The 70,820-nt window shown below is 41.5% G+C and overlaps 6 protein-coding genes across 6 annotated transcripts in view; 2 read left to right on the top strand and 4 right to left on the bottom strand.

Annotated features, from left to right (window-relative positions):
- Positions 1-920, bottom strand: part of LOC138197496 (lysophosphatidic acid receptor 6-like) — a 2,026-nt gene extending 1,106 nt beyond the window's left edge. The window contains exon 1 of the mRNA XM_069148372.1: positions 1-920. This exon is cut by the window's left edge and continues 1,106 nt beyond it. Coding sequence (XP_069004473.1) covers positions 60-920 — 861 coding nt within the window. The 3' untranslated portion in view covers positions 1-59.
- A 2,755-nt stretch (positions 921-3,675) lies between these two features.
- Positions 3,676-14,162, top strand: prss16 (serine protease 16). The gene is made up of 13 exons (XM_069147274.1): positions 3,676-3,736; positions 4,583-4,758; positions 6,335-6,434; positions 7,372-7,501; positions 8,214-8,337; positions 9,769-9,846; positions 10,266-10,313; positions 10,408-10,527; positions 12,151-12,315; positions 12,562-12,703; positions 12,807-12,986; positions 13,117-13,271; positions 13,592-14,162. The coding sequence occupies exons 1-13, from the start codon at positions 3,676-3,678 to the stop codon at positions 13,661-13,663; spliced, it is 1,551 nt and encodes a 516-aa protein (XP_069003375.1). The 3' UTR covers positions 13,664-14,162.
- Positions 14,163-20,503: 6,341 nt separating this feature from the next.
- On the top strand, positions 20,504-33,281 carry meis3 (myeloid ecotropic viral integration site 3). The gene is made up of 13 exons (XM_069147498.1): positions 20,504-20,926; positions 21,303-21,404; positions 25,085-25,224; positions 25,539-25,713; positions 25,810-25,860; positions 25,966-26,016; positions 26,803-26,952; positions 27,100-27,208; positions 28,357-28,502; positions 29,226-29,302; positions 30,174-30,232; positions 30,379-30,465; positions 31,912-33,281. Exons 2-13 carry the CDS (start codon positions 21,393-21,395, stop codon positions 32,109-32,111), a joined length of 1,257 nt encoding a protein of 418 aa, XP_069003599.1. The 5' UTR covers positions 20,504-20,926; positions 21,303-21,392; the 3' UTR covers positions 32,112-33,281.
- A 6,519-nt stretch (positions 33,282-39,800) lies between these two features.
- rinl (Ras and Rab interactor-like) lies at positions 39,801-52,217 on the bottom strand. The gene is given in 12 exon segments (XM_069147497.1): positions 39,801-42,638; positions 42,641-42,946; positions 43,817-43,948; positions 44,033-44,350; positions 44,465-45,145; positions 45,615-45,834; positions 46,596-46,678; positions 46,794-46,882; positions 47,318-47,390; positions 47,759-47,870; positions 50,610-50,775; positions 51,043-52,217. Coding segments are annotated over 11 exon segments (2,301 nt in total). The 5' UTR covers positions 50,751-50,775; positions 51,043-52,217; the 3' UTR covers positions 39,801-42,492.
- Positions 52,218-52,322: 105 nt separating this feature from the next.
- On the bottom strand, positions 52,323-59,995 carry sirt2 (sirtuin 2 (silent mating type information regulation 2, homolog) 2 (S. cerevisiae)). The gene is made up of 16 exons (XM_069147499.1): positions 59,853-59,995; positions 59,661-59,707; positions 59,421-59,469; positions 58,338-58,448; positions 58,164-58,205; positions 57,925-58,031; positions 57,053-57,109; positions 56,900-56,968; positions 56,696-56,825; positions 56,548-56,607; positions 56,336-56,391; positions 56,157-56,233; positions 55,890-55,941; positions 55,703-55,770; positions 54,913-54,979; positions 52,323-53,782 (listed from the first exon to the last, which is right to left on the bottom strand). Exons 1-16 carry the CDS (start codon positions 59,866-59,868, stop codon positions 53,642-53,644), a joined length of 1,149 nt encoding a protein of 382 aa, XP_069003600.1. The 5' UTR covers positions 59,869-59,995; the 3' UTR covers positions 52,323-53,641.
- Positions 59,996-60,548: 553 nt separating this feature from the next.
- On the bottom strand, positions 60,549-63,352 carry dmac2 (distal membrane arm assembly component 2). The gene is made up of 6 exons (XM_069147500.1): positions 63,305-63,352; positions 62,748-62,935; positions 62,297-62,377; positions 61,938-62,077; positions 61,655-61,817; positions 60,549-61,561 (listed from the first exon to the last, which is right to left on the bottom strand). Exons 1-6 carry the CDS (start codon positions 63,320-63,322, stop codon positions 61,387-61,389), a joined length of 765 nt encoding a protein of 254 aa, XP_069003601.1. The 5' UTR covers positions 63,323-63,352; the 3' UTR covers positions 60,549-61,386.
- Between the last annotated feature and the right edge of the window lie 7,468 nt (positions 63,353-70,820).

The following is a 70,820-nucleotide window of genomic DNA, read 5'->3' on the forward strand; positions in this document are numbered from 1 at the left end:
ACAAAATCCACAATGTCAAATGGGAAATCTGACACCATCTCATGAAAATAGTCTTTTGTCTACTGTCCTCTTGTCAGATCCAAGTCCTCTTTTTTCTTCCAGAAGGCATCGAAAGAAAAGTAATACAACAGTGGATCCAGACAGCAGTTCAGGGTGGCGAGACATACAAGTGGTTGCATTTTAGAAGTTTTCGTTGTAGGTACACTCACTGACACAGGCAGGAAACAAATAGTGAACATGACCAAATTCATGGCAAAAATCAGCATCACCTTCACCTTGGTGCGGACCCTCACAGAGTCACTGACATGCCTGTACAAAGTCCAAAACACCATAACAGTGCATGCGATGTTGACTGCCAGCATGGTGACCACTAAGGCAAGCTGAAAATAAACTACAGCTGATCTCAACGCTGACTCTAAGTCAGCGGATTTAAAACAGGAAGGTACATTTAGTTTGTTTGATTGTCTTACAAACTCCACACTCTCTGGGATATTCACCATCACCACAGTCAGCCAGACGAGTGCAGCACCTTTCCAGGCGATGGACGAGGTTCGAAGATGGCGCAACCTCAGAGGATAAACCACAGCCAGCAGCCGGTCCACGCTGATGAAGGTGATGAACATGGAGCCGGAGCGGATATTGCTGCGAAAGAGTATGGTGGCCCAGAGGCAGGCCATGTTGCTGAGAGGCCAGGTGCCTGTGGCGTAATAGTAGACCCTCATGGGCAAGGAGATGATGAGCAGCAGGTCTGAGATTGCAAGGTTGACCATGAAGATGGTGTTGGGCGATTTGAGGCTGTGGCGGCGAAGCAGAATCCACAGAGACACTGCATTGAGCGGCAGTCCGAGCACCAAAATGCTGCCGAAGATCAAAGCATAAACCGGCTCCGGCTCGAGTACATCTTCCGTAGAGTTGCTCATGTCGACCTGACGAGGAAAAGCCACGTGTGTGTGTCACTGAACACTGCAGCCGATCACATTGCTCAGTGGTTTCCTTTTCTGCTTCTTTTGAAAGAAAAACTATGCGGGGTGAGATATGAAGGAACACAACAGGAAACCCAAGAGTTGTGGTCGCTGACACGTACATGAGTCAACCAAAGTACATTTTAAAAAAAATGTTTTATGCTATTTCTAAATGTAACATGTAACAACCTAAATAAGCATATATTTTAAGGATGTGTAATGTAGATAGTTTAGAAAGAACTGACACTTGTTTTTTTTTAATAGAGTAATTCCTTCAGCTTTACTGTAATATATGGAGCATTTGTGGAAAGTCTGGTGACACAATGTTTTATAATGCTTTCTGTAAATTTATTGCAACACAGCTGTTCATATGAAAATTTGTTGAGATATTGGCGGAATGTGTGGCTGCAAAAGGGGTTTGGTTGTATGTTTAAAATTTATAAAACTTATTGCCAAAAATGGCTTTTACTTAAAAAGGTATGTCAACCCATGTCGTGGTTTTGAGTAATAGTTTTCCTTAAGTACCAACATCTGATGTTGCATTGCATTTTTAGTTAAGGTAATATCACAATGCCACAGCACTGCACTGTGTGCTTCATCACATTCCCACAATACAAGTTGCCATGATTGGATATATTTGTGTATATTTTTATCTTAACGAGATCAACGGCACATGTCTGCATACTTAAATATCAGTCACTCTAAAAAGAAACCACCACTTCCTGTTTTGTGGGTACCAATGCTGCTCACAGAGGAAACTGCATGAAAACGTTTAATCTAACCCTAAACATAGTTGAGAGTTTGAGAATGTTTTTTCCTGTTGCATGCACTGTTTAACACACTCAATAAACACACTGATTCTTCTGTCCAGCAGCAGTTGTGAAAAATAAACCCTTTTGTGCAGTGGTGTGGAACAGCTGCAGCTTCTTTAGACACCTTAATCTGAAAATTCTTTACGCCAGTAGACCCGCTCCTTCTTCTACGGAGCCAAGATGGTGACTGTTTCGGGTGAAAAGTGTCCAATGTTTCACACTTCTTTTTAGGGGACCTTTTTGACTGCATCATCCCGGTGCATGTTGCTGTACTTCACAGTGTGAACGCACTTATGCCCTCAAAATAGTGAGTGTTAGTAGACAAGTACGACATTTGCAACACAGCAGTTGTGTCAACCCTTGTGCAAGAACATCTGCACTATGAACCAATACCAACACCATTTACATTATGCACAACATGCACAATTGCACTGTTTTTAGCTGTACATATGCCTATTTATCTTTTTCCGTGTTTGTTCATTGAGAGGAAGTTTTAACCGCAGTCAAAATTTCTTGCATGTATAAACCTACACATACCAACAGAGCTGATCTGATTCTGACTCCTCCCACCCCGTTACTGAAGCAGGACCGGATACGATAAGGCACCCGAGGTGGTTAGTTAACATGTATTTTAGTATGCAGCACGGAGAGCCCAGTTAGTTTCTGTTCTCCCTTTGTAAGCTTCCACCCAGTGTGGTCACAGCCCACTCCATGCTGAGTGGAGCTTTATTTCTTTGTGCTCAGCCTCTGACTAAACTCACCTCTGCTTTATAATTTTCCTCCAGTCTCTCTTATTTTTCCTCTCTTTGCTTTTCGTCTATGAAGTCACATTTCATTAAACACCAAGTACATTTTTTTTTAAGGTAAAACATCTGCAACTTCTCCGAACTTTGTGCCACCCTTGGTAAATATGCATCCCCTCGCATTGTTCCAATGATGCTGCATCTGATATTCACCATGTTCTGTTTCAATGCACCTGTAGTTCATCTGAGCTGATTGCTGGCTCTAGTATTACAGTCAGCACACAGGACTCATAGTGGTATCAATGTAATGTGAAGAAGCAAATTTCCCCAAATCTTAAACTTTTCATGACATTACTCAGATATGAGTTATATTTATATAACAGTTTGTCAAACAAAAAGTTAAATCAAATGTAAAATTAGCTTATCCCCATGCTATGACTTACTGTATCCAACAATCTTTTACATTCATTTGTATATTATTAAATAGCTACTAAAAAAAAAAATCACATCTAAGACGTGCCTCTGTGACTGTATGTATGAAATGGGTGGAATCAAATGCATAAAGTGTGTGCGTGCATACGTGCGCGCGCGCGCGCGCGCGTGTGTGTGTGTGTGTGTGTGTGTGTGTGTGTGTGTGTGTGTGTGTGTGTGTGTGTGTGTGTGTGTGGATATGTGTGTGTGTGTGTGTGTGTGTGTGTGTGTGTGTGTGTGTGTGTGTGTGTGTGTGTGTGTGTGTGTGTGTGTGGATATGTGTGCCTCTCACTGCTTGTACTGAGACGAGGAAAAAGACAAAAACTGCTGTTGTAACCGAAGCCCTCAAAAAAAGCCATTACAAAGCAGAGAGATCTAATTACATCACCAAGCTGACGCTTCATTCTGCTGAGCAGTTTATATGTGGCAAATACACACACACTCTCTCATCCTGTTTCACTCTCTTCCACACACACACACACACACACACACACACACACACACACACACACACACACACACACACACACACACACACACGATGTGCAGATGCAGGTCATAACAATGCACAGTTCATACCACAGTTGAGTGCAGCTCCTTCCAGGGACTATAAAGGGAGCTGTAGAATGAGTCCCACAGTGGACGTACATGAAGTTTAGTTTAAGTTTTCCTGATTAAGTGATGAAGATGCTTTTCTCTCTGGCCCGCTGTCTCATCCCTCTGCTTCTCTTGAACTTTGTTGGCTGTGGTGAGTTGATTCCTTTTCCGCAACATGTGATAATTAATTTTATGCTAAGATGTCCTTCTGATTTCATCCACTGTCCTGAAATTCACACACATTTGAGGACTTGTTAAGATTCTGAAGTACAGAAGGACTTAACATTTTTGAGAAGTTTTTTTTTCACTCAAAACTAGCAGACGTTTGCTCGTACTTTGAAGAAGATGTTTTTTTTACTTGTGCATTCATGAACAAGGTGCTCATGGGGAATAGTTTGAAAGTAGAAACAAGCTGAAGTATCCTTGTATTTCCAGCCTGGATAAGCTTGTAGGTGGGTGCACTGTCTGAGGCATTGTTCTGAGCATGTCCCGAGTATATTAAACCCTACTTGATGCTCTTAGCTTCCAGGTTTGGGTTCTTAAGCTCCATTATACTTGTTTGCAAGTCTAGTTTTGTTTTCAGGTGTCAAACTTCAGGTAGAAGGGATTACAAAACAGATGCTGGTGGTGACAGCAAGTCTCTTGGGAGACTACTCTCAGTCTGTAACTCTGTTCCTCAAATAGATTTTGCCGGAAGAGTTTTCAGTATTTTTGTAAGGAATCTCAGTGACATGAATGTTGAAATCCTTGGTAAATTTTTAGCAAGCGTGGTTTTCCTATTTGTATCCCTCATATGGACAATAGATCCACTTAAAACGGTCACATCTGAGGCCCAGCTGAGGCCCCCATCACACAAGCCTGAGGATATGTACTTCAAAAACAACCAGAGCTATTACTTTGCACTAATTATAGGTTGAGCTCATACAAACTATTCCGTTTTTTCAAGCGTCACCGTTGTCATTGTCTCTTTCCCCTGCGTCTTTGTTTTTGCCGACAGGACGGATTCTGAGGACGATCAAGGAGCGCGTGCGCGATCTCCAGCTGCAGAGAAACAAGCAGCTTCTCCTGACGCTCACAGGCGGAGGTCAGCAGCCTCGCCAACATGTAAAGGAGGCCTGGATCCACCAGCCGCTGGACCACTTCAACCGACGAGATGGAAACACCTTCCCTCAGGTAGAGAAAGCTGAAACAGCGCTTTATGTAACAACCAAAAGGAAAGTTAGCTTTTCCAGCCAATTTATTAAACAAAGTTAGAAACCGATTTCATTTTCTTCAGTGGAAAAAGTAACTACACCCCTGGCATCACAGTCGAGAATAGTAGCCTTTATCAGAAATAATGTCTCGTAAGCGTTTTACATAATTGTCAGTCTGTGAGATCTGGTTGCTGAAATTTGTCACCACCCTTCCATGTAAAATGATGTCTGTTACAAGAAATTTGATGGATTTCTTGCAGATACTTCCTGTTGAAAATCCCCCACAGTTTTGTTTACTCACCATGCATGAGCCAACATTTCTTCTGTTTGAGCCATTTCTCAGTATCTTGTTGAAAGGTCTGCTTTCCGTTTAACTTTGACCTTTGGACAGATGCCCTCCACATTATCTTTGAGCACTTTTGATATAATGCAGAATTAATTGTCAATACAATGACTGCAAGATGTCCTGTCCCTGAGGCCTTGAAGCAGCCTCAAACCGCAACACTGCCACCACCATGCTTCACAGTATGTTTGATGTTGTCTTTGATTTGCACCAAACTTGTGTACTGTTACTAAAGACAAACAACTCCATCTGGAATTTGTCTCTACAGAACACATCATGCCAAAAGGCCTCATCTCCTGCCTGTATGTTCATTGGCAAACGGCTGTAATGCTCTTTTGGGACAGCAAAGATCTTTTTCCTGGCGCGTCGCCCATGCAGGTCAAATTTGTGAATGGGAGGATCTTTTTTGTGCAGTGGTTGGAGAGCTCTTTAGATCTTGGCATCATGACACCACACACTTAAATAGCACAGAAAACAGCTCCTTAACAGATACTTAATGTTTGAGGTTTAAAGAAGAGCTGTTCCTGTCACTTCATTGGCAGCTAATCTGAAACCTGATTATAATTTTATGGATCTGAAGGTGTCATAAATGTTGGGGATGTACTTATGTTTTCCATGTGACCCATCTGTACCATTTCCTTACTTTTTCACTTGACTGTACATTTATACTTCAGTTTCAGGCATAGACCTGCCTAGTGTGAGTGCAAGGAGCAGATAATCACATGACACCGGCTTGATGTTTCAGAAATAAAGAAAGCAGTTGTGCACTGGATTTTGAATCTCATCTCTTAGATCTTATAACCTCCAGGGTCATATTTTATTTAAAGCATCAAATAAGATGCCATTCTACCTTATTTATGATGATTGTTTTAACTCCAGTAAAGCTGATAAAAAAAAAAAGCTAGAGCTAGAGAGCTAGAGAGGCTCTTAAACAGCACAGAGACAGCAATCCATCCAGAGAAATGTGGGTTGGACGAAGCTTTTCACTGCACCAAATCCACCAGGTAGAGACAAAATTATATTTTTGTCAAATGAAATGTTCATCTTCATTTTATTCTTGAAGCGATTTAAGGCTGCCAATTAGAAAATGTGTCCATTGCAATATTAAGTAAAGGATTACTCTCACTGCTTCTGGTTTGGGAGAAGCTGACAAAGTGGTTTCTTACTTTTTGTATGTTTTCTTTGTCTAAATCTCTCTGTCTTTGTCCTACAGAGGTTCTTTGTGAACGAGGCGTACTGGCGGTGTCCTGATGGTCCCGTGTTTCTCTTCATTGGTGGAGAAGGGCCCATCTTTGAGTTTGATGTTCTTGCAGGTACTTTAGGATGCAGCTCATATTTTAGTCTCTCTACATCTACACTTCCAAAGATCAGATAAGGAAGATGAAACTCACCAACAAAGTGCCCATCTGATGAGTGAAGCGTCATATTGTGATAGTAAGGTGATACCTGTTTCCAGCTGCACTAAACTGTGCTCAGTCAGGAACCATCATCCCTCACAAATATGTAAGTACAGGAGTAGAAGAGAAGGATGGTGCAGTTCAAGGCTCTACTATGCTGTCAGTTTATCACCATTTAAAAAAATACTGTGGTACATTTTACTATAAAGTTTTTTTTTATGTCTCCATGCTGATGACAGCCATGGTTGGAGACATGATGGCTTCAGCTTGTCTGTCTGTCCCATTATCAGGAGTGCGATATCGCAAGAACCCCTTGTAGGAATTTCTTTAAGTTTGGCACAAATGTTCACTTGTTCACAAGGATGAACTGACTAGAATTTGAGGGTCAAAGGTCAAAGCTAAAGGCCACAGAGATTATGGGAAATTTTGAAGACCAAACACCTAAGTGATCTACACTTTAATCATTTAATATGTGCCAGATGATTAAAAGGTTAATTATGACATGAATACTAACGATGTTAATTGCAGACTCTGAAGCACTACCAAATATAGGCTGACTTCACACATCTTCATTGCATCATCTGCAATATTTTTGAGCAGTAGTCCAACATTTATCAATGAATCAAATGACCACGTGGAATCGTCTGCATTCAGAATAATTTCGTCCCCTTTCTCCCAAGAAAAACGTACTTTACACACTTCTCGGAATTGATAGTGGTAGGTCAACGCCTCTTCACAGAATTTAACTTCTTCAAAAGTGACTTTTAATCCTCCCACATACTGCAGTTGCATTTCCTTAAAAAAAAAATACAAAGCACACAGAATCATATCTGCTTTAAACATATTTTCCCAGGTCACCATGTTGACATGGCTGAAGAGCACGGGGCTCTGCTTCTGGCTCTGGAGCATCGTTTCTATGGAGACAGCATTAACCCTGATGGCCTCAAAACTGAGAACCTGGCAGACCTGAGCAGCCAGCAGGCGTTAGTATTGGCTCTCTACCAATGTGTGTGTGTGTGTGTGTGTGTGTGTGTGTGTGTGTGTGTGTGTGTGTGTGTGTGTGTGTGTGTGTGTGTGTGTGTGTGTGTGTTCATGTATGGCTTTCACTCTTCTTTTTTTCTCACTTCCTCTTTCTCGTTGCATATGTATGTGCATCTGTCTTTTTCTAGTTAATTTATGTTTGCTCCGTTTTCACATTCCTTTTTTTCTATTTATGTGTGTGTATATCTTAATGTTTAAGTGTGTGTCACAATAGGGAGAACAAAGATCGACCATGTGTCTGGCATATTGCACATTATGGACACAACACAGCCAATCCGATTCAAGTCTCAGCACAAATCCTCATAGTAGACAAACGGGCATTTCACGCTATAAAGTGATCAAACAAAAAACCAGAACATGTTCTGTCCCAGAAAACCAAAATACATTTCCAGTACTCTCAATCCAAAATAGGGACTTCCTCCCTCAATCAGGACTGATGTCAGGCTCATTAAACATGTGAATCTGCTTCTGTCCCCGTCTCTTTCTCACCCGCTCTCGTTCATTTTCTTGTGTCAATCGATAAGTGTAAGAGAGGAAGAGTGTTGCATTTCTCCTTTCAAGTCTGAGTCTGTCTCTCCATTTCCATTTGTCTGTATGTTTGCAGGTATCTATAGACAGCGTTTGAACATTTGTGTTTTGTTACCTTCGGTTCAGGCTCGCTGACTTGGCTCTATTCCACCAGCACATCAGCCAAAGCTTCAACCTGAGCCGCAGGAACACCTGGATCAGCTTCGGAGGCTCGTACTCTGGAGCTCTGTCCGCCTGGTTCAGAGGAAAGGTACGAGACAAGGCTCGGAGATGAATCTCTGCAAGCATTCAAAGTCTCATTAGGCTTCAAAACCTCACAAACTTTAATTTTAAATAGCAATTCCCTAAAAGACAGAGATAACATTTCAGGAATTTGTTTACTTTTATCAGAAAACATGACTAATTCATAGGAAACCCTGATATATACACATAGAAAGATATTATTTTTATTGTTATGTACCATTTTTCAAAAACATATCGACGGATAAGAAATACCTGGTGAGGAGCAGAATTATGGAGAGGCAATATTTCATAAAGGTATCTCTTTTATTCCCACCTAAAGGAGATAAGAAAGGGCGTCCTGAACCTCCTCTCGTGTCTGAATTCATCACCTGCTTTCATGACTTTCACTTAGATATTTAGTTGGTATACTAACTGAAAGAAACTATATTAGGTTTATTGTTAACAACATGATATCTGGCTCTGATTTATGGTCACTGACATGCAATGATTTTAAGATTCTCCAACATTTGAGACAAAGTTAATTCAGTGTCTTCTGAGGAGGAATTATATTTTACCCTGTTTTAGCAGATGTAAAATAAGTGGCTGCCTCCAGTCTACAGTTTTTTTCTTCTATCAGTGGTACCTTCTGTGCTCCTTTACCTGTCTGCGGCTGTATACTGTAAATGTGAAAAGTAAGGTGCCTTAGTAACACAACAATGTGATTAAGGTTAGGAAAAGATGACGATTTGGGTTAAAATAACTCATTCTACATAATGTTACATGTCAGGTAAATTTAATACATTTAGTTATGGAAGTAACTTATGTTAGTTGAAGGGAATCACTGACTTCTGCTTTCTCAGACTTAAACACGTCATGATTAAAAGTGCTGTTTATTCCATCCAACCACCTCCAACCTCCTAATTACATGGACTTCATCCCTCTTTATACTTTGTCACATAAACTCCATCACGTGACCTCCTAGCTCGACCCTGGTATTTTTCATACTGAGGCGAAGTAAAACTTGACACTGACGCAGTGTCCTCTAGTGGACTGACGGGTGTATTACAGTCTTTGGCACTGATACCTACATGACACTGAGTTCAGGTGGGTACAGTAGATTTGAGCAAATGTGGCCATTTTCATTGAAAATAATGTGTCAGCTAGTTCAACGCTGAGGCTCGTTGATGTGTAGGATTAATCTTCTCTTGGGACTGACTGACAAAAAGAGATAGACGATCACCTGACTTTAACACTGATCTTATCAGGTGTTACTCTGTGGAAAACTACCTTAAAACCCGATCTCATATTGTTTGAAAAATGCATTTCTTTTTCTGCATATGCCACACAGATTAGAAAATAGAAAACATTTGACATTACGTTATTGCATCTCTACTACTGTACATTAATTAATTATTAGCTCTTGTCATTACTCTGTCTCCATTTTTTCCCTTTTCTACAGTTTCACAGCCTGGTGTATGGAGCTGTGGCCTCCTCTGCTCCGGTCAAGGCGACGCTGGACTTTTCTGCCTACAACAATGTAAAATGTCTCAATCAATAGTCACAATATTAACATCTGACCAGGATTAACATAAAACAAAGAAAGAAAAGGAAGAAAACTAAAACAAAGAATTACAGAAATATAATTGTTTTTAATTTTCATCCTTAATTATGGTCCACATCCTTTTTCAAACCTTTCTTTTTGTAAAAACAAGAAATCTTAAAATGTTTTTTTGTCATTTTGATAAATTATTTTACCTTGAAACCAAAACCAAAAACTAATTCCATGAACCTCCTCTGAGGTCATTAAACCCCACAAACTTTCTAGAAATATTACCCAGGACATCAGTGTCCTCATTTGTTGCTACATCCTGGCATGTAGTACTGTTACTTGATACTAATTGGTCTGTGATTTTAGTTTCCTTCTCACTCACACATCTGCCATTTCCTGTGTTTCAGATTGTTGGCTTGAGTCTGAGGAACGAGGCAGTTGGTGGCTCAGAGAAGGTGCGAAGCTGCCACCTGTCTGTGCGTCATGTGACAGGCATTAAATTCCCGTCTGTCACTTTTTGTTAAATTCAGCCTCATCCTCTTCCTGCAGTGTCTGGCTGCCGTTCAGGAGGCGTTCGCTGCTCTGGAAGCAGCACTGATGGCTGGAAATATCCACCAGTTGGCTGTGGACTTTGGCTGCTGTCAGATCCCCAAAGATCCTGATGATCAGGTGACGACTTTAGTATTTAACTGTTTTGGGGAAAATTAATGTGTGTTATACTTAACAAACGCTATTGTATAGCAGCTGCAGCACTGTGTTTGGGCATTTTTGTTCATTTTCTGTTATTTTTTGTGAGGTTTTTTAACACTTTTTTTTTTTTTTACCGTGTGCATCTCTAGTGATCTCTCCACACTTGATCATTCAACATGTGACTAAACAGGAGTTTGAGTTGCACTATTAGACAGAAGGGGTTCTTGACATGTTGGACGAAGCAAACTTCTATTATCACTGGTTCTTAATCCTTTTTTTAGACACCAAAACGTCAAGTAGCCTACCTCTTCCTCAACCATCGCATTTTAAATGTGTTCATCCTAAGAGATCCTAAAACTAGATATTATGTAACTCTAATACTAATTCAAGTGGATGTTGTTTGTACTAGTAAAATAATTTATACATTTAATCTATTTAGTCTTTTACGCTCAGTGGTGGAAAGTAACTAAGTAAATTAACTCAAGCACTGTACTTACAGTAAGTACAGTTCTGAGGTACTTGTACTTCACTTACATTTTATGCCACTTCATACTCCCACTCCACTACATTTCAAATGGAAATCTTGAATTTACTCCACTACATTTATTTCACAGCTTTAGTTACTTTTCAGATGAAGATTTAATGGATAATATAACAAGCTTTTAAAACCCAACACATTGTTAAAGATTAAGCCCGTAGTTTTAAACTTTTCCAACTTTGTCATCTTACAAACAGTTTAAATGATTCAACATCTCACCAAAAATCAAAGATTAGAAAAAAGTCCAAAAACTGGAAACAGATTTGTGGATCAGAACTTTGTTTGTTGTTCTTTCCTCTCTCAGTAATCACCTGATGACCGCTCAGATTGATCTGCTGTCTCTGGATATAAAATATAAAGTACAAATCTGCTGCAGCTACAACAGTAAATGCTACTTACACAGGGCCAGAGGTCCAAACCAGGAATTTAACTTTAATACTTTAACTACATTTTGCTGCTAATGCTTGAGGAGGATTTTTTACTCAGAACTTTTACTTGAACTTTACTTAAGTAAAGAATCGGAATACTTTTTTTGCCTGTGATTACCCTATACTATTCCAAATATTTACCCTTTATTTAGAGCTACATAACACTTTTTATGTACTTTTTAATTTTTTTTTTTTATCCTTTATCTATTACTTTTTAGTGACTATTTGCTCTTTATCCAACCATCTAATTTAAGGTTATCTACTATAACTATTTACCCATCACCCTACTGTCAGATAAATACTTGAACTGTATGTTCATCACTTTATCTTAACTATTTCAGCCAGTGATCTACTTTTGGATATTACAACCATTTATCTAGCTTACTATTAGCTAAAACTGTTAACTGCAGACTAGATTCATTACCTTTAGCGATCTATTTCAACCATTTATTCATATATTTCCCTCATTTGCATTGTATAAATCTGATGTTACACATAAACTTTTCAATCAAATCATACTTTCTATTCTTGTCATTTAATGCTACTTTATTTTCTCTTTATTCTGACACCAACTTTCCAAAATGTTCCTGTGAGGAATGTTCCTGTAATTCTTTGTTCCGTACTTCCTTACTTTAGATTGAGCTGATGGAAAACGTGGCCGACATTGTCATGGGAACAGTGCAGTACAATGAAGAAGGGGTGCTCATGCCCATCAGCGAGCTCTGTGCTGTGATGATCAATAAGAGTGAGGGACATGTGGAAGAGATGGAAGCTTACAGCCGCCTTGTTAAACTTTCCCAGGTAGGGGAAAAGGTGATGGCCTCCTTTTCTGTGTTGATGCACATATGTTACCACCAGATGTCACTGCTGAGCCATTTTAATGAACTCCTCACAAGGTAAGGGCTTGTAGTCCCTCCTGGAGTTTAAAATGAAACGGCGCCACCATTAGGATTTATTTTACTTACTAGAAATATGCAGCAGGAACAGGATGGGAACAATGTCTTTTATGATTTATGTGTTTTTTTTGTTTGTTTGTGCACTCTGCAGATCTACCGTTCAATCAGTGAGGAGCCGTGTCTGGACATCTCCCATGAAAACACAGTGAAGGATCTGATGGACACGTCTCTCCACTCCAGCAGGAGAGCACAGAGACAGTGGATGTACCAGACCTGCACTGAGTTTGGCTTCTGTACAACACACACACAAACACACACACTGAGCATCTCACATACAGTCAACCATCATTCTGTCTGTGTCCTGAATCTGTTTTTCATGTGCGTATGTGTCTGTAGACCAGACTTGTGAGGACACCACTTGTCCATTCTCTGGGATGTTGACCCTGCGGGATCATACTAAGCTCTGTGCAATGCTGTTTGGTATTTCCCAGCATTCCCTGCCTGCACATATCGCCTTCACGAACACATATTATGGAGGAGACAACCCCCCCACACAAAGGGTCCTTTATGTCAACGGTGAGACTTTATACATACATTTATTCCTTGACAGGCAGAAGAAGACGGCCTCTTGTTTCCTCATTATATAATAAAAGAGCGGTGCAGGACTTTATTGACCATTAAAAAGTCTGTATCATTATTACTGCAGGTGGGATTGACCCATGGAAGGAGCTGTCAGTGGTCCAGAACAGGACTGAGGAGGGGGAGGAGGCTCAGACAGTTTTCATTAAGGACACTGCTCACTGTGCTGATATGTCGAGAAGAAGAACTGCAGACCGCTGCTCACTCAGGAAAGCCAGGCTGGTATGTACGCCTCACTGACGTGTTATTACAGTAATCTCCATAACAAACATGTAGATCAACAAAAATCCTTAGTTCTCGGGCCGTTTACTGAAACTGTTCTGTGGCTTTCAGCCATGAAAACATCTCCTATGTGACAAAACATCTCAAATATTGAACCTTTAATAGAAAATATCAGCAACGATACAAATATATCAACCATATTTTATCAACACATGGTGGGTATTTTTGGTAACATTCTCTTGGTTGTTGAATTATAAAAGTAAAATTAAACTATATATTTATATTTCTAACACATTTCCCCCCGTCTTTTCACCTCTTAGGAGATCGAGGAGTGTGTGTCGAGCTGGCTGAAGGCAGCTGACCAGGAGAAGATGGAGAAAAGAAGGGTGTGATCAGATCACAATAGAACCTGATCAGCTCTTATCACGTCCCCTGAAACTGATAAGGACTAGTCAATAATCAGGCCTGCCTGGCTGCCCGGCTTCATCCTCCTCCTCCTCCTTGTCCTCCATTTCCTCTCCCCTGTTCTCCACCTCCTCGCTCTCCATTTATAAAAGGTTCACAGCACCACGGTTAATCTGTGTGGATTTCGTTTTACAGGTTTTTGTGTGTGCCTTTACAGATGTTCCTTTTATTTCGGACTTTGTAAGGAATTTCATGGTTATTTTATTTGTATTGATTTTTTGAGACTCTGCTTATTCACTCATAAAAACAATGACTTTATGATTGTTTCCCACTTAATAACTTTATCTTGCTGCTGATAAAATACACTGTTATGGTTTGTTTTTACAGTATTCATCAGTTGTCATAACCTTGTGGTGTCACCAGGGTGTGATATTGCTACATATGCGGGAAACCCATTTCTTGAGGCGCTGCATATCAAAGTTCAGAGAGGCGGATGTGTTGCTTTTGAAGAAATACAGTAAACCTGTTAATCTGACGTGTATGTGGATGGGATGCAGTTGTGTTGTTGTATTTGTAGCAGTGAGAGAAATCATGAAGAGATGGAGAGTGTTTGTGAGAGAAAGGTGAGGAAGCACCCAGTTGTCCCAAGCCCATCTGTTTCCGCGTGTGTGCGTGCATGCGTGTGTGTGTGTGTGTGTGTGTGTGTGTGTGTGTGTGTGTGTGTGTGTGTGTGTGTGTGTGTGAGAACGGCTCAGTGGGGGGGTCAAAAGTGGGAGGTCGTGACCCCGCTGACCCTGTGGGAGAGGAGATCATCAATCAACTAGGGGCTGGACAGAACAGCAGGAGGGCACACACACATACACACACACACACACACACACACACACACACACACACACACACACACACACACACACACATATACCTAGATAATGTAACAAACACCCGGTATAAAACACATCACAAGCACATTTGAATCAACTAAACAATCAATTATGAATCAAATAAGTGCATCTTGTAAACATGTATTGTATATTTCATTTCACACACACACACACACACACACACACACACACACACACACACACACACACACACACACACACACACACACACACACACACACACACAAACACACAAAGAATCACCCCCTCAGTTACATACATAAAGGCCTCTCAGACATTTACTGTTTTCCAAATGTGCTGTCTGTGTCTGTGTGTGTGTGTGTGTGTTTTCTCTTTGATAATATACAAGCTTTCTTAATCATGGAGAAAGCCACAGATGCTATCACACACCTGAGCTCATGGAGCAGCAGCCGATGGAAACTGCATTCCCCCCCATTTTGTCCTGTTTCTATCAACCTTCATCTCTTTACTTTAGTAAACAAGCTCACACCCACAAAAAGACACACACACTCCCACAAACTCAGAGAGACGCTATCTGGATTATCAGCCAGCACTTGCAGAGCGACGGGGCATGCTTTTTCTCTCTCCACCATTCCTTCCCCTCCTCCTCCTCCTCCTCCTCCTGCAGCCTGTCCTGTTGATCAATGAGGAAGTTCTTAGGCTCAACTATTAATCAAGGCCTATCGGCTATCTGTCTGCCGAGCCAACCAATCACAGCCCTCTGACAGCTGGGCCATGAAAAATGCGGCCTGGTGGATGTAGGGGAGGTTGGGGGGGTGGAGGGGTTTGCTGAGGTTGTGGAGAAGAGGAGGGAGGTGAAGGAGCACTCTATCTGATCCAAGTCAGGTCACGGCTGCACAACTGCACTTAATGCACTTACAGTTGATTCTTAACATGGTGATGGCCGCCACACACACACACACACACACACACACACACACACACACACACACACACACACACACACACACACACACACACACACACACACACACACACACACACGGGTTGTGTGACTGATACAGAAAAACTCATTTCAATCAACACATTTTGTTCCTGATTTACATTTACATCAATTGGAGGTATTTTGCAGCCATGCAGCAACGACTGTTACCACTGCTTTCATTCGGTGGTGGTTAGAGTGAGAAAATCTGACAAAAAGTATAACGAACAGTGTTTTTATCGAGTCTTTGTAGCAGAAATCTCCTCAGTGAGGAGTACAATCTATTGTCCAATAAGGAGTCCTGTCCTCACACCTCAAAGCTTCATCAACACACTACCATCCCTCTTCTGCATAATCACCATGCTCACACTCATCCATTCACATCTTATTGCCATGATTAGATTACATCTAATGCTATTACACCGCTCCCATCTCTCTCCCTCCTCTTCATGGATTTCTTGCAGATCTTATTAGTGTGTGATGCGGACCAGGTCCCCCCCCCCCCTTTTGGATTTATGAACCCTCAGACTTCTCTCCTTTAATCTCACTCTGCTCTTCCACTCCCGCATGTGTCCATCCATCATTCCCAGGGTTGTCTTGGGCGGAAGAGTATTAATCCCTCCATCCCATCTCTCATTCCTCTGGACAGATGAGGAAGGTGGATGGAGGAAGGTGGAGATGGGAGGAAGGGTAAAGGGAAGGAGGCCTCAGATTAGTTTTCATAACATTTCTGTAGCATTGTTGGTGGGGAGGTGGGGGATGGAGGGTGAGAGGAGGCATTGCAGGTGATATATGCAGATTTACTCAATGATGGGTCACGGCTTTGATGCCTTCAACAGCTATGATGATGATGCTGAAGATGCTGCAGAGGTGAGCGTGTGTGTGGGAGGAGGGCAGAGGCAATAACTGCAGATGGGATGATAAACATCTTAGTGTGGGAGTGTGTATGTGTGCTGGTCACCTTTTTGCATGTTTATTGGGGTGAGTTTTAGCGTGTTTGTGTGTGCATGTGTGTGTAATGGAGTTCAGGCCAAAATCTTTCCCCATGCATTTCTTCAAAAGGGCAACAGGAACTGCATCTTATTACCTGTTGGTGCCTGCCAAACACACACTTCAAATACACACACACACACACACACACACACACACACACACACACACACACACACACACACACACACACACACACACAGTATGTTCAACAGAATCCAATAAGCTCTGGGAAATCAATTGGACAGATCAGGACATTTAATAAGTTTGGTCCTTGCAGGCCTAATTCTGTGAAAAAGCAAACAAACAAATGTTCTATAAAGGAAAAAAAAGAAAGAAAGAAACCTTTGACCAGCGGTCAGCGTAAATCTGACTGTCCTCCTCCCCTCCCAATCCAACCCTGTGCAGTGACAGGTAGATTAAGGGGCGTGATAGATGCCCCTCTCTGTATCTCCCTCTCTCCACCCCCTCCCCCCCGCCCCTCTCACCCACACCCTTCCCTCCCCTCCATCCATCATGGCGGCTGGTGTAATTGCGGCTGCGTGGGGCTGGCAGAGGGAGCCTCCATCCATCTCCTTAACAACAAACAGTCACGAGGACGGATGGCGCTGTGCTCCCCAGTTAATCTCCATCTATAAGGGGTGGTGGTGGTGGGGAGGAGGAGGAGGAAGAGGAGGAGAATGAGGAGGAGGAGGAGGAGGAGGAGGAGGAGGGATGGAGGAGAAGAAAATAAGAAAAATAAGAAGAAAGGTAAAAAAAAAAAAAGAAAAGAAATGGAGAAGGGGAAGGCAGAAGGAAGGAAAGAGGGAGGGAAGAATGGTGTGATGGCTGAACAGGTAGAAGCAGTAAGACGAATGATTCTGGGTTGGGGAGAGCGAGAGAAACTGGAGGGGAAAAAGTTTGCAAACAGACTGCAAGAGCAGGTCGATAAGGGTGGATTTGCTTGGCTAGTGTGCCAGAAGAAAACAGGAGAAATGGAGGGTTGGAGGGAGGGAGGGGGAGGGAGAAAATTTATGTCCACGCTGCCAGACGACCCAGAAACTAGAGAGGCACAGGCTCATAAAAATGCACTCTGCACCCCTGACTGCCCCCCACTTGTACCCCTCTCTGTTTCTTCTCCTCATCCCCTCTTTCTCCATCAACAGGCGGTGCAGGGTCATAGTTGTGTGATGTTTTTCGGGTGGTTGTGTGTCGTTACCAGAGGTCACGGCAGCCGTATTTTCTTAACGCCAGAGTCACCGAAGTCAACAAGGTTGGGTGGCCCTCTGAAGTCAAGTAAAACTAGACTTTTGTGGCAAGATGACCAAACTGGGGGCAGCAGCAGTTTCCAGAGGTGGCTGGTTTTCATGTTGCAGATGATGAATTACAATTTCAGAAGTGTCAACAGCTGGCAGTGTCACGTTTATGTTTGCAGCAACAGGAGCATGCTGGGAAAACCCTACGGGAAAAAAGAGCTGTTTAAAGAAGAGGTAAGTGTGACATCTTCTGTTTCAAGCTTCATGAGACTACAGCTAAATTTCGAGGAAATTCACACATGTACACACTCCCACACACACTCCTCTGCTTGTTGTTTTCCTGTTTTCTAGCCCGGGGCATCGCCTGCAGTGAGGCCAAACTTAGAAGAGGAGCACCTTGACATGGCCCTCCAGCACGCAAGCACACAAATCCACACACACACACTCAACAGGCTTTGGTGAGTGCAGAGGAGCGAGTGCCTGAGCCTCGACAGGGAGTGACAAATAACTGCAGCAGCCCTGACATGCAGAACGGTCCCACAGAGAACCTGCACGACTGATACGCCACTCTGTGGTGCAGAAAACAAGCCGCTTCTTTACAGGCGGTCTCCACAGCAGGAGGCAATCACATAAAACCTGAGTTAACCTGAGAGTCAGCCTTCAGACGGGCTGTCTATGTTTTGTCTATGATTATGTTTTAATCAGTCACCACATGTGCATTTGTCTCAGCAAGACAGAATGTAAATGTTGTAAACAGCCTGAAATCACAGAAATGAGGTGCACGCGGCTTGATGTTCAAACTTATGGATTTTAGATAAATAGGGTAGAAATTTCACCAAGAGAACAAGGAAATCTTCCAAAGGCATCAAAAGGAAATCTATTTTATGTAGAGCAAAGACCTGTGGCTGTGCTTTGTTGCTGCATGCGTATATAATCATGATAATAAAGATTTGGTCTTTATTTCCTTTAATATTAATATCCCTTTCCTTTGACTTGATATGTGACATGATTAAACACAAGTCCAAATAGGCTTGATGTGAACACGTGAGAGAGTTATAAACAGTCCTGTCAACACCAATTACAGGTATTAAGTTGAAAAAAACAAAAGATATCTGGAGACCCCCAAACAGCTTTTTCAATTCAATAATCAGGTAAAAAATAGTTTAGGACATTTTTTATTTTTTATTTTTATTGCTTATTGTATATTATTTTTATAAAACTAGTTCTCATAAAATTATACAAAGTTATAAATTATGAAGCTGGTAAAACAATAATGTGACCCCAAACAGAAGATTGTTTCAAATTAAACAAAACAAAACAGATTTAAAATGATTAGTGTTTTAGGAGGATGTTGCAGTCAATAAGGACAACAGCACATGTTGTGTTAAAGTGTTGTTATTAAAGCAGGTGTATTGCTTTGATAGAAATGACAATCCTTTAAGTGTTTGTAATGTAAATGAGTGTAATCTACATGTGTAGATAATGGCCTGTTACACAGATGTTACAGAGCCTGAAGATTTATGGTCCGATTAAAGTTACAGAATCTGAAGAAAAACACTGAAAGCTGCTCAAAAAGTTATTAACATTTAAGAATAACTTGTAAAATAAAAGCGGAATAAATCCGTGCCAACATGAGGTCTTCACATGTTGCACACTTCTGGGTTAATCCTTTTCATTCAACCTGTTAAAGGCAAAACACGCCTCGGATCGCCTTTTCCAGCCCATTGACGCAGCTTCACGGTTGTATTACCGACTCAGTGTAGGAGGGGGTTGAGCGCTGTGATCACCTCTGCAGGAAACCAGCACCCCGCCGAGTTGAAAGGCCCCTGGCTGCAACGACGGTGCTGGGCCCTCACAGGCGGACCCCACGGCCAAACACCGTGCCGCCCACGGAGACGCCTGTCCGGGCCTGCTGATCCCCGCCAAGCCGCTGCTGATTGAAGTGCGGCCGCCTGTTGGGCCCCTCGCAGCGGGACCGGGGAAAGAGGAGCGTTTTGGATAATTATTATGTTACTTTGGTGTCATTTACAACACAAGACTGGGAGTTTAGCTGCTGCCCCACTAACATGTGAAAGGTTTTTTTTTTAAAGTTAAAATTAAACTTTCTCACTATGATTTTGTTTTCTTACTCTGCTCAATCAACAGAGAAGGAGGGCCAAAGAGAGACATTTGGGCTGCGTCAAAAGGCTGACCTTGAATAGACGTCGGCAAAAACAATAAAACACGTTGAGAGCTGTTATCAGCCAGTAAATTCCATGTCAGCAGCACGCTTCAAACTTATTTATGACCCTGTAAATAAGTTTTAAATAAATACATTTGACTACACTTAGCCTTAAAATGAGCTCTCATGCAGAAAAACAGCATTTAAGCCTATTTATGGATTTGTTTCTTCTAGGTTTAAAAGCGCATCCAAAGTGTTAGATTTGTATTCAAACAACAAAGATTTTGAGTGAGACAAATGTCTTATTTCCACGCTACAGACAGTGTGAGGCGGATTTAAAACACAGTAATTGATTGTCTCTATTTTCATAGATTCTGTTAAACATGCTCCACAGAGTTGCCGCGATTCTTCGCCCGAGTTGTGATGATAACGCAGCCGCAGGGGAGATGAGCGCAAAGGGAGGGAAAGATGGAGGGGTGATGGAGGAGGGAAATCAGCGCGGAGATAGAAACGATCGAGGGAGTCTTCTTCTTCTCCTCCTTCTTCTTCTGTAGCGTTTGATAAGGAGGAGGAGGAGTAAAGGAGGAGGGGGAGGAGGGATGGAGGGAGCAAAGAGGGGGGGCTAAAGAGACCCCGTCGCGTTTTGACCCTCCGAAACCTTCCCGCACACCGCCAACCATCACCACTCCTCCTCCTCCTCTCCTCCTTCTCCTCCTCCTCCTTCTCTTTCTCTCCTCTTGAGGCTGAAAACACCATCGCTCATTCCCAGCCGTGACATTTTCCAGCCTGTCGCCGTACGCTGCGCGGACAGCGAGCGCAAGGAGCCAAAAAGGAGCTGTGTGTGTGGGGGGGGTGCAGGATATACGCTGCTCTTGTCCGTCTTCCACAGTATCCCAGAATCCCGACGCTCTGCGATCCAGAGCGAGAGGCGCACCGGGCGGAGACGAGGCGCTGCAGGAAGCCGCTGCTGGACTGCACCGGACACGGCCCGGGCAGGACTGGATATATACGTCTCGGTGGGACATTTTACACCATTTACTGGAGCCTTGTGTTACTCCCTCCTCATCCACCGATCGCATTTAATAGGCTGCGAGACTTATTAAAGCCTTCATTACCTCTTAGCGTCTTATAAAGCGTTAGGCTTCCCCGCGATGAGCCGTCCATAAAATCTCCAGTCCCATCATCATGTTGTAATTTAAAACGCGATGGACTCTGAGTAAACAAGGAGCAGGTCTTGACCGCTTTCAAATCAGTACATTATTGCTTTTTTAATTTTTTTTTTTATTGCATCCTTACAGGCTTTACTTTTAAAAAAAATTTTTTTTTATATTAAATCTGTTTACAACTTAACTCCTGCTACATTATGAAAAACAAATGCGCTCTAATTTCCAGGACCCCAGAGACAGAGGAAGGGAGCAGAGCTCGCTGGACTAGCCGAGCAGCGCATCATCATCTCCGGTGGAGGTCTGGCTGTCGAGTCGCATGGAGAAGAGGGTAGGTCTGCTTATTATTTTTATGAGAGTGATTTAGACCACAGTCAGCCTGCTTGGGATAGTAGATATATTTATATATCACTATCATAATGGACGCACATGGTTGGGAATCCTCTTCGTAGCGCACAGCCGGGTTTGGCTGCCAAACAACAACACAAGGAAGGCCCATTAGAAACAGACCAGCGGGCTGGTTCTAGGATGGAAGTCATGTCTGGGGAGGGGGGGAAACGGAACAAAAATGTATTTTTATGCAATAAAACTATTTAGAAATCTTTCTTACATACCACCAAATGTTTATTTGCATGCACTTTAATGATGCAAAGACACAAAACTTTTAAATCTGCCACCTTTAACCCGCTCTAATCCCTAATTCACGAGGTGAAATGCAGTTCAGAGGAGGCTATGTATAACTTGAAGTGCTAATTTGGATCTAAGACTTCATCCTCTCCTTAAAATAATATGACTTTATTGTTGTGTAATGTCAGCCAGTGATGTTGGCACATCAGGGTTAGAGAGTAGTGTGGGTCATTAGGAGGCAGAGGAGATGCAGCCCTTCAACTCAGTAAGTAGGTCAGTTTTTTTGCTACAGTGATTCAGAGGCATGGTGGAGGTGGAGGAGGAAGAGACTGACGGGCAGCAGGCGGACTGAGACCTCAGAGTGGAGGAAGGCAGTTTGAGATGTACAGTGTGTAAACAGAAAAATCAGTACTGTATGAGAACAGTGCAGGCAGAGAGGAGGTCAAACATGCACTGAACCACCTGTACACTCTGCAGCTTAAAGTCCGAACATCAATCCAGATAGTCCAAATCCAACAGCAGAAATAGCAACAGACAGTTTGTGGGTGCAGTGAAACATTTGTTCAGTCACAGGTTACATAAGGGGATTACTTGGTGTTAAAAGAAGCAGCAGAGTTACACGTCACTACTCCAGTCAACTCCACGTTGTTATATTTTCTACCGTTGCAATGTAGATTATTAAACAGAAAGCTGCAGTTTTTTTAGGGCAAAAATTCAAGAAAATCAAATGGTGTCTGGTGGTCTAATTTGTCTATGAGGAAAACATAATTTATTACAGTTCCAGTTGTTTTGAGACACTTACATGTTAAATCTGCAACAGGTAATGTGGTCAGTTTTCTCTCCATAAAATGTTAAAGTGATTATTTTGGAAAGGTCGAGTGCAGCCTGACAATTTTTTATACTTTAGGCAACTTAAAAAAATCTGTAATTGCATGTTAAATACTTCACAAAAGAAAACCTTTAATTTGAAGGCTGCCACTCGTTTGATTGGAATTTTTTGCAACAATTAGCTTTTCTTTGTTTTATTAAAGTGGTGAAAAATGATTGGATTTAAAGTAAATCCATCCAGTATTTTGTTGGATATTTAAACAATTTCCTAACGTAGAATAAAGTTCACATTTCTTATTAAATTCATTTACTGAGAAAATGTCAGAGTTTCTTTGCTTGTTTTTTATTTACTGTTTCTAATGTGGAAAAGGGACAAAGTTTTACATAATAAATATTTTTGTTTATTATAATTCAAGATGTTTACAAAGTTAAGTAGCAACATTGATTAATTCATAGAAAAATAAGTTTATTAGTTGAGCCCAACTTTTACAAAATTCCTGACATGAAACAGAGCCGTTGGACCAAGTTATGTCTTTTACTTCTTTTACAAAATGTTGTGTTATTGTTAAACATGAAGTCAGTGCCACAGAGCTGCAAGACTCATGATGTGTCATTCCAGCAGAAGCAGCCTGTAAAGCCTGTAATAACTTTACGCCTACAATAACACAATTCAGGAATCAAAATGTTGTCTTTCCATCTGAATCCTGTTTACCAGCTCCGTGACCTAAAAAAAAGAAAAGAGAAAAGGGAAAATTTGTGGAATTTGTCATCTCAACTCGTGCGCTTTGATCCACAGAAACCCGATAGGGGCCGTGCGTAAAGAGAGACGCGCAATTCGATAGCAGTGATTGTGTTAATAGCCAGCCTCCATAAAAACTAGAAGGTGTCCGGGGACAGGGCCTCAGAGCAGGTGCTTTCTGTGATCCCGGGCGGCCATATGGGACTCTGAAATACAACAATTTGATAAGCTGTTTAGGACAGTGGTTCCCAAAATGGGGTCCGCAGACCTCCAGGGGTCCTGGGGAGGGGTTTCCAGGAGGGCAGTGCATGCACGTGAAGGGGAATAATTAAATTTCTCTTTTATGTCACTCCCAGAACATAGACAGAATGTGCTTTTATGTTGGTTGTCACTGCTGGCTGTCTCACCACTTTACAGTTTACTGATGCACTCAAAAATAACATCAGAAATCCTCTCAGATTGGATACTAATAGACAAACACCTTAATGTCTATAAGATATCTGGATTTAATAGAGCTATATTCTTGTGGTGAAAATGACTGAAAATCTGAGAACAAGTGTAAAAAACCTTCCCTGCTGCTATACATTTCTGTAGTGAATCCTAGTAAACCTCCTGTTGCAGCCGGCCAGGGGAATAGTCTCCACAAAAAAAACAACTATGCTAAGCACATCATAACTTTTACGGCTTGGTTAAAATAACACTGAAGTGAAAGGTGTCGGGGGGCCGTCCCACCTAGCAGGTGCTGTCTGTCTGTGATCCCGGTGGCCGTGCGGGACTGCGACGGGAGTCCCTTTAATCCAGCAGAAACAGAAACAGGAGCAAATCTGCTGACCTGAGCACCGTCGCCTCGGAAACAGAAGCTGCAGTGATGCACAATTTAGCTCCATAACACACACACAGAAAGAGAGAGAGAGGTGGAAACAAGGGAGTCCGACATGTACAATGTATATTCATGACATGTACAATCTGAGTGCTGCTGAGTGTATGTTTGTCTCTGCATGTGTGTCATTGTGTCTGTGAGCGTGCCATATGTGTGTCTGATTCGCAGTGTTGGAGTGTGTGTGTGTGTGTGTGTGTGTGTGTGTGTGTGTGTGTGTGTGTGTGCGTGTGTGTGTGTGTGTGTGTGTGTGTGGGACCCAGCGGGTCGTGAGGGACCTCTCAGCATGGCTCCTGTCTAGTCTGAGTTTAGGAAGGAGGAGATGATATTAGCAGCTACAGGCTCAGTCTTCCTCCGAGGATCTCATCTTCCTCTTTTCTCGTGTTCTCCTCTGCTCTTCTCCAAAGCGCCAAACACTCGACTTTTCAAGAACTAAAAAAAAACAACCTGTTTTTTTTATTTTTGTATTTTATTTTTTTTATCTCTACGCCTTTCTGCTACAGCTGTTGAACGGGGTTTTCTGAAGGTTTCTTAATCCTGAGGGTGGTGGGATTTTCAGCGGTGTGTGAATCCAGCAGGTGAAGCTAAAACAACAAAAAAAAAACATCTAATGAAGAAATGGGGATAAATGCACACATAAAACTGCATTGACATCCATGCACGCACACAAATACACACACACCAAATTAAAAATAATTGTCTAATTAATCAGAAATGATAATAAATAAAACTGCAGCACAAACACACAACAAACAGTAACTTCTTATTCATATTAAAAGGGAGCACAAAATATCTTCAGCAGTTTAGACACACGGCGCTGTCCGACTGTGTTGGTCCTCCCCAACAGCTCGTAATAAAATCACATCAGATTTGATGTCAGACAGCTGCAGATGTCGAACAGCTCTCATGTTTTCTGTCTCTCCATCTAATTGTGTTGCAGTATGAAGAGCTTGTGCACTACTCAGGGTCGGAGGGCATGTCAGTGGGGGGGTACAGGGACGATGTCAGGGCGCTTCCTCCCCCACAGTACGGACCCGCCATCCCTGACTCCCTCAAACACCACAAAGACCTGATCTACGGGTAAGTGTGGGTCTGAAACTGTGGCTGTTAGTGGCTTGAAAAAAACAGTTTGAAGTACATGTGCACTTTTAGTAGATTAACATAGAGCATATGTGTGTGTGTGTGTGTGTGTGTGCTGAATATGAAAATACATGTGATGTGTTTACAGCTGTCTGTGTCATAAATACTGTGGGATAAAGTTTCTTGTAACACATTCTGTAAATGTATCATGTGTACACTATGTCAACTGTTACTGTGTTTATGTGTAGTATGTTAACTGTATATGTGTGTGTGTGTGTGTGTGTGTGTGTGTGTGTGTGTGTGTGTGTGCGCAGTCACCCACTGTTTCCACTGCTGGCCTTAGTGTTTGAGAAGTGTGAGCTGGCCACCTGCTCCCCTCGAGACTCCGCCTCCCTCTCAGCCACCTCCCACCTCTCCGGCATGATGAATCACAGTGACGTGTGCTCCTCCGAATCCTTCAACGACGACATCGCCGTCTTCGCAAAGCAGGTGAGGGACAGTTTTGAGGGCCAATCAGAGCGCAGACGTCGGCTGATGTCGAGTTTGTTGTCAGATTTGTTATAATGATTTGAATTTATGTTGCAGATTCGTTCGGAGAAACCCATATTTTCTTCCAATCCTGAGCTGGACAACTTGGTATGACACGGCCACCAACATCACGCTAAAATATAAAACTCACTTTTTTACACATGGCATGGTGGAATATGTCATTGTGATTCATTTGTAACTTCCCCTCCACAGATGATCCAGGCCATACAGGTTCTTCGCTTCCATTTACTGGAGTTAGAGAAGGTAGATGGGATTGAAACATGTTTTTATCTCAACATTTTTGTTCATTCTTACATTTTCATGGCCTTTATGATAGTGGACATGTGTGGTAATGTGCTCATCTGAAGGCCTGAGATAGAGGATCTACATGTCAGTTGTTAAACAGCCCTATAGCTAAATGCTGTTGAAAACTATTGATATTTTACGATTTATGGGAATCTTTAAAGTTACATTTAGAAAACGGAAAGAAAGTTGATCAGGCTGTGAAAATCTCTTATTTTTATTTTTAGGATTCCCTCAGATGAAAAACAAGTTTCTTAATCTTGCTGCATACTACCAATGAATCTCAACAACACAGATTGAGACAGACAGGGTTTCATACATCACATACCGAAGGAACCAATCCTGTCAGGGCGGGGCTTCCCATTTCATCGAGCTCCAGGGGAGTGGCTGAAGGGTGGGTGGAGATAAAGGCGGGGCTTTTTTGCATCTCCGCAGATCAGCATATCCTGAATGAAGGCGAAGGTGTAGAGTTACATTTTAGTCACTTTAAGGCATTAGAAGATTTATTTTCCTGGATATGGGGACAGAGTCACCATCACCATTGCTAATGATGACTTTAAGCTGAAATGCATTTGTCTCTTGCTTGCAGTAAATTGAAGTTTGTTGATCTGTGATTGTTTCATTGATCACAGTTCAGTTTTTAGGTTAAATTGAACCGAATAGAGGGACTTTAAATGTGAACTTTAGGTACTGGTTCCAAAATGGCATCAACAGTGTGCGATAATGAAAATAAATGTGTTTCCTAAGGTGCACGACCTGTGTGATAACTTCTGCCATCGCTATATCACCTGTCTGAAGGGCAAAATGCCCACAGACCTGGTCCTGGATGATCGGGAGGGGGGCTCCAAGTCTGACATGGAGGACTTCACTGGATCCTGCACCAGTCTGTCAGAGCAGGTGAGAAACCACCTTTCACGTGTTCCTCTGTATCCACTGGATATCTTTACGAGTTACGACATACGTGTTTCATGATTCCTTGTTCTCCCGTCAGCTGGGAATTACCCCGTCTTACCTCCAGCCTCTCTTCTCTCTGTCTCCCTGCAGAATGCATCCTGGTTACGGGAGCCAGATGAATGCGCCACAACTCCTCTGGGAACACCAGGCACCTGTGGCCTGCCGTCACACAGCACCGCAGACAACTGTAGTGACGCAGGTACACACACAAACACACATACTTATACACAGGTTGGAAAACACTGCGTGTGAGAAAACATTACAGGGAAACAATATGCATCAAGATTCATACACAGCCTGTTACACATGTAGAGTGTATTATAATAAAGTAAATAATAGTATGTTCAAAGTGGCTATAATTGTGTGTATTATATATGGATAATTTCATTTTCAAGCAAAAATTACAAAACTCACAGCTTCCAGCTTTTTAAAGTCGGCCACTTTTTCTTCATCACATATGACAGTAGATTGAATATTTCAGGTTTTGATGCATCAGTTGGACAAAATGATTAAATTAAACACATCAACAACCTCTGATAAACTGTGAATGCCATTTTATTCACTTTTTTAAAGCATTTCACAGACTAAACAGTTAAGCCAGTCATCTTTAAAATAACTGTCTGACTATTCGATAATAAAAATAATCAGTAGTTGCAGTCCTACTCTGATATGATGAAAGAGTGGTTTAAAAGAAAGAAAGAAAGATTCATACACAGCATGTTACACATGTAGAGTGCATTATAATAAAGTAAATAATAGTATGTTCTAAGTGGCTATAATTGTGTGTATTATATATGGATAATTTCATTTTCAAGCAAAAAGAAAGAAAGAAAGACTGGTTTAATATTTGTTGCAGAAGAAAATTATTTTAATGCATCAGTCTAATTAGATTCCACATAAGTGCAGTGTGTATGGGTGTTCAATTCAACTTTATTCATACAGCGCCAAATCACAACATAGGTTATTTCATGGCACTTAACACATTAACGTCCTTACAGCAAGACGTTACAATATTATACAATATTGGTGGATCAGGATGAATGTGAGTGCAGATGTGAATCCAGATGGAAGGTCGTCAGTATTCACGCTGGGAGTCCATGCACATTATTTCAGCGTAGATTTAAAAGCTTCAAGTTGCTTCAAGATGATTCTCTTGTTGTTTATGCGAGTTTGGTGATTGTACTTTGGTAAATGCTGACACATTTTGGTTTTACAACGGTCAAATTCAACGAGTAAAATTATGAATATTAAAATAAGATATCAGCACAATGAGCTTTACATTGATTGGACCCTTATAAACAATCATACATACGTAAATATGATGATTTTGAGATCTTTCTCCTGCAGGCGATTGTCTGGACGGAGGAGTGGCCTCTCCCAGCACGGGAGAGGAGGACGAGTGCGACAGAGACCGCAGGAACAACAAGAAGAGAGGGATCTTCCCTAAAGTGGCCACAAACATCATGAGAGCGTGGCTCTTCCAGCACCTGTCGGTCAGTTTCGCCGTTTCATCTCCTCGCTACATCAAAGTTAATTATCGCACTGGAAAACAGTGAATGTGAGCAGTGATTCAAACCATCCTCACAAACAAAGGAAAGCCTGTGTGTAATGTACAGCGATGCATGAGAGAGTAATTACTGAAAGAGAGGATTTAGTGTGGGACAGAACGTCACTGACAAGAATAGACAGAGAGGGGAAGCGAGTGTATAATGGAGGTCAATTAAATTAAATGAAAAATCGGGGGATTAAGTGATTATGTGAATATGCTCGCTATTGAATAATTGTGGAAGTGATAGAAATGGAGTGAGTAATTGTTGGTGAGGTGGTTAGATTAGTAATTAGCTACTAAATGAGGCAGGTCAAATGTTGCTTCACTCCAATTATTACAGTGTGCGTGTGTGTGAGAGAGAGAAGGACGGAGAAGAAGTGGGGGGTTGCTGGGGTTGAAAATGTGAGTGCAGATGTGAATCCAGATGGAAGGTCATCAGTATTCATGCTGGGAGTCCACGCACATTATTTCAGTGTAGATTTAAAAGCTTCAAGTTGCTTCAAGATGATTCTCTTGTTGTTGTTTATGCGAGTTTGGTGATTTATTTAACCCCAGCTGTGTGTGTGTGTGTGTGTGTGTGTGTGTGTGTGTGTGTGTGTGTGTGTGTGTGTGTGTGTGTGTGTGTGTGTGTGTTTGTGTGTGTGTGTGTGTGTGTGTGTTCTTGCAGCATCCGTACCCATCTGAGGAGCAGAAGAAGCAGCTGTCGCTGGACACGGGACTGACCATCTTACAGGTCAACAACTGGTCAGTGCACTCCTAGTCAATACACTAATTCCAGCCCCGCGGCTTCTCAATAATCAGTTAAATGCTTGTGTTTAAATGTAAAGTGTGAACTTTCAAATTAATATGCTGCCGTGTCAATAATGTATCGGTGTGGTAGTGTGCAGCAGAAATATATTGTATTTAACAACTCTTTTTTTTATTCTGTGCATATTCTGATGGATAAATGTTAATTAAATAAAAGGTAGCACTTTTACAAGATGTCACAACACGACTATAATCTGCTTTATTGGAGCGTATCTTCGAACAGAAAAAAGAAATGTCAGACGAAGCAGTTTTTTCTCACAGCTGCAGCACCATAAAATCCACTTTACTCCACGTTCATAAAACCGAATTGCAAATCAATATCCAATAATCAGATAATTTACTGCTCCCAAATTTCTCATTCAGGTACACATGCGTGTAGACAGATTAAACACACACATTTCCATGTTGCAGATCAAACGGTTCCTTTGGAATCGTCCATTTAATGTGCCTACATGGAACAAAAGCCAAAAACAATGAGGTGTCTGGTGCATGTTACGCAATAGATTTTGACATTCGATAGCTTCCATGTTTTCATTTGTACCCCTGCTGCAGCGCACACAGACACAGTTAGAGCAACCCAATCAATGCCGATCAATCAATTATCACAGGGAGGATCGATAGCTGCACTGCCTTAACGTTGATTTACTCTGCCCTCTGAAAGGGTTAAGTGGTTGTAAAAGGGAAAAGGTTAACAGTCTCCCGGTCCGCCTTTTTCTCCATTACCCGGTGGCCTTGTCCATCTCTCTCTCTCTCTCTCTCTCTCTCTCTCTCTCTCTGAAAACACGTTCTTTCTTTATGTCTCGTGCAGGTTCATCAACGCAAGGAGGAGAATCGTCCAGCCGATGATCGACCAGTCAAATCGCTCAGGTGTGTGTGTGTGTGTGTGTGTGTGTGTGTGTGTGTGTGTGTGTGTGTGTGTGTGTGTGTGTGTGTGCAGTCGGTCTACTTGCTCTGTAAACCTCTCCGTGTGTGTATATATATGAGTGTGTGACAAGGCGTGTGTTGTCTCACAGGTCAGGGTGGCCCCTACAGCCCAGAGGGAGCAGCTCTCGGGGGCTACGGGCTCGACGGGCAGGCGCACCTCGGCCTTCGAACAGCAGGTACGGTGGCCTGCAGGGAAACACTGCTCTCAGTGATAAAGAATAACTTCTGTGATTCGATCCTGCTGCTTAAGCCTGATATATGTTATTCATTTAAGCTATTACATTCACAAGATAAGCCTTTGTTGCACTGGGTGACACACTTCTTTATTATAATGTACACAAACACTGCTGTCCTGTCACACTGCTGCAAATATTCACCACCACACGGCTGGATGGATTCATCCGCGTCTGAAAATAGTCCCCGAATAACACCACTTGCTGCTGTTTGGGTAAAATAACTGCAGTGCCCTGCTGTGTCTGGAAATGGTTTAGACTTATTTATTTCAAAGAAAGTATACATTTTTTTTTTATGATTTATGTCTGAGACTGAAAGATGGGCAAGAGAAGTATTAAGAGATGTTAATTTTTGTCTTTTTTTGGTATTTGTTGACAATAAGAAAAGTACAGAATATTACCAGCCGTGTCCTTTAAGTGCACTTGCAGTTAAAGTTAAAAGTAGCCCACAAAAACAAAGTCTCTACTGCGAATGTTTCTCATAAAGAAAAATGATGAGGCCTTGAGGGGACAGGGCTGAACTGAGAAATCTTATAAAAGATGTAAATATTTGTACTTTACATTAAATACTATAAATATTTATGAGGATAAGTAAAGTGTGACTCAGCAACTATTTAACGATAGGTCAACTGTGGTTTCTGTTTAATTTATGAAAGTACAGGCGACTATTTTCATTGGGAAAAGTCTGTGATTTAAATGTAAACAAAAGAGATTGCTCAACAGTTTCAGACTCAAACCTCTCAGACATGTTTTTAAATATGTATCAGAAGACGAAAACGATGTTTTCTCATGTTGTTAAAACCTCTTAAAAAGCAGCAGCCTGCCATTGGATCAATCGATGCAAACTAATGCAGTGCAGCCAGACATCCTTCAAACTCACAACATCCAGATGATGTGGGTATTAAAAGCACATCTTGAATCTTTATTATTTCAAGTGTAAATAAGATGTAGCTTCAATGAAGACCTGAAACAAACTGATACAGAATATAATGTCTCAAATAAGATGACTTTTAACAAAGTTTTTGCTGCTTCAGGGGGAAACAAAGGGTAGAGTCTGTGCCGTATGTTGAGTTTAAGTAAAGTAAACAGCAGAAAAATAGGTCCATACTTGAACAGACCTGTTTGTTTCGAGTGCAAAATGTGTGGAGAACCTGCAAAGTTTGTGCTCTGTAATGCAGGTCCCAACATGATCTAATAAAGTAAAAGTACTGATTTAAGAAAGATAAAATCCTCTTCTCCGCTCTTACTTCCACACTTGTTTAGGATACTGTGGATGAGGACGGTCGGAGGCAGATTATTTAAAATTTCTGCACTATTGCTGCTCTGTAATTCTACATTTAGGTGCAGCCAAACAATTATTCGTTTTACTTGTATTTCTTTTCATTTCAGGTCTCCAGGGAATGTCCTCTCTGCAGGGGGACTACCCCGGCGCTCTGCTGTCCCAGCCAGGCTACCCTCCGCACCCGGGACCGTCCCTCCACTCGTACCCGGCCCCACACCCTCACCCCGCCATGCTGCTTCACCCGCCGCCACACGCACACCCTGCAGAGTCACTCCTTGCCCAAGGACTGGACATACACGCACACTAGCTATGGGGGGAGTAGGTGTGTGTGTCTGTGTCAGTGAGTGAGGGAAAATTCATGTATGAATGTGTGTGTGTGTGTGTGTATGTGTGTGTGTGTGTGTGCGTGGGTACTGGGATATGTGTGTGTAGTTGTGTATGTGGAATGACGCATACAGAACACTATTTAAAGAGAAAAGACACATGACTCCGAAAGTTTACATTCCCAACTGAAAGACACTGACCTCAATGTAGCTCTTCCACTTGTTAACACACACACACACACACACACACACACACACACACACACACACACACACACACACACACACACACACACACACACACACACACACACACACACACGCATGTAGACAGAAACATGACACACACTTCAGTCTGGACCCACAGGTTTAAGCCATACCTCTTTCAGAGAAGAAGTGCTTCCTCCTCTTCGAACGTCTCCACTGTGTGCTGTGGGTGAGACACATGCTTTAAACTACACTTCCCATCATGCCTGCTGAACCACAGGAAGAAGCTCCATCGGATCGGAGACAGATGAATATTTGTCCCTAGACTTTTTGTGGCAGCACATGGACGACACCGGATGGGACTTGGTCCTGTGAACATGCCTTCTTCCCTCCTCCCAGTCTTCCTTCACACGTTGACTGTCAAAGACACACACACACACACACACGCACACACACACACACACACACACACACACACACACACACACACACTTTATTTAAAGCTTTTTTTAGTTTTTTCTTATTCTATTTTTATATTTATGTGTGCCACTCCAGGCGGATGCAGCTTCACGTGAGCTTGTTGAAATGTTAGCGCTCTTCCTCAGCATGAAGCTAAACACTATGAATGACTTCCAGTCTGCCTCGCTCTCGTACCACTGACCTCCTTAAGACGCCAGCCAGCGTCCGTTAGTTTAGGATCTTTCCTATCAACACGCAAAAACACGCAGCAAACACTACACCACACTGAAAGCCATTTCAGCACAGACACACACCACACACACAGACTTCTGTAAGCATTTCTAGTACCTTGTTGTGTGAGGGGAGCTGCAGCCAAAGGACTCTTCAAACATTCGGCTCCCTCTCCGCCCTGCTCGGACTGCTGAAGTATTTCTGATTGATAATGATGATGGGAAATACAGTTAAAATATTAAAATGTTTTTTTGTAAGACTTGTCACTGGTCATCTGTTTGAATGTGTGGTGTGATTCTACCAGCAGCTAGTTCAGTCATAGTGATGCAGTTTACATTCATGAAAGAAGCTGCAATCAGTTTTAGAGTATTTTAATTAATATCATTTATTTATATGATTAATATCATTAAATCAAAACTCTATACTACATAGAATTTCTCCAGGGATTGGTGTGTTCAGTGAAGCAGTGGATAAATTCAGCATCCTCTAAAGAGTCAGTGAGCATAAATGTGCCTGATTTCTGAGTGTGTATGAAGACTGCACGCCACACAAGTAGGAAATGAAAGAGTGCAGAGACATCCCCAAGAAGATATCTGGAGTAATAGTAAATTTTAGGAAAAAAAAGTTGAACTTTTATAATTTGTTTTGCGCCATTACTCGATTAGCAGAAAAGGTAATGATGATTTATACTGCTTAAATTATAAAAACTCTTATTGAGTTATGTCTCATTTACAACAGAGACTTGAGTACAGCAGGGGAAACTAAAGACAACAACATGACCAGCCAAACAAACAGCATTACAAACAATCACACACTTACTGTATCTAAACATGTTCAAATTCAGCCAAATGGGATGAGAGTTCAAAATTGTAACGTTATTTAAAGTATTGAAGGCTATTCCCCTTGTTGATATTCTTCTCCTGGGATCTGAAGTACTGTTCAAGACGACATATGATATATGGAGGCAGTTTTGATAATAGAAAATTATAAACAAAATGTACTGGTAGTTCACTTCTTGTTGCATCAAAGTATTTTAAAGGGAAATGAACAGCATGAGAGTGCAGTCATCACACAGCCATGATGATTGACTGGATGATGTTTTTTTGGTCCTCAAGACCAGAAAATATCATAAACATTTGTTATGATATTTTATATCTTTATCTACATTTTATGGCAGTTTTTAAAGTTAAAAATTAAGACTTTTTTTTGGCATGTAATGTAAGTTTAGGTTCACGCAAAAGAGTCTGATGAACATTATAGACAGACTGCGGTCCTGCCGTAGCTTTTGTAGATGAAGAGCTTTGTATCATCTGCATATAACTTTATATACATGCTGAATTGATGACACTGTTTATGAAGATTGTAAATAATAACGCACCCAACACGTAGTACAGATTGTCGTACTATAATGAACAAAAACATGACAGAGACTTCATCTTCAAGCTTGGGCATTAAACCTGCATGTTTCTACAGCTAATGAGACTGTGTCATGGAAATATTTGACTTTTGGTTACTGAGAAGGTTCCACTTTGTAACTGTTTCTATTAATTATTAAGGTTTGTACCAAATAACACTAGACATGTTTCTATATAAATCTGCACTGTAACCTTTTAGTACAGATTTCTACAGGTATTTTCACAAGTCTGTTAGAAAAATCATCAGGTTCCCATCCCACACCAAACATTATCACGACCAGAGAAAGATTAGGAACTCAAGAAAGCACTGAACTGCTCTGAAATCAGTATGAAAATCAGTGTGTAGTGTTTATTGTATCAGGGTTTTTACTTAAGAGCAGGTATACAATCAAAGTCAATGGATCTTTGTTTGTTTGAAAATATATTACTGAGCTTCAGTGCAGGGCAGACAAAGCTCAGAAACGGCCTTTTATGAGCAAAATGCTGGTTGTTTTTGATTTTACAGAAACAGAAATGTATTTATCTTTAAAAAAAAAAAAAAACTTTAGCACACACACCTTACTTGGAAATATATTTGAGGTGCTCAAATGGTTGATTTTTCTATTACTTTCAGACCTAAAGATTTACCAAATTATGCAGATATATACATACTGTATGCATTCTCTGTATCCGGCTTCCAATCTTTAATGATTCCTTATTAACGACAGACAAACAGTGCTCCAAAAATCTTTTGCAGGTGCTAAAAACCAGACAGCAAAACGAATGAAAAAAGCAGCCTAAGTAAATCAAGTGTGCTCCTGATTTACAACAACCCACTCCATTTAGAAAAAATGTGACTTCTGAGGTATTCAAACTTTCATAACAAACATCCATTCACTTTCAAATGACTTTTTCTTGACAAATAGGTGTAATGTTCCTCCTTTTTTATAATCATAAGTCATGTCACTCCGACGATCTGTTTATCTTTGGCAGGTGCCTCAGGCTGCAGCTGCACAGATCTGTCACACAGGCTGGATTATCACAGGGAGGAAAGAAGTCCGATTTTTAAAAATGCTTTATAGCACAGACCAGAGCACACAGTCTTCTCTACTGCCCGTTTATCACTTCAACTCGGGATGATATCGTGCATTGACAAATACAAACTAGCAAAACCTCTACATGTTCACCCCTAAATTTCCTCTCGCAGTTCGAGATGCACACGTCGTATCAATAACCTTCACCTCTCTTCTGCTCCGCATCTCTTTAGCCATCAAACATCCATACATAATTCCACCTCTTGCCATCCTACATCCTCCCACAGCACCCCCAGCACACAACAAACACTAGATACCCCACCCTTGTCCTGCCCCGAGTTGGCCTGGAGCAGTGGGGGGGTCAGGGGCCAGAGTTCAGACAGAGGTCAACAGGAAATGGCTGTTCTCCCTGGCACCCAGGTCCTGACCTCAGCACCCCTCCACTTTTCTTTTCTCTTTGTCCCTCTATGCACTCACCTCTCGGCCATGTTGGACTCGACCGGCCCCTCACTTTTACTCTTTCACCTCCTTACAGGTTTGTTTGCCTGGTAATCTTTTTCACAACACTGTCATGTAAAGCAGTGCGACCACTTTTGTTTCAGTGTGACCTCCAATGTGACAATTGGGAAATTGAAATCAGTTTTTTCGCAAAGGTTGTTGTGGGAAAGAAAAAAAAAATAATGACATTTTTCATCAGCTTTTAGATTTCTAAATGTCAAAATATCAAATGACTAAATGCTCGGTCCGTAATCAAGAAGTGTACACATGGAAGACTACACACTGCCTATAATTAAAATTATGTTGTTGGTTTAAACCAATATAAAAATGAAAAATGAGTCATTTAAAATCTTTTATCTGTTCAAGAAAAAGGGGGTGAGGGGAAATAAGACAAAAAAAATATAACAGGAAGTGTTTTTTCCATGAAGTGTTGTATATAAAGCAAATCAATTTACAATTTCTTTCTTAGATCAGATATATTGGTGCGGCCCAATATTACGGCAAAGTGTGCAATACACCAATCAGCCCACTAGAGGACACCGTATCAGTGTCACGTTTGGCTTCGCCTATAGCGGGAAAAGTACACGCATGTGTGACCAGCACATTTTCATTCAATGTGGTACTAAGAGTGATATAGACCTCATTGGGAGGAGTAGGGGGGGTGAATAAAACAAACACAGCAGTTTCATCCAGGAGGCTGGCGTTCAAGTCTGTCAGAAAGCAAAGGTCAGCATGGACTTTTTAAAGTAATGTATGTGCGACGTATTTAACATTACACGTAAAATGACTTGTTTTAACCCCAAACCATGATCGTTGTCTAACCCTAACCCTAACCATGTGGTTTTTGATGCCTAAACCAAAGGCAACGCTTTTCATGCTTATTTGGGCCAAAATGTGAGACTGTCGCAGTGTATTACACCCTTCAGTGGGATACTGGGTTGATTGGTGTCCGCTGACAAACAACAAGAAATATCGTTACAAAAATGCCCAGGATGCATTTGCAGTAATTTAGAAACAATGACACTATAGTTTACATTGACTGGGGGAGGAATACCTTGGAGCACTTAAAACGTTTTGAGGGTAACATGTCAAAATGTATGGTTTCTGTATCACAAGTATTTGCTGAAAAAAATTGTTTTAGACTTTTTGGGGAATATGCTCTCATCATGAGATGAGAATATTCCTGCCAGTCTCATGTCTGTGTGATGCATAAAGTCTGGTAACTAAGGGAAACAGCTACTAGTACCTTTAAAGCTTAACATTTGATTCATCCATACAAAACCCAAAGTGTAAAAACATGTCAAACTGTTTAATGGTACATATCTCTGTCACATAGGAAGATTGACCTAAATATGTTTTCTAAATATGAAATATCAAAATGGGTAGTCTTTTTTCCTGCTGAACTAGTTGATCTACTTTAAAATGAAGCACTTTATTCACATTTGTTCAAAAGTAAGCAGAAAAATCAACAGTCTCGCTTTAATCGTACATCAGTGTGCAGGCCTCACATACAATATAATTCAAAATCATATAACCTCAGATTATAATTAGCTTGGACCAATTGCCAGCTTCGTCTCTCACCAACAGACTCCATTGGGTGGAAATGACACTGCATAAAACCTGCCTTCATGTTGACGAACAGAATGAAAAAGGAAGCCAGAACATGCTGGTATGTGTTTACGTGTAAAGTGTGTTTACGAGGTTTAGAAAAGGATTTGTAATGTAGCCTGTGGAGGCGGGTGTGTGGTACACCAGTAGATTATTGAGCCTTACAACTTCACAAATCAGCTACATTTTTAGAAAATGACTAAAGAAAATTTTTTTTTTTAAAATGAAATGTATTTTTATAAAAATCATATATGATGTAATGCTGTATAAAATGACAACAGTGTGATTGGCATGTGGAATGAGCTCCATTGCAGCGCTGTTACATGTTGGCCCCGTGCGGGGCGACTTCACGTATATATTGCACTCGGTGTATTGCTACACTCCTCATAATGTTTCCATCATTTCAACTCCTACTGGTTTGAATTTGACCATTCAGGCTGTAAAAGCAAAATGAACACACATGTGTGTAATGTGAAAATGTGCACACCTGTGTGTGTAGCTGCATGAATATATATGTGTGTGTGTGTGTGTGTGTGTGTGTGTGTGTGTGTGTGTGTGTGTGTGTGTGTGGGAGGAGGGTTTCTCTGGCGGTCATTAATCATTCAATTACACACCTGTCAGAGTTCAGACAAGTGGGAGAGAGCTAGGGGTGGGGGAGGGAGGGAGGGAGTAAAAAGAGAGGGAGGGGTAGAGAAAGAGAAAAGAATGGAGGAATGTGGACGAAGAGCACAGAGGAGCCCCAGGAGGGTCAGAAAGAGGAAGAGAAAGGGAGAAAGTTTTATTGTGGCTGTGTGAACGAGGCGCGACAGAGGCAAGCTGCTGGATGGTGACAGCCTCTGAAAAGGCTGCAGTAAAGACAAAGACACTTACATGTAGTATGGTGGGGACGAGTGACAGATGAAGACGTGGCAGGGCAGGACAGTAAAGATGCCGTCTGACTCGCTGCACTTCATCCAAACTGATTTAAGAGGAGCTTAAAGTGAGGCAGGTTTGGGTCACTGTAAGCTCAGTGTGTGTATGACAATAATCAAAACCAGACAGAGCAACTCAACAGTTTTTATATAATGTAGCATACAAATGCAAATGTATTTTTTTATTGTTTTATTGCCAATAAAGTGTTTGAATGGTAGATTTCTTTAAAAAAAAAAAAAAAAGGTCATCCCAAACAAAATAGTATTTTATTTTTCTTTGTTGAATATAAATGTAACATGTTTATTTTATTTTTTTTCTCAAATCCTTATTACTAATGCTAATGGAAACTTGAGCAGTGTTTTTGCAAATATGTGGCCCTTTTTAAACATTTTTATTTTAGTTTTTTGTGGTGTCTGCAAGAAATTACCGTACCACCCCTTGTACCACTGTCAAATTTTAATCTGTAAAGCAACTCACTATCATTTTAACATAGTGGAGAAAATTAATTTAACTTTGTAATCATATTACTATATAGATGTGTTAAATAACATTAAATCTAAATTTTCAAGCAAGCAAACTGTCGTTAATCATCTTTAAAAAAAAAAAAAAAAAAAATCAGTTTTTTTCCTCAGTAATAGTTGTGGACACTGAGGAAGTAGTGCCACCGTATGTCTGTACTGTATGTAACTCGTATCTCCCCTTCTGCACACTGTATGTTTATGTGTATATCAAAGCAGCATTTAATAGTCTGTATTTGTGTGCGTGTTCGTGTGTGTTGCAGTCCCCATGTTTAGCTGCAGTACCTCAAATGCCTCAGGCCACAGCCATCTGTGCCCCCCTCCTCCTCCTCCTCCTCCTCCTCCTCCTCATTCTCACTCTCTCACACACACACACGCACACACACACACACACACACACACACACACACGCACAAACTCCTCCTCGTCTCTGCACACCCCCTCCTCCACTGCCACAGCCATATATCTAATTTATGGCAGTGGTGAGTGTGTTACACACTCATGTATGCATAATATATCACGTGTGAAAGAAATGCGTGTGGGAGAGTCAGTGTCTGACATTATGCACTGGCCAGTGTGGTCCAGACCGTAACTCTCCTCAATGCTTCTCCAAATTTTACCCAGTGTGTGTGTGTGTGTGTGTGTGTGTGTGTGTGTGTGTGTGTGTGTGTGTGTGTGTGTTTGCATGCTCACGAAATTATTCAGCGTGTTTAACTCGGTGTCTTTCACCAGATCTAAAAGCACTGATAAAGTGTATGAAGAGAAAATGGGAGCGTGTGTATATATATGTACGTGTGTGTGTGTGTGTGTGTGTGTGTGCGTGTGTGTGTGTGTGTGTGTGTGTGTGTGTTAAGGCCCAGCTGTTTCTGGGGTTGACATCCACATGCAGGCAGAAAGCCAGATGTCTCATTAGGCAAATTTGATTGGCCCAGTCATTTCAAATGCAGCAATGAGACGGTTCCATATGTGTGTGTACATGAAGCTGTGTGCTCACATTTACATAAGAGGCCCCCCGTAACTATTTACATGTGTGCATGCTCGATGTATGTGCATTCATTAACTATTGTGGTACCATTTGAATGTACAGCGTGTTAATTACAGCGTAATTGAGAAAAATAATTGCTTTACAATAACGATTTAAAACTGACCTTGTTTTAATTTGTTATGGAAATTACAAGAAAAAAATGACTAATCACGATTAAAATAGATAAAATGTTATCTTATTGCCTCGTCACTTCCTCCAAACATTTCAACTGCCTTTTAAAATCTCACTTGTGCTCCTTTAACTAACTGTGTGCTCTATTTTCCACTACACCTGCTTTAAAGTGCCATAACCTTAACTGTCCCCATACCAGTTTACTTTCAGGTGTTCTGATTCTCACTTATTTACATTTACATATTTCATTGCTTTAATATCAATGGCTACTTTCAAGTACTTTAACTTCTACTGTCGCTTCAATTGCTAGATGTGCTTCCACTTCAACTGCAGCTTCAAATCGTTAACCTTTAATTTCCACTACCACTTCAACTCCTTAAAAAGCTCATTAGTGGGGTGTTAATTTAATTTATTTAAGTGTTCCATCTTCATCTTTACTTATGTTTGATGCCTCATTTTTATTTACCCTCCCTCACAAGTTCCACTGCTTGTTTCACTCCTTCAATTGATTTCACTGCTTCTTCAATGTATTTTAGGTTTAGTTTATCTCCCCTCAGTGCTTTAACCGTCGGCCTTTGTGATCCAACTTTATCAGGTATATCTTCTTAATTGCTTTGACTTCAACTATCATTGCAACATATTTAAAGAGCTTCACTTCTGGTCACTTCACATCCTTTAATTCCTGATGTTTATAGCTGTCACTTTAGATTGTGTCAGCACTCAAACGCAACCCTTCATTCAACTACTTTTAATGTTCTGCTGCTGATCAGCTCTTTTAAGTCCTTTAATTTTAGCTGACATTTACAATTTTTCCAGCGCTTCATCTGCACCTTCTGCTGTAGCCACTTCAACTCCTTTTAGTCCAGTGACTGTAACTTCTATAACCTGCTTCAGTTTCAGCTGCCACTTCAAGGAAGCTTAAACCCACAACATGTACAGAATTTTAAGTATTGTATGTTAAGTTGTTTGGTGTGTAAGAAAAATATCCAAGAGCAAACCTGCTTCTGAAAACTGCAACCAAGAGGATAAAAGCTGTTCATCTCAGAGGTGTAATGCTGCCCTCTAGTGGTCCAAAGGAAAAACATATATTTCTGTTGTGTGGGCATCACTTGAGAGGCCAAAACGATGATATAATGTCTGTTATAATAAAATGTGTTTCAGCAACAGTGCATGTAATTTACTTACTTCCTGCCTGAAGAGCAGAACCAACAAAACGTGCATGACTTCATTAATTTCATTTCATTTTTGGGGTTTGTTTTGTAATTTTGTTGTTGTTTTTTGGACTGTCTGTTCAAGGAGCAAATTGGCATTGTGCTCTGATAAATACAAGTCTGCTGTTTGGGTACTTGTATTATTTTAGTCCTCAGCAACTTGAGAAAGACGTCTTACTTTTCTGCTACGAGCTCAATGACCTGCAATTAGAATATTCTGAAAAGACAAACAGGGTCTGCATCGTTCAGAGCTTTTTGCTTTTCTGAAAACAGCCACAAGTAGTGAAAAGAGCAGCTACAAACTACACAACACACTTTTTTATTTCATTACTTTACTCTCTTTTCAAATTTATTGTCTATTATCATAGTAATGTATTTTGAAATTTAAACCTGTATAAATTGAAATATAAAACAATTCCAACTCAGGTGGTACCTTACAAAATGTCAGGAGAATCAATTTAAGAAAACAATGAGGTGTGACAAAGCTCCTGTATAAGATATAACAGAAATTTGCTTATGTTTACTGAAAAAAAGGTGGACTGATTGCTGACGACTAGCCACGTTATTAATCGATCAATGTGATCAATTGTTAGACGTAAAGTATCCGCTGAGAGGAAACACTGTTCCTGTGATATATTTACAGTATTAAATTACTTGGATTTATTTAGGTGCCTAAATAAGCATGAATTCAATCACTTTTTCTATAAACACTTCTGTTCTTTTATGACAGTAAATTCAAGGTAATTTATTCCAGTGTGTTAACAACCTCTTTGACACACGACCTCAGAGCAGCATCCACTTGTAACTCTTTGGCTTCAGCATGGACTTTGTAATCAGTTTAACTACAGTGATATTTAAGTCCTGCCGATAAAAGGTGTTCAGTAACTTGCAAGAAAAAAGCTAACATTTTTGAAAAGTCCTAAAAAAAAATATATTTCCCCGTCTCTCCTAATCATCCCTTTAGGTTTATCAAAGTATTCCTAACAATCAGGTTGGCAAACATCCCATTAGACATATATATTACTCAAATATAAAGCTTTCTGTGCCTTTTTTAAGGAAGAATTTACCTGTGTTTAGTAGAATTTTGACCCAGTGAGAACATTTTAAGCAGCTTTGACCTCCTGGTTGTTTTGGTTTTCATCTCGGCTCCTCTCTTTCCTCTCCGTTACAGTCCTCTTCTCCTGCTTTACAAACAGTCTGTCTATCCTCCTGTTTGGTCATTACTCCCTCTTCCTGTGTCACAGGTTGACAGTCTGATGTTAGAGACATGTCTCCTCCCTCAGTGTCTCCAGCGGCTCCGTGATGCTTTCTGTCTGCTTCTGTGACTCATCAACACCAGCACCTTCCTGTTCTCTCCCACCTTCCTCGTTACCCCCAGTTTCTGTGTCATCTCCCCTGTCCCGACACACCTGCCTGCGGATGGTCCGTCGGTGCTGACTGCGACGCGATTGGTCGCAGTGCAGAGTGCGCCGCCGATGCCATTGGTTAAGAGAATGCTGGGCTTCCACGCTGAGCTGACGGGCGGGCAATCGTGGCTGGAAGCTGCTGATGTAGTAGAGAGAGGCGTACAGAGTCGTAAGGTAGTAGCCGCCTGTTGATACGAGAGAGAGAGAGACTGTGAAATCCTAAACCTCCATTTAGAGACCCAGACTGGGTCTACCAGTCAACCCAGTTATTCTTAAGTCAATTTACTAAGTTTGGAAAATCCTACAAAATTTATTAGACACCTCTAGGTAGTTTCAGACTAGATTTAGAAACTTTGAACACGAGGGTGTGTTTGAGTAACGAAATACATTAATGGCACCAACCACATTTCTTCGATACTATCTAGTTTCAAAGAGGATTTATTTTTGGTAATACATTTTGATACAGAGTCTGCATTTACATATTTTTATTCTAAAACCCACGAGTGTCTCTTTACGTGGGACTAAATCTCAGCAGTGTCAGTAAGCCAGCACATCATTTCCCCTACGGAAGCTCTGCTTGAGCAGCCCACCAGTGTAGATAAAATCTCTCAGGTTTAACTTTAGTAAATGTCACATTAGAACGCCTTTTCACATCATGTTTGGTCCAACACCAGCCTGCGCTGCATGCACTTCAGCAACTTAGGACTGCAGACCTCTCTGTACACAGCAAGCTAGCTTGCCTGTACTGATGGCACATCGGTAAACTGCAGCATCTAGCAATACTATGCATGTGAGGTGTTTGGGGAACGTGTGTATATTGTAGCCACAACCTGGGTTACACTCTCCCGCTCAAAACTACAATAAAAACAAAAGACTTTTACTGTAATTTGTAATCACATTCTCTTTTTGTTAAAATGGATTTAATAAAATTTGTATAAAAAAAAAAAAAAAAAGTAGAATTCAGGAATTGGTATCAAAGTCAAGGTATCTGTAGTGTACAGCTGCCACATTCAGACATTTCTTTAAAGGATACCCTGACCTAGTTTGAGTCTTACCCTCTCCCTGCAGCTGTGTGGGGTCCAGCAGCTCCATCATGTAGTCTGTGTCCAGCTGTAAGGTGACCAGGTCACTACGGAGCAGCACCCACGTCAAGCAGGGCAGGAAATCATCTGCTCCAAACGCTGTACCTGCACCAGAGTTGAGTTTGACTTTAATGGGATACAAACAACTAGAACCACAATAGTAACTATAAGAAAACACCGGCGGGCTACCTGAGCTAGCATTGGCACTCATGCTGTGATAGATGCTCTTGCAGACTTTGAGCAGGATCTGGACCTTCTTGTTCGGGGAGTAAGCCTCGTGCATACTACTCCACCTCTGTTGGATCCTCTCCAGGGTGACGGAGTCTGGAACTCCAACTCCCTCCGATCCTCCGAGCTCCTCCACCTGGTTCCTCTCCAGCACACGCAGGTTGCTCTGGAGACGCTCGAAGCTACCGTCACTGGTGTGGGAGGTGTGAATGCAGGTGTAGAGGTGGATGGCGACGGGCTTCAGTGCCACTTTGTGGAGGGAAAGCTCCACCAGGCAGTCTACAGCAGAGTCAACAGATAAGTCAGGAGCAATGAACTAAACAATGATGCACTGAGTTACAACATGTTCTGTCAATGTTGTGTATCGTCAGTATTCACCATAAACTCACTCACCAATCTCTGAGTCATTTAAGTCGGTGATGCTGTCCAATAATGCCTGGATTTCTGGATAGTCCAGCAGTGTCTCCCTGATTGACATGAGTGATGACCTCGCTTCCTGTAAGAACTCTGACCCCGTGACCTCGCTGCCTTGAGTCCCTCTCTTCAGCATTGTCTCCACAAATCCTCTCACAGCCTCTGCGAACGCGCCGCCTTTCCGCTCGCTCAGCTCCTGCACACGATTGATTAGTCTTTTCTTCGGGCACACCAGCCCTCCTAGTACCTGGCCCACCGCCGAGAGCCGGTGGATCACCTTATCGGCCAATCGGTGCGCTGAGGGGTGGTGGTGCACCGGGTTTGGCATCTGAAACTCCTGCTCTTCCTCGATGCTGCTGATCGACAGCGAGTCCAGCTCCAGCGACGGGGGCTGGAGTAAGGAGGAGGGCCTGGGTGGAGGCAGCCAGACTCCATCCTCGATCCAGGAGACCCTGTGGGGGGACTGAGGCAGGGGGCTGTTGTGGAGCTGCAGCTCGGGCGTCACGCTTCCAGGGGTGGAGGGGGTGGATAGAGGCAGGCTGTCTGTGCTCGTTCTGTGTGGTAAGGTGGTGTCAGAATCTCGGCTGGGCCTCCGGAGGACCACCCCGGCTGGAGTGTTAGGGGTTGGTGGTGAATCAGCTGACCTTGCTCTGATTAGACCTGGACAAGGAAACATGAAGTACAAACACCACATTGGCAGTGAAATCAAATCGGCCCACTTTAAAAAATACATTAAGGAGCACAGAGACCGCATTTTTACTCCAATCACAAATAAAAAAGAGAGAGATTTTCCTACTTCCCACTAAGATTTAGCAATGCAGACAGTTTTAGCCTGATAAGGTTTGATGATATCTGTTTCGATTAAAAAAATGAAAATTTCGACTGAATAAATATTCCCTATTAAAAAGCTATTGACAAACACGTCACTTTTCCTTTAAACTTTTCAAAATAAAAGTTTTTCCAATTCGTTTTCAAGTGCAGTGAATCTCAAAACCTGTGAGAGTGAAATTAAAATGCACGGACAAACATTACTACATGTAACAGAGGAAATATGTTTTCTTAATTTGGGTCATCTCAATATTAGTGCAAACTTCTAAAATGATCTATTCATGTGTAAAACTTAGCTGACCTGAGCCCTCTGTACAGGCAGCGGAGGATTCCTGCTCCAACGAGATGGCTCGTTTGCTCTGTAACCCCGCCCCCGCCCATTTTCGGGTGGTGCTGAGGCGTCGCTCTCGTCTGTTATTTGAAGGCTGTGCGGCGGTCGCCCTGTGGGTCAGCCAGTCATCTCCATGCTCATGGAGGTAGAGGGGATTGATGATACACAGGGCGCCGTTGGTGGAAGTCAGCTTTGGAAAACATAAAAAAATTAAGAATTAGGAGGGCGGGACTCACTCAATACCACGATGAATGTGAAAAATAAGCTCTTTTCAATGCAAGTTGTGGAAGCATCAATTAAGCTGACGGTCACTTGGGAAGTAGACCACACTGTAAACACAATGCTGACACATAATCATCTCAAAGTTGATATGACAAACACATTAGTCCACTGTTTGGCATGCCAGGAGACACAGAGCAACCTTACCTCATCTGGAAAAATCACAGCCTTGAAGTCAGAATTATAACGTAAATATTGACACGAACTCTATTTTAAGATGGAAACTCACCGCTTTCATAGAAGCTGAAAGCATTAAGAGTTAAGAGGAACCTCGAATATACTGGATCCTTCACAGAATATTTAGAAGATGTTTTGAGCTCAACATTTATAAATGAGCAAGTTCTGCCTTTTAAATTATAATTGAAATTTGAAGCATCTGTTTTCGAATCCGTTGACGAGAAGCGAATTTCAGAATAAACTCGGTTGAAAGAAAAATAAGATTTTAGAAACTGACATGAAATGGAAAGTTAAACTAAATGCATTTCAGTATTAAGTTCATTATGTAAAATGTGAGCTTCCTTCTCTGTGTGGTGTTTGATATTTCGATGCTTCGCCACCATCAGACGTTCTGGTCAGCTATCTGGCTTTTAACTTCCTCAATGGTGCAAAAAAGGAAGTTGTTTTCCCCTTTGAGCACGGCCACTCCTCCCTCTTTCTCACGATGCCACATACCTGTATGGAGCACATCATGCTGCTTGGCTCCCTGTGTGTCATTTCATCTGTCTGGTCCTCCGGCGGTGTGGAAAGCCACGTTTCTTCAGAAGAGAAACACATGAAATGAGACAGTTTCCTGTAAGTGCCTCTCTGGTTTTGTATTTTTCTTAAAAAATAGATTCTGGAAGAGGGAGGCTCAGAGAGGCAAAGACTCACTGGGTTCAAGCTGAGAGAGACGATCTGTTTTTGTCTCATTTACACTGTAGATCCAGCGAGGAATTGACAGACAAACAGCCAACACATCCCTGATCACAGAGACAGAGATCAAAGAGATGAATGATAAAAAACTGATTAAACATTTGGATTTAAGAGGTTTGCACAGACCTTAAAATGGCCAAAGTTCTTTCAGTGTCCAAAGATTTACTGATTGGGCTTTTAACTAAAGTTAGGATGTAGTAAAGATGTGATTCACTTCAATTCAGTTTGATTTTAAAAGTGTAAAATCAGCAACATTGTCCCAAAACATTTTACAATCAGAAAAGAACATATAGGAAGCAAACACAATGACAAACAACCTTATTATTAACAAAAACGTTAAAGAAATGCAGCTACTGAGCCCTATAAGAGGCTACATATACATATGAGGTCAAAACCACCATGCAACATGGTCCCGCAAAGAGACCCACGTTTAAATGGAAGTTCAAACACACACAGACATCAGTGATATGTCAGTTTCTTACCTGGTCAGAGAGTAGAAGAGAACCAGCTGAGCCAAGTCAGAGAAAGACAGACAAGACTCCGACAGCTGGAGGACTGTCACAGAGAAACAGAGAAAGAGTGGGCAGGCAGAGGGAAGTATTAGTCTAAAATGTTCTGAAGGAGAAGAAGAAAAAAAAAAAATACATTCCTGGAAACCTGAACCATGAAGACCGAAAGGGGAATTCTGAAGATAAACATATCTTCATTAGCTATATTTCCACACTAGATTTTCAAGACATTCAAGGTTTTGTTTTTTTCAAACACTGTGAGGTTCATAACGCTGAGCAGGTTGCTGCAGGTCAGGAGGGTCAAATGACTCTTTAACATGATCCTATTAGATATAAACATGACAGATGGGAAACTGGATTACGCACACAGAAGAAATACTAGTAGATCCAGGTTTGCCTGCAGATAGTCTGTACCTGTGCCGCTGCTTTTGATATTAAAATCAAGGACGTCTTCATCCGGTGCTCCAGCAGACACACACAGGAGGCTGGGCTGAGATGTTGCAGAGTCCCGCACAACCAGGAAACTCTGCAGGGAAACACACACACACACACACACACACACACACACACACACACACACACACACACACACACACACACACACACACACACACACACACACTGAGTCATTCAGATTTTCTGAAGTGTTTCCGAAGCCTGTTGAACAGGTTTTCTCTTAATGTTCACACTAGCAGGTGACATGACGTGAATCCATGGCAACCAGGCGGCGTGAAGAGAAACAAACAGCTGGATGGACCAAGACAAAAAACAAAAAACTGCTAGTTTCAAAGTGCACTTTAAATAAAGGGCATCAGGCCTTCTGTGACAACACTGGGCTGATTTGATCTCGATGACAGAGCGTCATGCACACAGCAAATTTCCGAGGGTTCATGAATGCTGACTAGAGCTGCGGCGTTTGTTTGCCAACTCATACAGCTCTATGAACACTGGTTTAATCCTAAAGTGGCACAGGACCTCTCACCTTTTCCATTTTCCGTTGTGTTATATTAGTGCTTCTGCACATGTATTAAAAGTAAAACCAGAAACTGAGCCCCACGAGCAGAACTGATCCTTCAATCGGATCAGAACAAGCTGCATCCGCTGAAAAAAATACAACTGAAAAACGATGTTAAAAAAGACAGTAAATGGGCATTGACCTTGAGACTGTTTAGTCCAAATATTTTCAAGGTCAAGAGTGAATTTTCATGTTTATGATTTGATCAGTTTCTTCTATAGAGATGCTCTTAAATGTCTGATTGTACTGAGAGCAGCTGTGAAATGTGTTCTTCACCTCTCTTTTGAAGACAAAGTGCCATCACTGCAGAATAACACCTCAGGGGTCGACTGACTCAATGTTACTACCCAGCCTCACCTACCAAACACCTCACTAACACACAGGATGCAATGCTAACACTAACACTATTAAACACATTGCTCTACACAGGAGAGATACTAGTGTGCAGTATGTCACTGGGTTTATCAAGTGGACACCACTCACACTCACCACCTCTGCTCTGTCCATTTAGACTGTCCATCCAGTCTAGTATGACTTGTGCCTACAATGGCAACGTTATCTTTTCTCAATCAATGGTTTGTTTGTTAATCTCTTCATGAATTATAACTAAATTGGTTTTCTAAAACTAAAATGTACAGTAAAGTTTTGGTTATTTTTATAACTTGATGTGAATGTGAACTCAAGTACGCTTCTTTGACTGCATAAATGTTCTCTTTGTAGGTGTGATCACATTATTCTGTTAGAAACAGAGACTAAAAGAAAATAATGCAGCTGGTTGAGACATAACTTGGGTAAAACAAAGTGCATGTAATTCAATCGTATAATAAGATCACCACAACTGAATTTCAGAATTGCTTTCACACACCAGCAAACATTTATAAACACACACACACACACACACACACACACACACACACACACACACACACACACACACACACACACACACACACACACACACACACACAGGAAGTGGCTTTTGGGCTTTTGGTGTACACAGAAATAAAAACTAAAGAGTTCACTTCAAGGTACCAAGTTTTGTGAGACACGCAGCGAGGCAGTGGAGATTATGAACAATAATTTCTCCAGTGATTCATAACAGCCACCAAACTGTCACTCATTCACTGTTACCAGTGGAACAGAAATGAGCCAATTCCCTTTTTTGTTCAACATTTAAATCAGAAATACCAGTAAAACTACAACCTCCACAACACATCCTCCTCCCACATCAACAGTAACAGTAAAGTCAATGACTTGCTGCCAGTCAGAGTTTTGCATTTCTGGGTAATAATCTGAACGTCACGCTTTAAAATTAAATCATATTTATATATATAATAAATAAATGTTCCTCTTCTACTCACATTCCCTCTGTGCAGCAGACATATCCACTGTGTCATGTCATTTCCCTGTCACACACACGCTTTTATTCAACACTGCTTCTGCATTTAGCCAAAAAGCAGTTTGTTGTGTTATCGGATGTCAAACAGAAAAAGGAACTACTTTCAATGTCGTATGTGAGCGTTCAGTCTGGCTGAGAACAGACGTGTGTAGTTTGACAAAATTTCCGTGTGGCACACAAACATTCATGCAGCGTTTTCTTTTTTTCATATCACACTTGGATTGGATTAATTGACGAGGAGCAAACTAACCAAGAGCTGACAGGATGATATGCTGCAAGCTGGGTTACATGAGTGGAGCAGGGAGAGGAAGAAATAGAGAGGATCAGAGAGAGGACACATGGAGAGATGGGGAATACTGATGGAAAAAAAAAGGAGCAAGTCAGAAATCTCTGTGTAAATACCCAAATCTGTAAGTCAGCAAAGTTAAAAAGAAATACATGCTTTCATGAGTTATATGTAGTGAGATTTCTTTAATGCAACAAAAGGAGTAGTGGGCCGGGATCGAGACCCTCTGCTCTTCAAGGAGGAGCTGGTATTATTTTAATGATGATCTAAATTTGGGATTTTTGCCAGAATAAAAGTACATGCTTCAGACTAAGTGCAATGTCGTCTCCAGTATGGAGGCTGTAACTTTTTCTTAAAGCTTTGCACTTTGCTAAATGAATTATATGTAAAAGACTCATATTACACTTATTAGTAAATTAATAATAATTTTCAATATTAAAAACAAATTAACATGAATTTCCTTGGATGAGTGGATCAATGGTCCGACTCAGTCCAAGGAACCACACTAAAGACCAGATGCCACGTAATAAAGGTGTAAGGCTTGAACTAGGTGATTTGTTCTCACCCCAGCAGGTGTCCCACAGAGAGCAGCGTGGGCCCCCTCTCTACCCCAGGGTGCCGCGGGGCACCATGCCTCCTGGCAGCACCTCAGCTTCTCCAGGAGCGACAGCTTCCTCCTGCTGCTCCTCCACGGGATGGCTGTCATCCCATTAACTGAAGTGTGGACTGCCCTGGACACAAACATATGAATATAAAGAACAGTGTACACAGACAGCAGATAATGTAAAACTGCTGATGCCTCCGGGTCAAAGATTGAGAAATAATTCAGGTTAAAGTTACATTATTATTATTTTTTTTAATTGGAAGTTTTGAGTTTCCTTTAGGGCTTCTGACTTTTTGGACATTCATTTTCAGTAATAAATCATCAAAATCAATAGAAGACTTAGAGAGACTTAAAACAAAAACGTATGTGTGGAGTAAAAATAGTCGATACTCACGTGTTGGGCTGCCTCACTTAGTTCATGTGTCCGCCCTCTTCTACGAACAGTTTCTGCTCATATTGCAATATTCTCTTTGTTGAATTCTTCCTCTGTGAAGCCACTTTGTTGCTCAAGAGCTCAAAATACCATCAGAGTTTAAAAAGGAAGCTCACAGACACATCCTCAAGACATTTCCTGGTGTAATGTGCTGAATTTTCTGCGTCTCAAAACGGAGGTTATTTGTCATAGGGCTGCCATGTTTGCCTCTTCTGCGTCTTTCTCACATTTAATGCAGTTTAAATTTTCATGTGAAAATCTTCAGCAACTTCCTCGCCCTCCCCTAAAGCCTGCCTGTGGTTAACCCAGCTCTGTGAACAGTAACAAGTCACTGCATCTTCTATAAAGAGCTACAGGGGCCTATTTCTTAACTTGCTGCAACACCCTTTCTGCTCAGAAGTGATGAATTTGAATATCCTGAAAATTGAGAACAGACACTGGTTTTAAAAACGCTTTACCACAACTCTGAGATCATGTCTATGTTACAGATTTAATCTTGCACCTGCACTAAAATGCATTAGTTGGAGATGTTAACATACAAAATAAGAATAGTAAAAGAATAAGTAAAGAGACACAGGAGCTCGACTTCTTGGCTGCACAGAGGGAAGGATCTGTTGCAATTTTCTGTCAAGTACATGCAGGTTGGTTTTCTCAGTGTTCATCCGTTCTGCCTTTCACAGAAACCAGTTTGAGGTCTTGTTGATTGGTCAACATTTCTGTGGCAACAAGACTCATGGTTTTTCTTTTTTTGAAGCAGCACTCTCACACTTTCTGCTTATGGTTTCCTGCTAGTGCCATGATCTATAAAGTGATGATGAGCAACAGTCAGCTGCTGCTACCAATGAAACCGAAATAGAACCCAAAGTAATTCAGCAAGCTCAGCAGTGTCCTGTCAAAACAGATTAAAAAAAGCCAGGAGCAAAAGGCATTGAACTCGGCTTTTTTTTAAGTTTCTTTTTTTTTTTTAAATTTACCCCAGTTTTGCTTATTTTGCAAAGATAGTTCTTAAAATTTGTACTGTTTAAGATGAAGACAAACAATATTTGTCTTTCAGCCATACTTGGCCATGCTGTGGACACCAATAGTCTGAAAAATCAGGGTTCTTTACGCAAATCTTCAGAGAAGTGCTCCAAAGTGAAATCCTGTCATCTACCTCATTCCCACAGTGTCAGGTTTCTACCACGTTTTCGTTTCGTAGAGCTGAATCACCTTCTCTCTCACAGTGTCAACAAAAGTGGATATTATCAGCTTTACAAAGGTAAAATTTATTGCAGTATTTTGTATTGGTTTCTATAATATTACACAGATGTTAATTTTTTTGTGTCCACCCCAGTATTAGTATTTATTTTATTCATAGCGCAACAATTCATGCTCTTACAGCTGTCACAGATATTTTACCATGAAACTGAGTCATATTATATCATATTACAAGTAATTTTAGCGACCCATGTGTTTATTCTTCTTGCGTCTCTGCAGGACTTTTTCAATCCCCACAGAATTATAAGGAAAAATCAAATAAGGCGCTACACTAAGGTCTTGACTGAAGGAAGAGCAAAGTTACTGTTATTTTTTGAGTATTAGTTATGAGTTAGTTGGAACATAACTTGTGAGACAATTGTGTTAAAATAAATTACAGAAAACCAAATGGGAGAAAAACATGAAAAAACAGTTATTTAAAAATAAAGACATTTTCGATGTTCCACCATAACGGAGTCATTGCCATGTTCCCAGGATCTCCCAGTCTACATACGTGATTTCCGAAGGTCGCTCTACAGAATATAGCACATAAAAAGATGAGAGATGTTCCCCAGCTCTGTATACTTTCTATAACACGGGCTATTGTGGCTAGGGTTAAAGATAACCTGTGGCGCATGGACACCACATTATCAGCCTGTTGTTATATCTACATCACCATCAGTTCACCTCTCAGGAAGTTTACTTTTATCAGGCTAATCAGGTTTTAGCTAAGGGAAAAAAGATGACAAATAAAAAAAGCCTTGGTCATCTTTTGAGGAAATTAAAATCACATAATCATCAAATAAACAGAACTGTAACAGCTCAGCCCGCACCACTTCATCAGAACAGTTCATTAATTAATTTGGAGATGTCACTTCAGGTTTCGTTCAGTGTAGCAAAGTCACGACCAAACAGCGTCTGTTTCAGACAGAAGGGTCGTAACCTGACCTTCATGACCTTCAACTCGTAGAAACATGCGTTTCTGATACATGACCAGTTCTCGGTACTGTGGAGAAACCTGCCTATGCAAAGAGAAAGAGAAAGAGAAAGAGAAAGACAGCTGGTGTGAACTAATGCCAAAAGAAAGGAGGGTACAGTAGTGTCAGTAAAGTGCAAATGACTGATATAAACAGTGTAAAGCACAGAGACATCAAATGTCCTGTGAGTTTTTAAATGTTTGCAGATGAAGTATTAGAGCGACAGACACCCATCAAAGCTTTCCTTTCAAACACCAACACTACTGTCATGACCTCCGGTGAAGGGCCAACATCAAAGTGTGACATCACTAGAGTAGCTTCAATTAAAAAGGAGGCTTTTCATCTAGTTACTCCTCCGCTTGGGGCTCCGGTGCCACCGAGGCGGAGCTCGTCTTGGCTGCAGCTCCTTTGCTTTCACCGGCCTTCTCTTTCTTATCCTGACTGTCGATCCTGGCATGCTCCTGCTTCACCAACTCCTCCAGCTCCACCTGGAGAGGAGTGAAGGCAAGACAACATGACTAAAGCACAGAGAGACGGAGGACACGCTGGTGACAGAGACGTGATGGCAAGAAAAAGATGAGATAAACAGCCCGAGCTTCGTGTTTGTCGACACGTCCTTCCACACTGGTGACCTGCGACAACATGTCAACACAGGAAAAGTTTCAGAAGTTCTCACCTTAAGACTGAATGCGCTTTGTACTAAACTGTTTACTTTGTATTTATTAGTCCCGACCCATGCAGAGGTTTAATTATATGGACAATAAACTGACATTTAAACTCCAAATTTAATCACATTTAGTCATAAATTTTTGCAGTCTGAAACTATGTTAAGATGTTGTTTAATTTTTAATTAACATTATTTCAAACATATTTAGAGCACCTATGTTTACAGTGGATGGAGCCTCTAGATAGATAGATAGATAGATAGACAGATAGATAGATAGATAGATAGATAGATAGATAGATAGATAGATAGATAGATAGATAGATAGTTACTTTATTAATCCCACAAGGGGAATTTTTTAAAAAAAATGATTTAGATAACCTATGACTCATGAGGGATGAGTTAAAAAAATAAAAAATTCCCTAACTTGCAATTTTTTATAATCATCGCAATTTTAAGGCCCAAAAACAAAAAAAGTACTAAAAATTTCAGAAATTATATCACAAAATCAAGCATTTGTTATTGCAACAATCACAAAAAAACAGCCAAATCCCAGAGGGGCTGGTTGAATCAGCCACCAGAATTTTTCTAATCGTGAATACTGATGACAAAACCTTCTTTTCTTCAGTTTATAGCCATTCAAATAATAGGACGTCACTCATCAGACAGATTATACTTTTTACTTTTTTTTGTCACAATTTGAATGACCCTTTGAGAAACAGAGTTTTATTCAGTTATTAAACTGAATCATTACTTCTCCACTTTTGTGTGATTCTCTTTTTTAAATATCTCTTCAAAAATCTTGTTAAAAGGATTTCTTTAAGAGTCGTCCATGAGAACATCTACACCACTCTCATGTCTGTGTGCTAAACAACAAAGGGAATCAGCTAACCTGGTTCACTCTAAAGGTCAGAAAAAGAGCAAAGTATCTCTGAGAGATGATCGTGTACCAACCTTCCATCCCAACAGGTCAGCGAGAGCCAAACAGCCATCGTCACAGGTACTGATGTGAGCTACATCTCTGCAGAGAGGAAAACGATCACAGGTTACAATCTGTAGGTGACTTCTTTTATTTTGTTTATGACATTAGACACCCATCTGTAAAACTCACTTCTACTCGTAGTGCGTTTTTAGTGGCATGCATTGGCTGAGAACACTGGACATTTTACATTTTAATAGACAATTAATTGACATAAAAAATTAGCAATTTATTGACATTGAACATTGGAACATACAGTATATATAGCCACCTTTTTGGTGCAAATCCAAGAAAATTTGGTGCAAGAAATCACCTCCTTCAAGATGCCAGGCTCTCACTCATTTGGCTTAAAACCAAAATGACAGTGACAGACCTCAAGCAGCTACAATGAATGATTTATGACAATCAAAACCCTTGAGTAGCTGGGAAATTACTGTGTGAGATACTGAGCCACTACATTAAGAGTAAATTTGTTCCACTATCCTTAGTTTTGTAGATAGTACAAAGGATCTATCTACAAAGTATCTGTTCACTTTTGGATTTTCTAAGTTCTTCATTTAACTCATTATGGTGGGTAAGTCTTTGGCACCCTCAGGTGGTGTTGTAGTAAACAGCATGATGTCAAACTAATATACTGGTCCATCTCTATTCCACTCATTATGATCTAATCTGAAATCAGATCTGTTTACATCTCTGATATAAACTGCAAAGGGGGGTGGGGGGGATCGAGCTGATATAGTAAAACAGTAATAATCTCCATATCACCTGTATGCCTTGTCAGAGTCAAAATCCATCCCTCCTCCAAAACCGAGCAACCCGAACATCGGATCAGCCTGCACAGAGAAACACACAAACACATCATGCTGCAGAGAGAATTCAAGAAATAAATATATGACAGAAAAGGCAATTAGGTTAAATGAAGCTCAGGGTTGATAAAGTGGTGATGGCTCACCTGCCCTGCTCTCTCCATGTTGATGAGGAGTCTGGGGCAACTTTTTGAAACCCTACGTGACAGAGAAACACAGGACAGAACAACCTCTTCACCACAGTGATCTATAAGAGCTTCTAAAAGGTGGCTGAAGCAGCGTCTTCCTCAGAGACTTTTCAACAAAGCCTGAATCTTTCATAATGCAGGACGGTCTCACGGGCTGCTGCACTACAGTATACACCCAGATTATTTCTGCTTTCAGACAGGAATGTGAAACTTGATTTGCAGTACCTGCCGACGAGGCCTGCAAAGGGTTGGACCTGCAGAGATGTTCCCATGACGATGAGAAGATCGCAACGAGGAAAATCCTAAAAGGCAAATAAAGACGTGATATGTATTTCTGTAAAGTGATGACATCACATCCCCTCAAATTATGCCGGCATGCTCACAAACCACCACCACGTGCTCACCATCTTCATTGAGGTGAAGAATCTGACCGGCAGATTCTCTCCAAAGAACACGATATCTGGGTGAAGAGAGGCAAACGACACAGAGAAACAAAGACATTATCTAGCAGTCATGTTTCAGTGAGATTTAGTTATGTGCAGAGAGGTCAGAAGGTCTTGTAAAACTAAAATGATCGATACAAAATGACACAGACAGAGACAAGCATTCGACTGACCTGGTTTGACCAAACTGCTGCACTTGTCACATCTGGGAATGTCATCGGAAAATATCTTTTCTACAAGGCAGAGAGAGATGGTTAAAATCCCAAACGGCTGGAACCACAACAGCAATATATATATCAATAATCCCGAACAAAACCACACCTTTCATCCAGTCCAGGTTGTACTCCTTGCGGCAGCAGAAGCTGACACAGTGAGACGTGTAGAACGTTCCGTGGGCTTCAATCAGATCGTTTCCTTCGAGCCCGACCACTCGCTCCAGGGTGTCGATATTCTGAAGGAGCATGCGCGGTCATGTCAGTACAGAAATAGTGACTTCATTGATGTGAAGCTGAGTGTTTTGCCAACCTGTGTGTAGCAACGACTCAGCATCCCCTTGTCCTTCAACATCTTAATGAAATAGTGACAGATTGTTGGCTAAACACGGGAAGAGGAAACACCTGTGAGTTTTCTATGACAAGATAAATAATCAGCAATGATCAGGTCGCTCGTGTGTTGTACCTTAAACTGTCCGGGGTAAAGCTCCTTCGCCAGGGCAAAGAACGGCTCCGGATGTTTCTGGGATACAAGAGGGAGAAAAGGATTACATTTTTTTGTAGAGGCAGTGGTCTGGACTATCCCATCTTGTGGTACAAAGTTGAATTACGAGATGGGATGGGCCGGTGCTATATGGTTAACTTCTGTAGACTTCTGTGCAACACAAAACATAGAAATCTTTGACATAATGTCAACGCTGCTATTTTTTCACATCCTGTGGACAATTCTAGTTAGTCTTGAATGTTTTAAACTAAAAATCGTACATATTGCACCTTTAACACCACCTGCAGATGACAATACTGGAGTAGCCAATCACAGATCAGCATTTGTGTTTGTGTTGCCCAATATGAATATGAAAACCATTTTTGGAGAACATAATGCATAAAAAGATAATTGGGGTGAATTAGAAATCTTCTTTTTTACAATTATTAAATTCCTTGAGAGGTTTACTGTTTTATTGCACTGATGTCAGTGTGGATAATTAACTGTTAAGTATCCAGTCTCCATTACACATCATCACAAGTGTTAAAAGTGTTTGTGTTTTCTAACCACATCTGAGGGCTCACTGCAAAGAAAGTTTGTTTACATATACTGTATACACAGTATATAAATATGTAAAATGTAGGTCTATATACTGGATTTTTCACCTCCTAAATGCCGGTATCGCCATCTGACTCAAAAGTCCAGTAACAGTTGGGCTGAACTTTACAGTACTATGGAAAAAAAGGGAACTCAAACTCAAACATTCAAAAACTGCCCAGGATGTTAATGACCCTGAGAAAAGTCTCATAGACGGCTTCATCCTTCAAGCAAATCCAACACAATGTTTCACACACCTTGAAGTAATCTATCTGGAAGATGGCCTCCGGGTAAGGCAGGTTATATTTTTGCAGGTTTGCATAAAGGCCAGTTCCTGGCGAGCGGAAATCCGGGATCCCAGCAGCTGTGGAGAAAGATGATGTTAAAAATATTGATTAAGAACTTAATCAGATAAACATGTAAAAATAATGATCATTAAACAGTTTATTATACCTTGAAAATGTTCATTCTGTGATATTAAAGCGGAGTTACTCACATGTGGATATTCCTGCTCCGACCATGCAGATGATGTTTTTACCTGAGTGGACGCAGAGAAACCCGTCAATCAGTCGGTCATAACTGCTTTATGGTAACATGTTTGTATGCAGTAAGTCGATCCACTATGGTCAGATGTAACGTTTGGGCTCAGTGGAGGAAGGCGAACACTCACATTTTTCGCTGTTTATGTATCGCGCCACTCCGTCCAGAGTCAGCTCATCCAGAACTTTGTCTGCTGAGCCGAGGCCCAGAGTGCTGGAGAAGATGTTGCGTAGGAAGTCCACTGAAAGGAACACATGAGAATCAGGGAGCAAGATCAACATATTAACACGTGTGTGGTCAGAAAATCAAGTCAGAGTCATCAGGAAGTAGAAATTCAGCTTCAACATGACACAGCAGACAGCACTTATTTCAACACAGTGAGACATTTTGCATCACATGGGTCAACACAGGCCCTACATTTGTAGAAAATGTCGGTCCTGGCGGGTATATTACATACATGTCAAAATGTAATGTGTCTTCTCACAGGTAGGTACTCGCCGAAGTCGTGTGTTGAAGTTTTGCTGACGAGAAATCCGAACAATACACTGCAGGACATCAGATCAGCTCTCAGCACGTTAAAGAAAACAAAGACGCACTTTTAACTAAAAGCACCCGTTGGGTTTCTGCTGTCTGATCGCTGACTGAGAGGAGAACAAGTTGATAAAGAGAGCTGGTTGTGTGAGATGGTGCCAGTTCTTCTCTGCGGGAACCCGGAGAAAATGCAGACGTCACTCTGGGCCGAGTGAGTTTGATTTGTGTGCAGCAGTGTTGAGACCCAACTTGTTTGTCGGTTGCAGCCACGTGTGAATTTATTGCAGTGTCCTTGAAGACTGGTTGAGGTGAATTGAAGTGCAGTGACCCGTCATTTATCCCTCGTGGACCTTTTGGGTTCTTAGTAACGGTCGGGGTGGCGGTGGACTACGTGATTAGCCCCTTTTGGATAAAAATGACTTTTATTCTGTCTGTAATGTGTATTGTTCTGGTTAAAAAAATAATACTATCAGTTGCCACAAAAACCAAATGAACCAACAACAGGAATCAAATAATCAAATCAAATAATGATCCAATAAAATCACTGAATGTTACTCAACAGTGAAAATGTAAAAGTGATCTGCCAGATGTGGAGTTCACAACCCGACAGGTGTCAATCATATTTCTACACCAGACAGCACCACCTGTTATATGTGCCATGTCCATGTCCATGTCCACCTACTCTGTGTCGGTGTCTCGGCCTCCTCTTCACTGCTGTCGTCCGACTGCTCCTACAGAGGAAACAGATCATCTGTTTAAATACAATTGAATCTTCTCTGCCGGGGTCAATGATGATATTAAAAGATCTGAAGTCTAGTTTTTGATCATTTGGAGTCATCAGTGTTTTATTACATGAAGCGGATTCAATTGGTCTGAAGTTGACATGGTTTCTACACTAATAGTCATGAACGGTTTGTCTTACCTCTGGCTCCGGCGTGACCTCCTCCTCTTCTTCTCTTTTAGGAAGTTCTACAAATGCAAAAATTAAAACACGTCAAACTCAACACACACTTCTTGTAAAAGATGTCGGTAGCTGCAGAGCTAACAGAGCTAGCGGAGCACCGGTCCGTCGTCAAAATTGTAACTCAATTTACGGATCCGACAGCCGTCCTACCTGATGCATCAGACATTTATCCGTCTACTGAGACCCTGAAACCACAAGGGTTCGGATGACAATGAATTAAAACCCCAAATTTTAACAAGTTGTGGCAGATACACAGCTCAGCCGTCTCGTCTTGTTGTTGTCCGTCAAAAACACGGTCCGTGTTCATTATGACCCAACTCACCGCTCATGATTAGTTCCTACCACAGATCAGGTTATTTAACAGTCTGGTAAATACATTCGAAAACGGAATAAAATCATCAATATAATCATCAAATCACTTTTAATGAACAGGCCACACGTGAAAGGTTTATAAGAAATTGTTCCCATTATTACTTAAAGTACTTGGCAATACTACCCAACATGAAGTGAAACGTGCGACCAGATTACACCACATGATCTTTTCACACCAAACCCAGCTACCAAATCACTGCAGATAGTTTCTTTACATACAAATGTAGAAGCAGTGTCTTCAGCCCGCTTCACTTTTGTCTTCCAGTCTGACTGGTGTCTTCATCCGTCCACTCTGGGGTGTGACACTGCTGCAGAACAAGGCTCACGCTGGATTATGGGCTTTAGTTTCCTAACATGAATTTCCACAGTGAAGATTAGAAATACATACGGCCACTCTGTGATGTGTGACCACATGGTTTGCATTGTCTGTTCAACATGTAAAAGTAAGTAAAAAAAGTAATTCACAAACAAGCATGAAATTAAACAATTAATTGTTTATTAAGTACATTCATATTTACATTCAGCAACAACTGTTTGAGAGAGAAATCATGTCGCACACATTTAGATTTACATCATAAAAGTGTACACTTATCTGGGGTGAAGCAACAAACTTGAGTAACCAAAGTGTGACAACATAAACCTCGGATGAAAATGTTCAAGAAACCCGAGGTAGTAAATGTTTGTTGCAAACGTGCAGGTATTTTTCTTCTTCACATTGTTTTATTTGACTGTATGTGGACGGCGTTCGATCAGATCTGAGTCCATAGCTGGTTTATACTGATGAACACGAGGTGTGATCGCCTGTCGGTCTCAGATCGGCACCATGACGTGCACGGAGCAGGGGAAGGTTATAACCTCCTATCTTGATCGAAAAAACAGCACTTGAGTCACACATGTTTTTGGGAACAGTGATACGTCTGCATTTACAATCTCACCATGAATCTGAGACTTGAGCCGAGAGCGCAGCTCAAATTTTTGTCAAATATTTGGGGAACAGAAGGAATTAGAAGAGAGCAAAACCCAGTGAGTTCGGGTTGTGGGGAGTGTTATATTGTGTTGTTACGGGCGAGAGACTCGTGTGTTTTCAACTCACAACTGTGATTGAGCGTGTTGTCTTGTTGGAGAACCAAACTACCATTCCACTACCGTTGTTCGGACTGAATGTTTTACCTCAGACGCCTCGGTGTAAACATGTGTAACTCAAAAGTTGATCAAGTGACGTAACTCCTCTCTCACATACTGCAGTTGTTGACACATGATCTCAGAGCAGAGTCCTCGCTGTTGTCTCTTGATTCCTGTCCTGATCCGAGCGCTACCTCTGTCTTTGTACGAGCTCCTCTTCCCCGTCTCCTCCCACCTGCCTCAGGTTGTGGTCGTAGCCAGTAGCTGTGATCTGGCACTGTGGCAACATCTCCTCCAGCAGGATGACGACCAACCCGGGACTCGAAATCCCAGGGAGGGAAGACACGTCCAGACGCTTCAGTCCCCTTCAGCACACACAGTAAAAACAAATGGAGGAAGTTATTATAGCAGTGACTGGTGATACTAACTCGGCTATGTTATACATTTTGGTTGATTACTTGAGATTCCTGAGCGCAGCTAGGCCGCCTGTAGTGATGTGTGGACAGTGAGAGATGTCCAGTTCCTCCAGAGAGTCCTGGAACACATGAAGCCTGGCCAGGAACCAGTCGTTCACCTCAGGACAACCTTGTAACTTCAGAGTCCGCAGAGATCGTTGCTGCTCTGAGGGGAGACGAATCAGATCAAAAACTAAACTTGCATGCTGAATATCACTGAAATAAATTAACAGCAGATGTGCATGGAAAAGTGATCCTGAGAGAGGGCACAGTTGGAGCTCAGTACCGAGGTTCCCCAGTCCTGTATAGTTGATGACAGTGTGGCTCATGTCTACTTCCTCTAGAGGTGTGTCTTTGTGATCCAGGAAGTCCCAGTTGAACTTTCCCTTCCAGTCGGCACGGAACCACTCAGACTGACCGACGTACCTGAGGACGCAACACAGATCATACAACAGCTGGATCACGGCAGCACAGAAAGTGCAACACCAACACTGACATAAAATAAACTGGTCAAAAGAAAGTTTCTGAAAGTTTTCAGTGCATTGGACTTATTTGAAGACATCAGATACAAATGTGTAAAGAGTTTGTAAATTATTGGCTTGAATACTGATCAGTGTGTCCAGAAACAAGGACAGAGGCACTTACCTAAATCCTCCCCTCAGACTCAAGATGTAATACGCTGATGCAATGTCTCGCCCATACAAGTTCTCGGTGTAGCCATAGTAACTGTGAGGGACAGCAGGGAAAAGTCAGTAATGTCCAAATGTCTGCAGTAACTTGACAACTGCAAACTGCATCTTAAATGAACTCAAAGCATCCAGTAATGACCATTATTTCAGAGTTCTTGAAGAACTGTATGATCATGACCATAACAGGCGCCGTCAGCTGTTCAGATAAACATAGAGTCATAGATTTTTGTGGTGAGCTGAGTGACAGTTTTGTTTTAGCAGCACTGGTCCGTTTAACGGTGTCCAACAAACGGCTTCAATCGCACCTTGAGAGCTGCAGCTGTACATTTCATACCTGCTGAAATCTACCCAGCAGCAGCGGTAAGGATGGATCTCTTAAGGTCCAACACGGACAAAATGTGTCTTACAAGTTCTTCTTCTGAAGCTGGCTCCTCATCAGCCGGGACCTCCAGCTCAGGAGCATCTCCACGTCATAGAACCGCTGGGTGAGGTAGAGGAGGAGCCTCGTGTGCAGAGGAGGAGATGCTGAGCTGGAACTCCATCGTCGCCTGGCAACAAGGAGGAGAGCTGACCGCTGGCAACATCTGTGTAGAGACTGAGGATGCAGACAGAGAGGATGAAAAGGGAGGAGGTGGACATGACAGCGCTTTTTTTTTTTTCCGGTCACTGACTTGTATACAGTCAGGAGACTAAAGACACGCAAAGCTACAGACCCGACACGCTTCCCTTTAACGTGCATATGTGCTGTATGTAAAACGTACATCAGCTGCACACACAAACACAGTAAATAGCTTTTAGCTCACGTTACATGCAACGTGTCAAGCAAAATCCCAACAACAGCGCACGGCTGTCCACGGAGTGTAAACACGGTCTTATAACAGGCTACACGGACACGTGTGAAGACGGAGTAACGTGTTTTCGTTCGTCTACCTAGTTAGTGTGTGAAATTTGAAGGGCAACTCACCATGAAGCCAGCCGACATGACCACGCTGGTCGACGGAACGTTGTTTGGGACAAACCTCGCGCTTCCGCATTTGGCAGCTAGTTGGAATTCTTCATTTTCACCACAAGGTGTCGCTCAAATACACGTTTCTGAGCCTGAGCTGACCTGAGACACAATGTTTAAATTTATAACCGTCTGGAGACAAACCAGTCACAAACATGGAGACATGAAGACATGAAGACAAAGTGTTTTCCACAACCAGTGGTGGAAAATGTATTCAGATCATTTAGATAAATAAAAATAATGATACGATGAATGACACTGTTACTAATAAGTGTTGATCAACTAATAGATTGTATCACCTGTACTAATATATTTTATCAATAGTTTAATTCACAACACAGCATTTTTATTTTATAAGCTATTCATTTGTTTGTGTGCTTAATACGTAAAGTAACTTGCAATGAAAGCTGTCAAGTGGAGTGAAAAGTAAAATTTTTCCTTCCAAATTTAAGCGGCGTTGAACTTAAAGTAGGATGAAAAGAAACGCTCAGCTACCTCAAATTTGTACTCAAGTAAAAACACTCCACTCAGAGATCCATACAAGCAACTTCAAATGGCTCCATTCTCCATCACAAACTGTTGACTTTATATTTTCACCAACTATTTTAAAATGTCTGCTGCAGTCTGAGACTCTCGTGTTTTCTTTCTTTCTTTCTTAGACGCTCGATCCAAGCAGAGAGTGTCTTTCAAATCATCTGCAATATGCCGTCCATCAAGTGTGCATTAATGTCTTTCGCTGGTGTTTTCTTTCCTGTCTACAGATGCCTGATGGGCCTCCTGAAGAGGCTCAGGTTCACTCAGTAGCTGCAGATGATGAAGCTACACCACAACGTCCACCTCCTCAGGGAGCTGATGTTGACCATCACTCGGGGAAAACAATCACACACCTGAGCACAAACAGAGTATGCAGACTATATGTGTTTGTGTTAGCAGTGTGTGTGTGGGGATGCTTGTTTTTATATCCCAGTGGGGACTCTAACCTAAATGCACACTGACCAAAATTTAGGTCACCACTGGTAGAGTCTACTTTGTGAGGGTTAAGACCTGGTTTCAGGATTATAGTTAGAGTTAGTCTTTGGTTAAGGACATTTGGTTTTGAGTTTGGCATTTAGTTGTGATGGTTGAAGTCAGGGTAAGGGGTTTGGGAATGCTTTAAGTCAATGAGTGTCCCCACAGAGAAAGTAAAACAAGAAACATCCATTGACTATATGTATATGTGTGTGTGTGTGTGTGTCTTTCTATCTTTGTGAGGAGTTTTGGTTATGAACCATATTTATAGGGAAAAACACACGGAAGGACATTTAGCCTGTTTTTCAACCACTTTAATGGGCTATTAGAGTCAGGACTTAGTTTTAGGGTTAAGGTTAGAATAAGGTTTCGGTCAGGGTTAAGGTAAGGGTTGAGGTTAGACACTTACGTGTGATGGTTAAGGTTCAGGTAAGGGGCTAGATAATGCATTATGTTAATGAGTGTCTGTGTGTGCTTGTAAAGTTAACTGTTGTTATTTGTGATTCTTCTCATGCTGAGGCTCGGTACATTCTGCTTACTGTCATCAGCCATTTACACTCATTTATGTAATTAAGGGAAGCAGATGAGATAACAGGAGTAGAGACTGTAACCTTGAAACAAATATAAATGCCATATTTCCACTGTTATTCTGTGTTGCTTTTATGTGTTAACAATATGACTGTTGCTCCTTTCATTACATAACATTTGGCTAATCTACTGGGAGTTTGCTCCAAATTTGCATGAAATAGGGATGGAAACTTGGCCGCTGTTCTTCTCCTCAGAGAAGTTTCATAATCTCCAGTTCATGTTAGGACACCTGATGTAAGAGTGATTCTTCTCCTTGAGGACAATACATCAGTGATGGACTGCACATGGAAGAGACCATGGACGACCCAGCTGGCTCCACTAGAACAATGGCTGTCACTAAAATGAGGGGAGACTTTCTTTGTCACACAGGCTCTCCTGCCAAAGATCATTAAGATGGACAACACTCAGACACCCTGTACTGAAGACAATTAGTCGTCATACAAAGTCTGATGCTGGTTAAACTGCTGTTTTTAAATGGTCTGTTAGTGGTGGGAACATGACGGGCTGCCGAGACCAAACCAACAAAGATTCCACCAGGAGCAGAGACCTGAACTCATCCATCCAGGAAAGCAGCCATATAGAGTTCAAAGGTAAGCTTGTTAACTCTCCTCTCCCTGTTATTGTGATGCAGGTGGTAAAGGTGGAGGTTAAGGGCAGCCACCGGTTGGTCTAACGACCTGGAGGCGACGGAAAAAACCCTAAATCCCAGGAGGAAGGGATCGCCACAGTCACGGAGTAAATTTACCATCATAACATGCAGATGAGTTGGCTTGCTCTCTGGGGATGACCATAAAATCCCCTCGTCAATCCTGTTTCAGATGAAGAAAAACGTGTGCAGATGGAGGGAACCTTGCTTGGCTATTGACTTGTGAAAAGAAACACTGGCTGCATTTTTAGAGTTTAATATTTCTGCTCTGACAGGTTGATGGATGGGTTAAAGAGCCTGGAGGTTGCAGAGGCAATCGAGAGGCAGCCAGCAGCAATGAAACGTGTCTTTGTTGACAGCCCAAAACCCCTTGAAATGCAGGATCTGCTGCACCTCCTCTTCAATGTTTGTTTCTCAGATCCTGGGAGCAACAGGAGAGAGTGAAACCAAGATAAATATTGGGTGACTGATGATGTGGATAGGTAAAATGTATTTTCTTTGCTGTGCAGTTTTTCAAGTGTTTAATACATTCATACTAATTGTGATTGACAAGGGTGGATCAAAAAGTTCAGAGAACCTGTTGAATGACATGTTCATGAATGTTCCTGTTGCGCAATAACCTAGAAGAGCACAATTATGACCATGTAGGCGCAAGAAGTAACTTTCATGCATAAGTATGTAAGTTTAGGTTGCTTAATTATCAGCAGCACCTGTGATACAAGTGTTTTTGTGAGCATTTGTATGTGGGTCTGGCGATCTGAACATGGACCTGAAAATTGGGCAGAGAGCAAACATCTAATTTTGTGTCAAACTCAGGAAATCGGAAACGGAGACCCTTGAAATGCTTCAGAAAACCTACAGCAATGAAGCAATGAACCCGGCGAGGTGTTTTGAGTGGCATTCTCGTTTAAAGTGAGACACAACATCACTGGAAGATGACTCGAGGTCAGGGAGACCATCCGCGAGCACAAACCTGGAAATGTCCTCAAAATCATCATGTCGCCATCCGGGACATTGCTTAGGCCATAAATGTGTCATCTGGAACAGGGCAGACAATCTTCAGCTGCACTTTGAAAATGTTCTGTGCTGCTGCCAAGTTTGTGCCCAGGCTCAGCATCCTGTTGAAGTCTGCGAGGATCTCTGCCAGCAAGCCTGGAACAACTCAAGCCCCATTTCCAGAATAATCACAGGTGATGAGAGTTGGATCTGCAGCTTCAACCAAGAGACCAAACAGCAGTCCTCACAGTGAAGGAGCCCACAGTCTCCAAGACCAAAGAAGGCACGTCAGATCAGAAGCACAAACAAAACCATGCTGGTGGTTTTCTTTGACATTTGCGGGGTTGAGCACTTTGAATTCATCTTCCAGGGTCAGACTGTAAAGACTGAACTCTACTGTGATGATCTGAGGCGTCTGAGGGAAAACATTCCCGTGCTGGCATTTGTGTTCTCTAACATTAAAACCTGTTCAATCGCAGCACGCTGAAAACGCACAAGTTTCTTGCCCGCAGTAACACATGGTCGTTCTCCACCCTCCCTACTCACCGAACCTGGCTCCCTGCGACTGCTTTCTGTTCCCCAAAATGAAGTTCAAGCTGAAGGGTCGCTGTCCCTCCACCAATTCACCAGTCCCTCCAGGAAAACATGATCTTGCGATTTCAATAATTAAATCCAAATTCAATCAATCTCCAATTTTTCCAAATAACACTTTATTGAAAAAAAAAAAAACTAATTTACAATCAGCAAGGCTCTTCAACCTCTCATCATCAAACCAAGCATGGGCCGGTTAGGGTTCATGGGAAATAGGGTCTTATGAGAATTAGGATGAGGTAGATGAGATGGAGTATGATACAGTTGTAAGAGATTACACTTAGTTTTTTTGTGCACTCAGTATGTGTTGATTTAAACAGTCTGTTTGATCAACTGTTTTTATGTCGAAAACCGCCACTAAAAACAAATTCCACGCTTTCATTTCCACTTTCAGTTAGTTTCACTGTCTCCCTCATTACTGTGCCCATTTCCCAGAGACAAAGATAACACTTTACAATTTAATAGACGCATCTACAGGGAGGTCAGAGGTCAAGTGGTGTCTGTGGACCTTTTTGCTTAATGAGCAGGAAAAATCTATTATTTGGTTCAATGTCAGCCAAAGTAGATCCTTCCTACCAGAGACACTGAAGTCACATTATACATTTTCAAAACACATTGGACATTGATAAGTATTCTCCCATCATCCTTTTGGTGTCTGGGTCAATCTGTTTAGCTTGTAAGAAATCAGATTGGTGTGAAAATATTCATGTTCTGTCTGACTCAATCACCCCGAGGCACACAGCCTCAACCTCAATCTGATGCTCATGTATGTTGTATTACATCTCATATGTCAATATTGTTTCCGCATTCAATTTCCCTCCAAGCGCTCTGTATTTTCTCTTTAATACCATCGGGAGGGAAGACGGCCTGAAAAATCACTCGCCTGACAGATGTGTCACTGACAAGCATACCCAAACCACACCCACTTTACCGATGCGCACACACACACACACACACACACACACACACACACACACATCTGCAAACACGTGTGTGGACCTCCCCAAGCTCATCCCGTACACGTTTGACGTGACAGATGGCTCACACCTGCTGGTACACACAATTAGCAAATGAGATCATGGCTCGCACTTTTTCTGTGTTTGCAGAGGACTAAGGTACAGATGATAGCGAGATAAACAGAGAGGTTTAGTAGAGGAGCGATCAGGTACAGTATGTTCAGTGCTTTAGTCGACCGTATTGCAACAGTGATCATCATGTCATATTTAAAAGTAACCACATGGTAGATAGATGGAAAGATGGAGGAGGAGACAGCATCAAAGTCTGTGTGCAGCCAGAGCAAATCATATTACTGAAGGTTTGGTTCAATGAACATATGGACTAGTGAAATGAAGTTTCAATGATTAGTGGGTGGAATAGATAGGCTGCTCACTGGACCAGAATCGTAGTGCTTCAACGGTAAAGGTGGATCATGCTTGTACTGCCCTCATGTTCGAAGCGCCTGCCAAATAGTTACTGCGTGTGTTCACGTGTGCCTCGACCCTCATTAAGATTGATGAGCAAAAATTATGATCTGTTTGAGCTTTGGAAAATAAATATTCCTCATGCAGTTGCTGTTGAAAATATCTCGAAACCAATCGATCTCTGTCAGGTTGAGATGTGATTATTTACATCAACTCCTGAGAATATTCATGTGCTCAGATCAAAAGCTTTTTCTCTCCGAAACTCACCTTCCTGTACTATTGATGGGATTTTTATATCTTTTACGTGAGGTTTGATGGACTGTATTTATACATTTGTTTATACTCATGAATATTTGATTAGGCTGTGACAGACCTTTGAAAAACGAGCCATGCAGTAGCTTCAAGTTCGAGGTCAACAAAGCGAGTCTACATATACTGTACACGCTGCTGTTTAGTACCATAAGGAGAAAGTGTTTTCTCTCAAATGTCAGTAAAAGGCTTTAATGCTGGAGCATTAGCTTTTCAATGTTACTTAAAATGCCATTCAACAGCCAAGAAGAGTGGCATTACATCAGTTTCTTGAAGTGTAACGATTACATCCTCATCCAAAAAGCTGCACAATCAGCGATGCAGTTCATCAAAATTGGCCAATTAGGATGATTTTATGAGGAGAATACTCTGACTAACCACAGCACTTTGCTCTGACAACTGACGAATCTACATTAACCCACAGCATCCTGTTGACTTCACTTCTTATACTTGTAGCTTGGAGACATAAAGCTGTTCTGTCAGGATCTTTTTACTTTGCTTTTTGTGAAACTAACTACACAGCAACTCTTCGGCATAGCATTATTGTTTGAACTGGTTAATTTAATGAAGAAATTTTGAGAAAAGTCTCAACTTCCTTTTGGTTCACCGTTGCTGTCTATGTGGTATGTGGATTTTTTTTTTTCCCCAGAAAGGAGCGTGGCACTGACAGCCTGCTCTGGATGATGTATTGTCTGATGAATCCTGAGTCCCGCAACATTTTTAATTTTTTTAATTTTTTGAGCCTTTGGGTTTTTCTTTTTCTCTTGGTGAATCTTAACCTCCACAGACAGCTGCTGATATTAAACAAATCTCCTGATATTTACATGTTGAGCACATTTTGAAGGTAATGATTGCTGATGCTCCTTCATGAGCTTTCTGGACCCCATTTTTAATAATAATGGGCCAAAAACAGATCCTTAAGGTACCTTGTGGTGAATTAAAAGGGGTTGATTTGAGACCTTTAGTGCACATCTCTTCTTTTCTATCAGACAAATATGACATATTACATACATACCAAGTGATTAATTGAGGGATAGTTGGCACGTTAATAGATGATTCATTTTCATTCTGCTGCTGTCCCCACTTTGCTACTGTGATATAAATCCACTGTTCCCTCCCCTTTCTTGACAGACTATCACTGAGTTCACAGCGGTTTGCAACATATAGGCAGTTTTAGACCTCACCAGTAGAGTTCTCTCACAATTACGAGCAGATCATTTCAGCCCGCTCCTGTCAGATGCTCATTTCTCCCACTATGTTATTTCTCATGCGAGAAGAGGCAGAACTGCTTCCAGAGTCTTGTTAGCAGATGAAACCTGAGGTTTCCTAATGTCTGCTCTCCTGTGGTTGCCCACTTTTGTACTGAGTTGCAGTAAGTGGTGACCCTGTGGGAAAGCCATGAGCCACTGGTTGTCTCTCTCGTTCTTAGTGTCTTTCCTCTGTTTCTGTAGAGATGTAGTACAGGCACATCACATTGACACACACACACACACACACACACACACACACACACACACACACACACACACACACACACATGCACGAGCAGCTTTCTCGAGACCGTTAGCGGCTGTCAGGGTTGTTTTGTTTTGACCAGCTCCCATAAGGCCTGCAGAGTCTGTGAATCTCCAGTGTTGGCAGGAAAGCCATTAGTGAGCGGTCGTACTGGGCCAGCTGCTTAACGCTCACACTGAGGGACATCGAGACACTTGGAGCGCGACTGGAGGGAAAAAAGGGCGAAACGAACAAATGACCAAATCAGTGCTTAAAGTTCACATATACAAAAAGATTGTTATTTAGTTGACCCCGCACTTCTGAATACCATCTTAAACTCTAATTCAACAGAAAACAGGGTATCAAATTTACATGATTTATTTAGATTGATAGGTACAGTGTTGTCATGGCCGAACCAATT

The sequence above is a fragment of the Embiotoca jacksoni genome, unplaced genomic scaffold, assembly GCF_022577435.1.
Source record: "Embiotoca jacksoni isolate LCO1_2020_lvr unplaced genomic scaffold, fEmbJac1.0.p SCAF_14, whole genome shotgun sequence".
Taxonomy (NCBI): domain Eukaryota; kingdom Metazoa; phylum Chordata; class Actinopteri; family Embiotocidae; genus Embiotoca; species Embiotoca jacksoni.

What these genes read in the sequence shown, in the direction of transcription:
- prss16 (XM_069147274.1), top strand. Translation starts at nt 3,676, where the DNA reads ATGCTTTTCTCTCTGGCCCGCTGTCTCATCCCTCTGCTTCTCTTGAAC. An exon ending in CCAAAGATCCTGATGATCAG is followed by an intron (nt 10,528 to 12,150) that starts GTGACGACTTTA and finishes TCCTTACTTTAG; the next exon opens with ATTGAGCTGATGGAAAACGT. An exon ending in CACTCAGGAAAGCCAGGCTG is followed by an intron (nt 13,272 to 13,591) that starts GTATGTACGCCT and finishes TTCACCTCTTAG; the next exon opens with GAGATCGAGGAGTGTGTGTC.
- meis3 (XM_069147498.1), top strand. An exon ending in ATCCTGAGCTGGACAACTTG is followed by an intron (nt 25,861 to 25,965) that starts GTATGACACGGC and finishes TCCCCTCCACAG; the next exon opens with ATGATCCAGGCCATACAGGT. An exon ending in ATCTTACAGGTCAACAACTG is followed by an intron (nt 29,303 to 30,173) that starts GTCAGTGCACTC and finishes TGTCTCGTGCAG; the next exon opens with GTTCATCAACGCAAGGAGGA.
- sirt2 (XM_069147499.1), bottom strand. An exon ending in TCCAGATAGATTACTTCAAG is followed by an intron (nt 57,110 to 57,924) that starts GTGTGTGAAACA and finishes CTTGTATCCCAG; the next exon opens with AAACATCCGGAGCCGTTCTT. An exon ending in TTTGCAGGCCTCGTCGGCAG is followed by an intron (nt 55,942 to 56,156) that starts GTACTGCAAATC and finishes TCTGTCACGTAG; the next exon opens with GGTTTCAAAAAGTTGCCCCA.
- dmac2 (XM_069147500.1), bottom strand. An exon ending in CAGCTTCAGAAGAAGAACTT is followed by an intron (nt 62,378 to 62,747) that starts GTAAGACACATT and finishes TGTCCCTCACAG; the next exon opens with TTACTATGGCTACACCGAGA. An exon ending in TACAGGACTGGGGAACCTCG is followed by an intron (nt 61,818 to 61,937) that starts GTACTGAGCTCC and finishes GTCTCCCCTCAG; the next exon opens with AGCAGCAACGATCTCTGCGG.